The following is a 72,089-nucleotide window of genomic DNA, read 5'->3' as shown; positions in this document are numbered from 1 at the left end:
CCTCGGAGCTCAACTCCCCGGGACACTGCCACAACCCCTAAATGATAGGAGGCACCAAGAACAATGTTCTCGTCACAAAACCATCAGAACGACTCCAAGATACCCGCGTGATCCTAAAAAAAATTAGTGAAAATTTGAGAAGATAAGAGTCAAAACTCTACGTCAGGATGCCTCACCAGAGCGACGAAGGGACTGAGGAGTAAAAAGAATTCCTAACTCTCCGATATATATAATCCTAAATGACTCAAAACATTTTTCTAGACTCAACAACGCCAACGATTCGATCAAGTAAGGGGCTCCTAAGGTCAGGGAAGGCTCTGATTACCAACTTGTAACGCCCTCGATGCGGCTATATCTCCTACATGTCGAAGCACGACTTACAGGCATAACCGCATTGAAAGCAATGTCGCAAGTGAGGTAATCTTCACAACAACCCATGTTAATAAATAAAGGGGAAAAGTACATAGTTGGCTTACACTCGCCACATCACATAAATACATAAATAAGTCATTACATTCATCCAATACACTCAGGGTCCGACTATGGTACCAAAATAAAGATCAACCCCCAAATGCGACAAAGTCCCCAATCGCCCCAACTGGGCACCACTATTGATCATCTGGGAAAGACACGTAGTAACGGCGAGAGTCTTCATCGAACTCCCACTTGAGCTCGGTCATATCATCTGGAACGGTATCATCGGTCCCTGCATCTGGTTTTGGAAGTAATCTGTGAGTCACGGGGACTCAGCAATCTCGCACCCTCGTGATCAAGACTATTTAAGCTTATAGGTAAGGTAAGGTATGATGTGGAGCTGTAACAAGCAACTAGCATATATGGTGGCTAACATATAAGAAAAAGAGAGCGAGAGGAGAAGGCAAAAGCACGGTCGAACAACTATGATCAAGAAGTGATCCTAGAACAACCTACCTCAAACATTACTCCAACGCCGTGTTCACTTCCCGGACTCCGCCGAGAAGAGACCATCACGGTTACACACGCGGTTGGTGCATTTTAATTAAGTTAAGTTCAAGTCTTCTACAACCAGACATTAACAAATTCCCATCTGCCCATAACCGCGGGCACGGCTTTCAAAAGTTCAAATCCCTGGAGGGGTGTCCCAACTTAGCCCATCACAAGCTCTCACGGTCAACGAAGGATATTCCTTCTCCCAAGATAATCCGATCAGACTCGGCATCCTGGTTAGAAGACATCCTTGACAATGGTAAAACAAGTCCAGCAAGACCACCCGCTATGACGACAAATCCCGATAGGAGCTGCACATATCTCGTTCTCAGGGCACACCAGATAAGCTAAGCGTACGGGAGCCAACTTAACCCAAGTTGCCAAGGGACGGCCCCGCACGGTGCTCTGGGTTGGACCAACACTTAGAGAAGCACTGGCCCGGGGGTTTAAAATAAAGATGACCCTTGAGTCCGCGAAACCCAAGGGAAAATGCTAGGTGGCGAATGGTAAAACCAAGGTCGGGCCTTGCTGGAGGAGTTTTATTCAAGGCGAACTGTCAAGGGGTTCCCATTATAACCCAACCGTGTAAGGAACGCAAAATCCGGGAACATAACACCGATATGACGGAAAACTAGGGCGGCAAGAGTGGAACAAAACACTAGGCAAAAGGCCGAGCCTTCCACCCTTTACCAAGTATATAGGTGCATTAAGATAAACAAGATAATATTGTGATATCCCAACAAATAAACATGTTCCAACAAGGAACGATCTCCAATCTTCACCTGCAACTAGCAACGCTATAAGAGGGGCTGAGCAAAGCGGTAACATAGCCAAACAACGGTTTGCTAGGACATGGTGGATTAGAGGTTTGACATGGCAATATGGGAGGCATGATAAGAAAGTGGTAGGCATCGTAGCATAGGCATAGAAAAAGAGCGAGCATCTAGCAAGCAAAGATAGAAGTGATTTCGAGGGTATGGTCATCTTGCCTGCAAAGGTCTCAGAGTTGCCTTGATCTTCGTAAGCGAACTCAACGGGCTCCTCGTTCACGAACTCGTCTCCCTGCTCTACCCAAACAAGAACAACAAGCAAAAGGAGCACAATCAACCACATGCAAGGCTCAAGCAACATGATGCAAAACATGGTATGATATGCGGGATGCGGTATGTGATGCATATGCATGATTTGACAAGGAATGATTGAACCTGGCCTCAACATGGAAATCCAAGAGTGCCACTAGAAAGTTGAGATGATTTTGGTTGAAAATGATATAAAGATCACCGGAATCGGATGCACGGTTTGGAAATGGCAAGCAAAACAAATATGGCACCGGTCTGCGATAAACAATAAGTAGCCATCTAAATGCATCAAGATAAATATGCTACAACACTCAAACATGGCAACAAAATACATGGCAGGGATCTACTCATGATGCTTGACAAAATATGAACATTGAGCTACGGCTAATTCATCTATTAACAGGTTCAAACAAGCATGGAAAAAATGCAAATGATAACAGGTTTTCAGACTTGGTGAAATTAACACAAGTCTGGAATTTATCATCAGGAAGCACACTTTAGAGCATGAAAACTACATGCTACAGGAACATATCATGGCAAATAAAGGCATGGCATGAAGCTACTCTAAGCATATAACAAAAGTCCCTTAGTGACCTTGAGCCAAAAGGGATCAGAAAATACAATTGCAAGCATGTGAACATAGCAAAAACACAAACAAATTCAGACTTAGTGAAAAATTGGAGCATGCAAAACAGTTAACAGGTAGGCATGTTTACGAGCTCGATGCACTCACTACAGAGCATGGCATGAAAAACTAAGCATACACCCATGAAGAAGACATGGGATAGAAGCTAGACATGGCAAGAACAACAATATAGCATGCACGGATCAATAGCAACATCCTCGGTAAAATCGCTAAACATGTCAACAATCTGCCAGGAACATTTTATAGCAAAAGTAGAGCTCGATTGACTCAAGATAGGATGCTCCATAATTGCAAACAAAGACATGGATGGATAGAGCACCACAATATTAACAAAACATCCTTACTGATCATCCTCAAAAGAGGCACGGATCACTAGGAAACAACATGAACATATGGCATAAAAACAATATCAGGACAAGGACTTGGTGAAATTCTAAGTTCCTGAAATCAACATCAACGATTACGCTACTTTGCATGCTTGTGCTAGTCACCACAAATATCACAAAAATACATGGCATACACCCCTGTAAAGATGGCATGGCATTCATCAAAACACATGTAGAGCTCGGGATCATAGCATGCACACATTAATCATGGCAAAAATGACAAAAGGCCATTTGCTGAAAAAGATCTGACATATTCCTCACATAGCCCTCTTCCAACGACATTTCGGGCATCAAGATGAGCTCAAATGAAAATGATGCAATGAGATGAAATGATGTACTCGTCGAGACGAACATTTTGATATGCTACACGCACGAATCGCAGCTACAGAGTTATGGCATGTCAAAGATAGCAAAAATCTAGGGTTTCGGGGAGGAAAAAGTCAACCGATCTCCCAGATCCAGATCTGGATCCAGTCGTTACTGTAGCAGTGCGGCGCTCGAGGTTCGCCGGAGGGGATCGCTGGAGACGAGGGAGAGGACGAGGCGGCCAACGAGGAAGTCGGGCGTCACTGGAGCGGGGTCCTAACGGCGCGGCGAGGGGGCCACCGGCGATGAGGCGAAGGGACGGAGAGCTTGGTGGCGGCGAGCCGGAGCGGCGCGGGGCGGTGGGCCCCGGCGACGAGGCGGCGGCAGGGCGCCGGGCGGCGAGGCGGCGGAGCCCGCGACGTGCTCGGGCGGCGCGGGCGTGGAGGAGAGGCGAGGAGGCGCGGCTGGCCGGATGGGCTGCGGGGGCCTCACGCGGGCCAAGCGGGCCGGTTCCGGCGCAGCGAAGTGGGGCTCCCGCGCGCCACGTCTCAGCTTCCGGTTGGGGCGGCGGCAATGTCCGGCGCGCCCGGACGTTGTCCGGCGCGCTGCGGGGAAAATATCTAGGGTTAGGGGGAAGGAGACCCGGGATTTCATGGAGGGATCTATTTATAGAGGTAGAGGGAGCTAGGAAGCTCCAAATGAGGTGCGGTTTTCGGCCACACGATCGTGATCGAACACTCTAGATGATAGAAGGGGTTTAGGTGGGTTGTGGGCCAGTTTGGAGAGGTGTTGGGCTGCAACACACACGAGCCCTTATCGGTCCCTCGGTTAACCGTTGGAGTATCAAACGAAGTCCAAATGGTACGAAACTTGACAGGCGGTCTACCGGTAGTAAACCAAGGCCGCATGACAAGTATCGGTCCAATCCGAAACCGTTTAACCCCCACACACGAAAAGAGGTAGAAACGACCACCGGAGGACATAGGAGTGCCGGAATGCAAAACGGACAACGGGGAAAATGCTCGGATGCATGAGACGAACACGTATGCAAATGCAATGCACATGATGACATGATATGAGATGCATGACAAAGACAACAACACACGGAGACAAAAACCCGACAACGAGGAAATATAATAACTTAGTGCCGGAAATGGCAAGAGTTGGAATACATATAAGGTAAATTACATCCGGGGTGTTACAAATGCATAGTTTAACATGGTGGCATTACATTGCATGTTTAATAACTCTAAAATTGTGTTTAGAGCAGAATAGTGCCATATCCAAAGTATGCACATGGGGATTTTCCGGATTTGTTGGTTGTTGTTTCTGGCCTCATTTAAACTTGCCTAAATAGTTAGCTTACTTATGCTTCACCTCTTGCCATGTCTAACAACATTTAATATTATTGAGTACATAACCGAGAGAGAACTAAATAAGTCATGTGGTGTTTCGTCAATATGCAACTCATTGCATATTGAGCTCCACTTAACTTGTAGTATTGTTTGTTGCACTTTGCCTTGCCATGCCATGCCTCTTTAAACCGGACATGCATCATACTTGGTTGCGCATCATGTCATGTTCATGTGATGGTTGTTTACCATGTTGTTTCCTTCTTTCTGGTGTTGCTTCTTCTTGATAGTTCTGGTAACGTTGCGTTTGTGAGGATCCGTTCGACTACGTCCGTTTATCTTCTTCATGGTCTCATTCTTCTTCCTTGCGGGATTGCAGGCAAGATGACCATACCCTCGATATCACTTCTATCTTTGCTTGCTAGTTGTTCATTCTATTGCTATGTCACGCTACCTACCACTTGTTATATCATGCCTCCCATATTTCCATGTCAAGCCTCTAACCCACCTTCCTAGCAAACCGTTGTTTGGCTATATTATCGCTTTTGCTCGGCCGTTCTTATAGCATTGTTAGTTGCAGGTGAAGTTGAAGTTGCTCCATGTTGGAACATGTTTATGTTGGGATATCACAATATCTCTTATATTAATTAATGCATCTATATACTTGGTAAAGAGTGGAAGGCTCGGCCTTTTGCCTGGTGTTTTGTTCCACTCTTGCCGCCTTAGTTTCCGTCATACCGGTGTTATGTTCCTTGATTTTGCGTTCCTTACGCGGTTGGGGTTATGGGACCCCCTTGACAGTTCGCTTTGAATAAAACTCCTCCAGCAGGCCCAACCTTGGTTTTACCATTTGCCTACCTACCACATATACCTTTCCCTTGGGTTCTGCAGACTCAAGGGTCATCTTTATTTTAAACCCCCCGGGCCAGTGCTCCTCTGAGTGTTGGTCCGAACCGGGCAACCTACAGGGCCACCTCGGGGAAACTTGAGGGCTGGTTTTACTCGTAGCTTGTCCCATCCGGCGTGCCCTGAGAACGAGATACGTGTGACTCCTATCGGGATTTGTCGGCACATTGGGCGGTTTTGTTGGTCTTGTTTTACCATTGATGAAATGTCTTGTAACCGGGATTCCGAGTCTGATCGGGTCTTCCTGGGAGAAGGAATATCCTTCGTTGATTGTGAGAGCTTGTGATGGGCTAAGTTGGGACACCCCTGCAGGGTATAAACTTTTGAGAGCCGTGCCCGTGGTTATGTGGCAGATGGGAATTTGTTAATATCCGATTGTAGAGAACTTGACAGTTGACTTAATTAAAATGAATCAACCACGTGTGTAGCCATGATGGTCTCTTTTCGGCGGAGTCCGGGAAGTGAACACGGTCTTGTGTTATGCTTGAACGTAAGTAGTTTCAGGATCACTTCTAGCTTCACAACCGTTGTGTAGCTTCTCATCTTAGTCTTATTTGCGTATGTTAGGCACCATATTTTCTTAGCGCTTGCTGCTACTCCACCTCATTACCTTGCCATACCCATAAGCTTAAATAGTCTTGATCTCGCGGGTGTGAGATTGTTGAGTCCTCGTGACTCACGGATACTTCCAAAACAGTTGCAGGTGCCGACGTACCAGTGCAGATGATGCTACCGAACTCAAGTGGGAGTTCGACGAGGACCTTGGTTGTTTCTATGTGTATTTCCTGATGATCAGTAGTGGAGCCCAGTTGGGATGATTGGGGATCTAGCATTTGGGGTTATCTTCCTTTTTCATTTGGATTTGACCGTAGTCGGTCTATGAGTGTATTTGGATGATGTATGAATTATTTATGTATTGTGTGACGTGGCGAGTGTAAGACAACTCTTTTTATCCCTATCTTGTTTATTACATGGGATGTCTGTGAAGATGACCCTTTTTGCGACAAAACCACTATGCGGTTATGCCTCTAAGTCATGCTTCGACGCGTGGGAGCTATAGACGCATCGTGGGCGTTATAGTGATGGACAAGACCCATCCTTTAGCTTAGCATAATGATCGTTTAGTTTTTATTGCTATTGCTTTCTTCATGAATTATACATGTTCCTATGTCTATGAGATTATGCAACTCCCGAATACCGGAGGAACACCTTGTGTGCTAGCAAACGTCACAATGTAACTGGGTGATTATAAAGATGCTCTATAGGTGTCTCCGATGGTGTTTGTTGAGTTGGCATAGACCGAGATTAAGATTTGTCACTCTGAGTATCGGAGAGGTATCTTTGGGCCCTCTCGGTAATGCACATCACTATGAGCCTTGAAAGCAATGTGACTAATGAATTAGTTATGGGATGATGCATTACGGAATGAGTAAGAGACTTTCTGGTGACAAGATTGAACTAGGTATGATTATACCGACAATCGAATCTCACGCAAGTAACATATCGATGACAAAGGGAACAACGTATGTTGTTATGCGGTTTAACCGATAAAGATCTTCGTAGAATATGTAGGAGCCAATATGATCATCCAGGTTCCACTATTGGTTATTGACCGGAGATGTGTCTTGCTCATGTCTACATAGTTCTCGAACCCGCAGGGTCCGCACGCTTAATGTTCGATGACGATTTGTATTATGAGTTATGTGATCTGATGACCGAAGTTTGTTCGGAGTCCCGGATGAGATCACGGACATGACGAGGAGTCTCGAAATGGTCGAGAGGTAAATATCGATATATTGGAAGGCTATATTCGGACATCGGAATGGTTCCGAGTGATTCGGGTATTTTTCGGAGTACCGGAGAGTTACGGGAATTCGCTGGAGGAAGTAATGGGCCTTATTGGGCCATGGGAGAGAAGAGGGGACAGCCCACAAGGGGGAGCCCTCCCTCCCAAGTGGAGCCTGAATAGGAAGGGGAGGGGGCGCGGCCCCCCTTTCCCTCTTCCCCTCATTTCCTTCCCTCTTTCCCCCTCTCCGAAAAGGAAAGGGAGTCCAACTAGGATTGGGAGTCCTAGTTGGACTCCCCTCTATGGCGCGCCCCCTAGGCCGGCCTCCTCCTCCCTCCCTCCTTTATATACGGGGTAGGGGGCACCCCAAAGGCACACCAAGTCTTCTCTTAGCCGTGTGCGGTGCCCCCCTCCACAGTTACACATCTTGGTCATATCATCGTAGTGCTTAGGCGAATCCCTACGTCGGTAACTTCATCACCACCGTCGCCATGTCCTCGTGCTGACGGAACTCTCCCTCGTCCTCAACTGGATCAAGAGATCGAGGGACGTCCTCAAGGTGAACGTGTGCTGAACGGGGAGGTGCCGTACGTTCGGTACTTGGATCAGTTGGATCGCGAAGACGTTCAACTACATCAACCGCGTTACTAAACGCTTCCGCTTTCGGTCTACAAGGGCACATGGACATACCCTCCCCTCTCGTAGCTATGCATCTTCTAGATAGATCTTGCGTGATCGTAGGTAAATTTTTTGAAATACTGCGTTCCCAAACAGTGGCATCCGAGCCAGGTCTATGCGTAGATGTTATATGCATGAGTAGGACACAAAGAGTTGTGGACAATAATAGTCATACTGCTTACTAGCAACGTCTTACTTTGATTTGGCGGTATTGTTGGATGAAGCGGCCCGGACCGACATTACATGACCGCGTTCATGAAACTGGTTCTACCGACGTGCTTTGCACATAGGTGGCTGGCGGGTGTCTGTTTCTCCAACTTTAGTTGAATCGAGTTTGACTACGCCCGGTCCTTGTTTCTCCAACTTTAGTTGAATCGAGTTTGACTACGCCTGGTCCTTATTCAAGGTTAAAACAGCACACTTGACGAAAAATTGTTTTGGTTTTCATGCTTAGGTAAGAACGGTTCTTGCTAGCAGCCCGTAGCATCCACGTAAAACTTGCAACAACAAAGTAGAGGACGTCTAACTTGTTTTTGCAGGGCATGTTGTGATGTGATATGGTCAAGACGTGATGTGATATAAATTGTTGTATGAGATTATCATGTTTTGTTAAAGTTATCGACAACTGGCAGGAGCCTTATGGTTGTGTTTTTATTGCATAAGATGCAAGCGCCATATAATTGCTTTACTTTATCGCTATGCGATAGCAATAGTTGCAAAATCAATAGTTGGCGAGACGACCATGTGATGACACGTTGATAAAAGATCAAGATGATGGAGATCATGGTGTCATGCCAGTGACGATGGAGATCATGATGGTACTTTGGAGATGGAGATCAAAGGCACAAGATGATGATGGCCATATCATGTCACATATTTTGATTGCATGTGATGTTTATCTTTTATGCATCTTATTTTACTTAGTACGACAGTAGCATTATGAGATGATCCCTTACTAAAATTTCAAGGTATAAGTGTTCTCCCTGAGTATGCACCGTTGTGACAGTTCTTCGTGCTGAGACACCACGTGATGATCGGGTGTGATAAGCTCTACGTTCACATACAATGGGTGCAAGCCAGTTTTGCACATGCAGAATACTCGGGTTAAACTTGACGAGCCTAGCATATGCAGATATGGCCTTGGAACACTGAGACCGAAAGGTCGAACGTGAATCATATAGTAGATATGATCAACATAGTGATGTTCACCATTGAAAGCTACTCCATCTCACGTGATGATCAGACATGGTTTAGTTGATATGGATCACGTGATCATTTAGATGACTAGAGGGATGTCTATCTAAGTGTGAGTTCTTAAGTAATATGATTAACTGAACTTAAATTTATCATGAACTTAGTCCTGATAATATTTGCATATCTATGTTGTAGATCAATTGCTCGCATATAGCTTCCTCGTTTTATTTATGATATGTTCCTAGAGAAAACTAAGTTGAAAGTTGATAGTAGCAAAGATGCAGACTAGGTCCGTGATCTGAGGATTATCCTCATTGCTGCACAGAAGAATTATGTCCTTGATGCACCGCTAGGTGACAGAACTATTGCAGGAGCAAAAGCAGACTACTTGAAATTTTTAGTGCACCATGATTTAAGGCTTAGAACCGGGACTTCAAAAATGTTTTGAAATGCCGTGGAGCATATGAGATGTTCCAAGAGTTGAAATTGGTATTTCAGACTCATGCCCGAGTCAAGAGGTATGAGACCTCTAACAAGTACTTTGCCTACAAGATGGAGGAGAATAGCTCAACCAGTGAGCATGTGCTTAGAATGCCTGAGTACTACAATCTCTTGAATCAAGTGGGAATTAATCTTCCAGATAAGATAGTGATTGACAATGTTCTCTAGTCACTATCACCAAGTTACTGGAACTTCGTGATGAACTATAATATGCAAGGGATGATGAAAATGATTCCCAAGCTCTTCGCGATCTGAAATCGGCGATGGTAGAAATCAAGAAAGAGCATCAAGTGTTGATGGTTGACAAGACCACTAGTTTCAAGTAAAAGGGCAAGGGAAAGAAAAGGGAACTTCAAGAAGAATGGCAAGCAATTTGCCACTCCCGTGAAGAAGCCCAATGCTTAGACCCAAGCCTGAAACTGAGTGCTTATGTTGCAAAGGAAATGGTCATTGGAAGTGGAACCGCCCCAAACATTTGGCGGATAAGAAGGATGGCAAAGTGAACAAAGGTATATTTGATATACAGATTATTGATGTGTACTTTACTAGTGTTCTAGTAACCCCTAGGTATTTGATACCGGTTCAGTTGATATGATTAGTAACTCGAAACAGGAGTTACAAAATGAACAGAGACTAGTGAGGGAAAAGTGACGATGTGTGTTGGAAGAGATTCCAAGGTTGATAATATCAACATCGCATACTCCCTCTACCTTCGGGATTAGTGTTGGACCTAAATAAATGTTATTTGGTGTTTGCGTTGAGCATGGATATGATTGGATCATGTTTATTGCAATACGGTTATTCATTTAAGTCAGAGTTGGTCTGTCTACATGAATAATGCCTTCTATGGTCATAAACCCAATATAATGGTTTATTGAATCTCGATCGTAGTGATACACATATTCATAATATTGAAGCCAAAAGATGCAAAGTGAATAATGATAGTGCAACTTATTTGTGGCACTGCCGTTTAGGTCATATTGGTGTAAAGCACATGAAGAAACTCCATGCTGATGAGCTTTTTGGAATTACTTGATTATGAATCACTTGATACTTGCGAACCATGCCTCATGGGCAAGATGACTAAAAACTCCATTCTTCAGAACAATAGAGCGAGCCACTGACTTATTGGAAATAACACATACTGATATATGCGGTCCAATGAGTGTTGAGGCTTGCGGTGGGTATCATTATTTTCTGACCTTCACAGATGATTTGAGCAGATATGGGTATATCTACTTAATGAAACATAAGTCTGAAACATTTGAAAAGTTCAAAGAATTTCAAAGTGAAGTGGAAAATCATGGTAACAAGAAAATAAAGTTTCTACGATCTGATCGCGGAGGCGAATATTTGAGTTACGAGTTTGGTCTTCATTTGAAACAATGTGGAATAGTCTCGCAACTCACGCCACCTGGAACACTACAGCGTAATGGTGTGTCCGAACGTCATAACTGTACTTTATTAGATATAGTGCGATCTATGATGTCTCTTACAAATTTACCACTATCGTTTTGGGGCTTATGCATTAGAGACAGCTGCATTCATGTTAAATAGGGAACCATCTAAATCCGTTGACACGACACCGTATGAACTATGGTTTGGCAAGAAACCAAAGCTGTCGTTTCTTAAAGTTTGGGGTTGCGATGCTTATGTGAAAAAGTTTCAACCTGATAAGCTCGAACCCAAATCGGAGAAATATGTCTTCATAGGATACCCAAAATAAACTGCTAGGTACACCTTCTATCACAGATCCGAAGGCAAGATATTTGTTGCTAAGAATGGATCCTTTCTAGAGAAGTAGTTTCTCTCGAAAGAAGTGAGTGGGAGGAAAGTAGAACTTGATGAGGTAATTGTACCTTCTCCCGAATTGGAAAGTAGTTCATCACAGAAATTAGTTCCAGTGATTCCTACACCAACTAGTGAGGAAGCTAATGATAATGATCATGAAACTTTAGATCAAGTTACTACCAAACCTCGTAGGTCAACTAGAGTACGGTCCGCACCAGAGTGGTACGACAATCCTGTTCTGGAAGTCATGTTACTAGACCATGACAAACCTACGAACTATGAGGGAGCGACGATGAGCCCAGATTCCGCGAAATGGCTTGAGGCCATGAAATCTGAGATGGGATCCATGTATGAGAATAAAGTATGGACTTTGATTGACTTTCTCGATGATCGGCAAGCCATTGATAATAAATGGATCTTCAAGAGGAAGACGGACGCCGATAGTAGTGTTACTATCTACAAAGCTCGAATTGTCGCAAAAAGGTTTTCGACAAGTTCAAGGTGTTGACTACGATAAGATTTTCTCACTCGTAGCGATGCTTAAGTCTGTCCGAATCATGTTAGCAATTGCCACATTTTATGAAATCTGGCAAATGGATGTCAAAACTACATTCCTTAATGGATTTCTTAAAGAAGAGCTGTATATGATGCAACAAGAAGGTTTTTTCAATCCTAAAGGTGCTAACAAAGTGTGCAAGCTCCAGCGATCCATCTATGGACTGGTGCAAGCATCTCGGAGTTGAAATATACGCTTTGATAAGGTGATCAAAGCATATAGTTTTATATAGACTTTTGGTGAAGTCTGTATTTACAAGAAAGTGAATTGGAGCACTACACCCTTTCTGATAAGTATATGTGAATGACATATTGTTGATCAGAAATGATGTAGAATTTTCTAGAAAGCATAAAGGAGTGTTTGAAAAGAGTTTTTCAAAGAAAGACCTCGGTGAAGTTGCTTACATATTGAGCATCAAGATCTATAGATATAGATCAAGACGCTTGATAAGTTTTTTTCCAATGAGTACATACCTTGACAAGTTTTCGAAATAGTTCAAAATGGAACAGTCAAAGAAGGAGTTCTTGCCTGTGTTGCAAGGTGTGAAATTGAGTAAAGACTCAAAACACGACCATGGCAGAAAATAGAAAGAGAATGAAAGTCATTCCCTATGCCTCAGCCATAGGTTCTATAAAGTATGCTATGATGTGTACCAAACCTATTGTGTACCTTGTCGTGAGTTTGGCAAGGGGTACGATATTGATCCATGAGTGGATCACTTGACAGCGGTCAAAATTATCCTTAGAAGACTAAGGAGATATTTCTCGGTTATGGAGGTGATAAAGAGTTCATCGTAAAGAGTTATGCCGATGCAAGCTTTTACACCGATCCGGATGACTCTGAGTCTCAATCTGGATACATATTGAAAGTGGGAGCAATTAGCTAGAGTAGCTCCATGCAGATCATTGTAGACATAGAAAATTTGCAAAATACATACGGCTCTGAATGTGACAGACCCATTGACTAAGCTTCTCTCACAAGCAAAACATGATCACACCTTAGTACTCTTTAGGTGTTAATCACATAGAGATGTGAAATAGATTATTGACTCTAGTAAAACCCTTTGGGTATTAGTCACATGGCGATCTGAACTAATCACATGGTGATGTGAACTATTGGTGTTAAATCACAGGGCGATGTGAACTAGATTATTGACTCTAGTGCAAGTGGGATACTGAAGGAAATATGCCCTAGAGGCAATAATAAAGTTGTTATTTATATTTCCTTATATCATGATAAATTTTTATTATTCATGCTAGAATTGTATTAACCGCAAACTTAGTACATGTGTGAATACAGAGACAAAACAGAGTGTCCCTACTTGATTAGCTCGTTAATCAAAGATGGTTATTTTTCCTGACCATAGACATGTGTTGTCATTTGATGAATGAGATCACATCATTAGAGAATGATTTGATGGAAAAGACCCATCTGTTAGCTTAGCATAATGATTGTTTAGTTTTATTGCTATTGCTTTCTTCATGACTTAACATGTTCCTCTGACTATAAGATTATGCAACTCCCGAATACCAGAGGAACACCTTGTGTGCTATCAAACGTCACAATGTAACTGGGTGATTATAAAGATTCTCTACAGGTGTCTCCGATGGTGTTTGTTGAGTTGGCATAGATCGAGATTAGGATTTGTCACTCCGAGTATCGGAGAGGTATCTCTGGGCCCTCTCGGTAATGCACATCACTATGAGCCTTGCAAGCAATGTGACTAATGAGTTTGTTACGGGATGATGCATTACAGAATGAGTAAAGAGACTTGTCGGCGACGAGATTGAACTAGGTATGATGATACCGATGATCGAATCTCAGGCAAGTAACATATCGATGACAAAGGGAACAACATATGTTGTTATGCGGTTTAACCGATAAAGATCTTCATAGAATATGTAGGAGCCAATATGAGCATCCAGGCTCTGCTATTGTTTATTGACTGGAGATGTGTCTCGGTCATGTCTACATAGTTCTCGAACCCGTAGGGTCCGCACGCTTAACATTCAATGACAATTTGTATTATGAGTTATGTGATTTGATGACCGAAGTTTGTTCAGAGTCCCGGATGAGATCACAAACATGACTAGGAGTCTCGAAATGGTCGAGAGGTAAAGATCAATATATTGGAAGGCTATATTCGGATATCGGAATGGTTCCGAGTGATTCGGGTATTTTTCGGAGTACCGGAGAGTTACAGGAATTCGCCGGAGGAAGTAATGGGCCTTATTGGGCCATGGGAGAGAAGCGGGGACAGCCCACAAGGGGGAGCCCCCCCCCCCAAGTGGAGTCCTAATAGGAAGGGGAGGGGTGCGGCCCCCTTTCCCTCTTCCCCTCCTCTCCTTCCCTCTTTCACCCTCTCCGAAAAGGAAACGGAGTCCAACTAGGATTGGGAGTCCTAGTTGGACGTTGGACTCCCCTCTATGGCGTGCCCCCTAGGCCGGCCACCTCCTCCCTCCCTCCTTTATATACAGGGGAGGGGCACCCTAAAGGCACACCAAGTCTTCTCTTAGCCGTGTGCGGTGCCCCCTTCGCAGTTACACACCTCGGTCATATTGTTGTAGTGCTTAGGCGAAGGCCTGTGCTGGTAACTTCATCATCACCATCGCCACACCGTCGTGCTGACGGAACTCTCCCTCGTCCTCAACTGGATCAAGAGATTGAGGGACGTCATCGAGCTGAACGTGTGCTGAACGCGGAGGTGCCGTACGTTCGGTGCTTGGATTGGTTGGATCGCGAAGACGTTCGACTACATCAACCGCGTTACTAAACGATTCCGCTTTCGGTCTACGAGGGTACGTGGACATACTCTCCCCTCTCGTAGCTATGCATCTTCTAGATAGATCTTGCGTGATCGTTTGTAATTTTTTTTGAAATATTGCGTTCCCCAACAATCAGGTCATAGGGACTTCTCTCGTGCTGATGGGGAATGGGTCACATGCCATTGTTCAAGGTGTTGGTACGATCTATCTGAAGTTTACTTCGGGGAAGATCATGCGCCTGAAAAACGTTCATCATGTGCCCTCCATCAATAAAAATCCTACACATTAGTCCTAGGTCTTAGCCTTAGCGACCCTGGAGGCGGTTGGAGCAGCGGGTGCCCTTGCCCTTTTTCTTCTCCATGAGCTGCACCACCATCTCTCTTCTTCCTCTCCAGGGTCCAGCTCGATTGGCATACTTTGGTGTCCTGGCTCCAACACCCTTACAGCCATCGCCACCGCAACTTCTTCCACCTCCATCGCCACCGCTTCTTGTTCCTCCTCCACCACCACTACAGTCCTTGTCGTGAAGTACGTTGCGGCACGATGGTCATGAGGACGCCTATACTCTCTGTACTTGGCCCACCTTGCCCTCTGTTGAGCATCGCCGAACTCAGCATCTTCAATTCCTCTGGCGTCGCCTTATTCACCACAGCGGCCGACTCATTTTGCATGTCTGCCATGCTGCTGAAGTTAGTGCAGACTTCCATGGTGTTCTCGAACTTGGTGCGGTTACTGAACGAGCACCCGAGGAACATCCAATGCCCCAACGAAGGGGGTTGGGGATGGGGTTGGAGTTGCTGCTGGAGTTTATGGCGATGGATAGGAGGAACAGTGAGAGACAGAGAGATAACTGAGTGAGATGGTGGGTAAGTAGTGACCATAAGGATGGGTAAATAAAGGGGTTATGGATGATAGGTTTTACTAGCGATCAACTTGGGAACTTTGTGCTCTTCATAATGCGTGCCCTTCGTAATGTAGATCAACATGGAGAATAAGGACAAAGAGGTGGTGCCGCCCATGGAGGTTGTGCTGACCACCCTGAGGACGTGGCCACGGATGACGACGTGGTGCTGGAGGAGCCCCCTAGCAGGAAGCGCCGAAACTACGGGCACTACCATGAGGAGGGTGGCCCAACCCACTTTTGCAAGGTGATCCTTGCCCCTCATCTTGAGTGCATCCCGATGCCACTGGACTTCACCAAGCACTTCCCGGCCATGCTGATAGTGTTCAAGCTCAGGATGAACACAGGCTGCTCATGGAGGGTCACTGTCCGGCTGATGGACGACGGGGTCACCCTAGATCAAGGTTGGCCCCCCTTTGTCGCCATCCATCAGATCAAGATTGGCTACATGGTGACGTTCAAGCTACTCACTCCCGACACGCTCAAGGTCATCGTCTTCAACGAAGACAGCATTGAAGTGGTGACCAAGTGTGGGAGGCACGACGACGTCTTCGTCGTGAATGTCTAGGATAGCCCTTCCTATACTCTAGTTGTTTAGTTTCTTATCATACTACTTTGCGTTTGAACTGATATGTTTAAGTGTGGCACTGTATTTAAAACTGTGGCTTGGTATAGTTTACAACTATCTTCTGTTGTGTGTGTATGACTTATTCTTCACACTGTTGTGTGTTGGTAACCTCACCACCTGGCCGAAGAGGTTACTAGACAACATGTGTTGCATGGAACCAAACACCATGTAACTACGTGAGCCGAGCCTATGCGGGCAATCAAACGCTATGGCAAAATTGCTCCCCTAATGCAAGAGGACTAAATGCAGGCAACCAAACGAAGTGCAGATGTTAGTTTTCTGCCTATTTTACCTCAGCCAAGCTTCATTGAGTCAGGCTCCACAGGCCAGGCTCGCTTGGGAAGGCTACCAAACAGGCCCTTTGTGTTCTCCGTGTAGTGCACTATTGTTTCTCGCCTAGTGCACATCTTTTTCATGGTGAAGCACAGCTATGCTTTTCCGCATACTCCACCCATGGTCCCCATGCAGTGCACTTGTGCTATGTGCATAGCACACATGTGCTTCCCAGTGGAGCACACCTGTGCTTCACGGCGAAATCACGCATCGGGCACACATGCTTTTTCGAGGAGGATATCTGTGCTTCGCAGCGAAACACAGCTGGACTCATCGTTAGATACAAGATGTACTTTGTGTTCACGTAGACACACGCTCAGGCACTCTGTAGTATATTTTTCGCTGGCAGAAGAAAATAACTATACATTGTGGCAATTCGTTCTTTTTTCTCTCGGGCTGGCGACTAGAAACCCTAGCCGCCAGGAGAGTCCCTCCGCCTCGTTCCCCCATCGGCTCCCCTCCACCGGCAACCTCAGTCATCGATGGTGAGGGGGGTCGCCAGATCTACACGTGTGGATCGTGTAGCTTTAGGTTAGGCCCTAGTAGATTTGGTTTTTCGGCCATTGCTACCTCTTGAGCACTGCGTTGGTTTTCCCTTGAAGAGGAAAGGGTGATGCAGAAAAGTAGCGTAAGTATTTCCCCCAGTTTTTGAGAACCAAGGAATCAATCCAGTAGTAGATCATGCTCGAGTCCCACGCACCTACACAAACAAATAAGAACCTCGCAACCAACATGATAAAGGGGTTGTCAATCCCTTCACGGTCACTTACGAGAGTGAGATCTGATAGATATGATACGATAATATTTTTGGTATTTTTATGATAAAGAGAAATAAAGATGCAAAGTAAAATAAACGGCAATAAAAATAGCTAAGTGTTGGAAGATTAATATGATGGAAGATAGACCCAGGGGCCATAGGTTTCACTAGTGGCTTCTCTCAAGAGCATAAGTATTACGGTGGGTAAACGAATTACCGTCGAGCAATTGATAGAATTGAGCATAGTTATGAGAATATCTAGGTATGATCATGTATATAGGCATCACTTCCGTGACAAGTAGACCGAAATGATTCTGCATCTACTACTATTACTCCACACATCGACCGCTATCCAACATGCATCTAGAGTATGAAGTTCATAAGAATAGAGTAATGCTTTAAGTAAGATGACATGATGTAGAGGGATAAACTCATGCAATATGATATAAACCCCATCTTTTTATCCTCGATGGCAACAATACAATACGTGCCTTGCTGCCCTTGCTGTCACTGGGAAAGGACACCACAAGATTGAACCCAAAGCTAAGCACTTCTCCCATTGCAAGAAAGATCAATCTAGTAGGCCAAACCAAACTGATAATTCAAAGAGACTTGCAAAGATAACCAATCATACATAAAAGAATTCAGAGGAGATTCAAATATTGTTCATAGATAAACTTGATCATAAACCCACAATTCATCGGATCTCGACAAACACACCGTAAAAGAAGATTACATCGAATAGATCTCCAAGAAAATCGAGGAGAACTTTGTATTGAGATTCAAAGAGAGAGAAGAAGCCATCTAGCTAATAACTATGGACCCGAAGGGCTGAAGTAAACTACTCACACATCACCGGAGAGGCCATGGAGTTGATGTAGAGGCCCTCCGCGATCAATGCCCCCTCCGGCGGAGCTTTGGAAAAGGCCCCAAGATGGGATCTCTCGGGTACAGAAGGTTGCGGCGGTGGAATTAGGTTTTCGTGGTGCTCCTGGTTGTTTGCGGGGTACGTGGACATATATAGGAGGAAGAAGTAGGTCGGTGGAGCAACGAGGGGCCCACGAGGGTGGAGGGCATGCCCAGGGGGGGTAGGCGTGCCCCCCTACCTCGTGGCCTCCTCGATTTTTTCTTGACGCCCACTCCAAGTCTCCTGGATCACGTTTGTTGAGAAAATCACGTTCCCGAAGGTTTCATTCCGTTTGGACTTCGTTTGATATTCCTTTTCTGCGAAACGCTGAAATAGGCAAAAAAACAGCAATTTGGGCTGGGCCTCCGGTTAATAGGTTAGTCCCAAAAATAATGTAAAAGTGTAAAATAAAGTCCATTAACATCCAAAACAGATAATATAATAGCATGGAGCAATCAAAAATTATAGATACGTTGGAGACGTATCAAGCATCCCCAAGCATAATTCCTGCTCGTCCTCGAGTAGGTAAATGATAAAAACAGAATTTTTGATGTGGAATGCTACTTAGCATAATTTTCAATGTAATTCTCTTATTTGTGGTATGAATATTCAGATCCGAAAGATTCAAGACAAAAGTTTAATATTGACATAAAAATAATAATACTTAAAGCATACTAACTAAGCAATTATGTCTTCTCAAAATAACATGGACAAAGAAAATTATCCCTACAAAATCATATAGTCTGGCTATGCTCTATCTTCATCACACACAATATTTAAATCATGCACAACCCCGATGACAAGCTAAGCAATTGTTTCATACTTTTGATGTTCTCAAACTTTTTCAATCTTCACGCAATACATGAGCGTGAGCCATGGACATAGCACTATATGTGGAATAGAATGGTGGTTGTGGAGAAGACAAAAAAAGGAGAAGATAGTCTCACATCAACTAGGCGTATCAACGGGCTATGGAGATGCCCATCAATAGATATCAATGTGAGTGAGTAGGGATTGACATGCAACGGATGCACTAGAGCTATAAGTATATGAAAGCTCAACAAAAGAAACTAAGTGAGTGTGCATCCAACTCGCTTGCTCATGGAGACCTAGGGCATTTTGAGGAAGCTCATCATTGGAATATACAAGCCAAGTTCTATAATGAAAAATTCCCACTAGTATATGAAAGTGATATCATAGGAGACTCTCTATCATGAAGATCATGGTGCTACTTTGAAGCACAAGTGTGGAAATAGGATAGTAGCATTGTCCCTTCTCTCTTTTTCTCTCATTTTTTTGGAGATTCATCCCGACTTTTGGGGGAATCATAGTCTCCATCATCCTTTCCTCACTTGGGACAATGCTCTAATAATGATGATCATCACACTTTATTTACTTACAACTCAATACTTAGAACAAAACATGACTCTATGTGAATGCCTCCGGTGCTGTACCGGGATGTGCAATGATGCATGAGTGACATGTATGAAGAATTATGAACGGTCGCTTTGCCACAAATATGATGTCAACTACATGATCATGCAAGCAATATGACAATGATGAAGCATGTCATAATAAACGAAACGGTGGTAAGTTGCATGGCAATATATCTCGGAATGGCTATGGAAATGCCATGATAGGTAGGTATGGTGGCTGTTTTGAGGAAGGTATATGGTGGGTGTATGATACCGGCGAAAAGTGCGCGGTATTAGAGAGGCTAGCAATGGTGGAAGGATGAGAGTGTGTATAATCCATGGACTCAACATTAGTCATAAAGAACTCATATACTTGTTGCAAAAATCTACAAGTTATCAAAGCAAAGTATTACACACATTCTCCTAGGGGGATAGATTGGTAGAAAAATACCATCGCTCGTCCCCGACCGCCACTCATAAGGAAGACAATCAATAAATAAATCATGCTCCGACTTCATCACATAACGGTTCACCATACGTGCATGCTACGGGAATCACAAACTTTAACACAAGTATTTCTAAAATTCATAACCACTCAACTAGCATGACTCTAATATCACCATCTTCATATCTCAAAACAATTATCAAGCATCAAACTTCTCATAGTATTCAACACACTCATAAGAATTTATTTATTTTTACTAATCTTGGATGCCTATCACTTTAGGACTAATTTTTATGATTAGAGCAAATTACCATGCTGTTTTGTAGGACTCTCAAGATAATATAAGTGAAGCATGATAGAACAATAGTTTCTATAAAACAAATCCACCACCGTGCTCTAAAAGATATAAGTGAAGCACCAGAGCAAAAACTATATAGCTCAAAAGATATAAGTGAAGCACATAGAGTATTCTAATAAATTTCGAATCATGTGTGTCTCTCTCAAAAGGTGTGTGAAGCAAGGATGATTGTGGTAAACTAAAAAGCAAAGACTCAAATCATACAAGACGCTCCAAGCAAAACACATATCATGTGGTGAATAAAAATATAGCTCCAAGTAAAGTTACCGATGGACGAAGACGAAAGAGGGGATGCCTTCCGGGACATCCCCAAGCTTTGGCTTTTTGGTGTCCTTAGATTACCTTGGGGTGCCATGGGCATCCCCAATCTTAGGCTCTTGCCACTCTTTGTTTCATAATCCATCAAATCTTTACCCAAAACTTGAAAACTTCACAACACAAAACTCAACAGAAAATCTCATGAGCTCTGTTAGCGAAAGAAAACAAAACACCACTTCAAGGTACTGTATTGAACTCATTATTTATTTATATTGGTGTTAAACCTATTGTATTCCAACTTCTCCATGGTTTATAAACTCTTTTACTAGCCATAGATTCATCAAAATAAGTAAACAACGCACGAAAAACAGAATCTGTCAAAAACACAATAGTCTGTAGTAATCTGTAGCTAACGCAAACTTCTGGAACCCCAAAAATTCTAAAATAAATTTCTGGACGTGAGGAATTTATCTATTAATCATTTGCAAAAAGAATTAACTAAATAGCACTCTCCAAATAAAAATAGCACTCTCTCAAAAAGACTTTCCCCAAGTCTTCCCAACGGTTCTACTTGGCACAAACACTAATTAAACACAAAAACACAACCAAAATAGAGGCTAGATAAATTATTTATTAATAAACAGGAGCAAAAATCAAGTAATAAAAAGAAAATTGGGTTGCCTCCCAACAAGCGCTATCGTTTAATGCGCCTAGCTAGGCATAAAAGCAAGGATAGATCTAGGTATTGCCATCTTTGGTTTTAGGGAAGAAAAGAGCAAAATTATTATCTATGGCATTAATATTTCTTTTTTGATAACGCACACGGCTGTTAGTGGTAGAATAAATATTAAGCATTTTACGGAAATTTGCATCTAAGCTAGCTTTAATCTCTTTGATAGATTCATTTTGGTAGGAGAGCAAAAGAGATGTGGATTCAACCTTCTCATTCATGGGGTGCCTAAATATGGTTTTCATCTTTTAATAAGTATCTACGGCATACCCTTCAAGAAAACCTTCGTCAAATATAGAATCTAAGACGTGCTTAAACGAAGAAGGTAGGGAAACATAAAAGCTCTTTAAGTAAATTTCAATTTGGTATTGGGCACATAGCTGGCCCAGATCCTTAATAGTATATCCCAAGCATCTTTCAAAGATTCATCGAGTAAATAACGAAAAATTCCGGAATCATCTTCATCAAAATTATTAAGATTCTCATTGATAACTCCGGTAGGTCTTTCCATAGCATCATTATTTATGATTTTAGAGAGAATATAAGGATTGTCCAAAGTACTAAAACTCGGGAGAGAACCCCCAACCCTTTTGATTCCGACATGGCGAAAGAAAGGTGAGCGGAAAAGAGAGGGCGAATAAAACGGCAAGGGTCAAGTGGGGAGAGGAAAACGAGAGGCAAATGGCAAATAATGTAATGCGGAGGATAAGAGTTTGTGATGGGTACTTGGTATGTCTTGACTTGTGCGTAGACTCCCCGGCAACGGCGCTAGAAATGGCTCGTTGTCGGGAGTCAAATCTTGACTTGACTTGGCGCGAATCTCCCCGGCAACGGCGCCAGAAATCCTTCTTGCTACCTCTTGAGCACCGCGTTCGTTTTCCCTTGAAGAGGAAAGGGTGATGCAGTAAAGTAGCGTAAGTATTTCCCTCAGTTTTTGAGAACCAAGGTATCAATCCAGTAGGAGATCATGCTCGAGACCCACGCACCTACACAAACAAATAAGAACCTCGCAACCAACGCGATAAAGGGGTTGTCAATCCCTTCACGGTCACTTACGAGAGTGAGATCTGATAGATATGATAAGATAATATTTTTGGTATTTTTATGATAAAGAGAAATAAAGATGTAAAGTAAAATAAATGGAAATAAAAATAGCGAAGTGTTGGAAGATTAATATGATGGAAGATAGACCCGGGGGCCATAGGTTTCACTAGTGGCTTCTCTCAAGAGCATAAGTATTATGGTGGGTAAACGAATTACTGTCGAGTGATACGTCTCCGTTGTATCTACTTTTACAAACACTTTTGCCCTTGTTTTGGACTCTAACTTGCATGATTTGAATGGAACTAACCCGGACTGGCGCTGTTTTCAGCAGAATTGCCATGGTGTTATTTATGTGCAGAAACAAAAGTTCTCGGAATGACCTGAAACTTCACGGAACATATTTTTGGAAATAATAAAAAATCCTTGCAAAAGATGAAGACGAGGGGGCCCACACCCTAGCCATGAGGGTGGGGGGCGCGCCCCCTACCTCGTGGGCCCCCTGGAGCTCCTCCGACCTCAACTCCAACTCTATATATTTGCTTTCGGGGAGAAAAAAAATAAAGGAGAAGGATTCATCACGTATTATGATACGGAGCCGCCGCCAAGCCCTAAAACCTCTCGGGAAGGCTGATCTGGAGTCCGTTCGGGGCTCCAGAGAGGGGAATCCGTCGCCATCGTCATCATCAACCATCCTCCATCACCAATTTCATGATGCTCACCTCCGTGCGTGAGTAATTCCATCGTAGGCTTGCTGGACGGTGATGGGTTGGATGAGATTTATCATGTAATCGAGTTAGTTTTGTTAGGGTTTGATCCCTAGTATCCACTATGTTCTGAGATTGATGTTGCTATGACTTTGCTATGCTTAATGCTTGTCACTAGGGCCCGAGTGCCATGATTTCATATCTGAACCTATTATGTTTTCATGAATATATGAGAGTTCTTGATCCTATCTTGCAAGTCTATAGTCACCTACTATGTGTTATGATCCGGCAACCCCGAAGTGACAATAATCGGGACCACTCCCGGTGATGAACGTAGTTTGAGGAGTTCATGTATTCACTATGTGTTAATGCTTTGGTCCGGTACTCTATTAAAAGGAGGCCTTAATATCCCTTAGTTTCCGCTAGGACCCCGCTGCCACGGGAGGGTAGGACAAAAGATGCCATGCAAGTTCTTTTCCATAAGCACGTATGACTATATTCGGAATACATGCCTACATTACATTGATAAATTGGAGCTAGTTCTTTGTCACCCTAGGTTATTACTGTTACATGATGAACCGCATCTGGCATAATTCTCTATCACCGATCCATTGCCTAAGAGCTTTCCATATATTGTTCTTCGCTTATTTACTTTTCCGTTGCTATTGTTATCATCACTACAAAATACCAAAAACACTACTTTTGCTACAATTACCTTTTGCTATTGTTACCACTACTATCATATTACTTTCCTACTAAATACTTTGCTGTAGATATTAAATTTCCAGGTGTGGTTGAATTGACAACTCAGCTGCTAATACTTGAGAATATTCTTTGGCCCCCCTTGTGTCGAATCAATAAATTTGGGTTGAATACTCTACCCTCGAAAACTGTTGCGATCCCCTATACTTGTAGGTTATTAAGACTATTTTCTGGCGCCGTTGCCGGGGAGCATAGCTCTATTCTTTGAGTCACTTGGGATTTATATCTGCTTATCATTATGAAGAACTTGAGAGATCCAAAAACCAAGATTTATCCCTCAACTCCGAGGGGAGGTAAGGAACTGCCATCTAGCTCTGCACTTGATTCACCTTATGTTTTGAGTAAGCTTGCGACACCTAAACCTGCTTCTGCTATTGATTCTGATATGTCGCATGTTATTGATGATGCCACTTCTGCTATGCATGATACTTATGATGAAACTACTTCTACGCTTGATACTACTATGCCACTTGGTGAATTTCTTGATGAACAACTTGCTAGGGTTAGAGAGAATGAAATTATTGAAACTAATAATATTGATGAAAGTGATGATGAAGACTCTCGCCCTAATAAATATGAATTGCATGTTGTTCCTGAGGGTTATGTTCTGGATGAAGAATCTGCTACAGCTATTTTAGCTTGCAATGATAGATATGATCTAAAGAGGTTATTAGCTAAATGGAAGCAGCAATCCCTTAATGCTAGAATGAAACCTGACCCTGCTTTTGCTACTTCACCTATCTATGTTACTGATAAGGATTATGAATTCTCTATTGATCCTGATATAATTACTTTGGTTGAATCTGATCCTTTTTATGGCTATGAATCTGAAACTGTTGTGGCACATCTTACTAAATTAAATGATATAGCCTCCTTGTTCACTAATGATGAGAGAACTCGCTACTTTTATATCCTTAAAATATTTCCGTTTCATTAAAGGGTGATGCTAAGATATGGTTTAATTCTCTTGATCCTGGTTGTGTGCGTAGTCCCCAGGATATAATTTATTACTTCTCTGCTAAATATTTCCCTGCTCATAAGAAACAAGCTGCCTTAAGGGATATATACAATTTTGTGCAAATTGGAGAAGAGAGTCTCCCACAAACTTGGGGGAAGCTTCTCCAATTACTTAATGCTTTGCCTGATCATCCTTTTAAGAAAAATGAAATACTTGATATCTTTTACAATGGACTAACCGATGGTTCCAGAGATTACCTGGATAGTTGTGTTGGTTTTGTTTTCAGGGAAAGAACACCGGATGAAGCTGAAATTCTATTAAATAATATGTTGACTAATGAAAATAATTGGACACTTCCTGAGCCTATTCCTAAACCAACTCCGAAGAAGAGAGGTGTTCTATTTCTCAGTCCTGAAGATATGCAAGAGGCAAAGAAATCCATGAAAGAAAAGGGTATTAGAGCTGAAGATGTTAAGAATTTACCTCCTATTGAAGAAATACATGGTCTTAATTTACCGCCTGTCGAAGAAATGCATAATTTTAATCCATCTCCTATTGAAGAAATATATGGTCTTGATAACCCCCCACAGGTAGTAAAGGTAAATTCTCTCTATAGATATGATAAAGCTGAAATCCCATTTACTAAGTTTGCTAGCCCATGCTTAGATGAGTTTGATAAATTTATGGTTAAGCAAGAAGACTTCAATGCTTATTTTGGTAGAGAATTAAAATGCAATGCTGGTATGCTTGAACACTTGGATGATTATATGGCTAATGTCAAAGGTGAACTTAAATTTATTAGTAAACATGCTTCTATGGTTACTACTCAAGTAGAACAAGTACTTAAAGCTCAAAATGATTTGCTCAGTGAACTGAATAGCAAGAATAATGATAATGTTGTTAGAGTTATGACTAGAGGTGGTAAAATGACTCAGGGACCTTTGTATCCTGAAGGCCATCCTAAGAGAATTGAGCAAGATTCTCAGAGAAATAATATAGATGCACCTAGTCCTTCTAAAAGGAAGAAAAAGAAGAATGATAGGACTTTGCATGCTTCTAGTGAACCTATTGCTGAAACACCTGAGAATCCAAATGATATTTCTATTTCTGATACTGAAACACAATCTGGTAATGAACCTGAAACTAGTGATAATGTTAATGATAATGTTCATGTTGATGTTCAACCTAGCAATGATAATGATATAGAAATTGAACCTGATGTTGATCTTAATAACCCACAATCAAAGAATCAACGTTATGATAAGAGAGACTTTGTTGCTAGGAAAGATGGTAAATAAAGAGAACCATGGGTTCAGAAACCCATCCCTTTTCCTCCCAAACCATCCAAGAAAAAGGATGATGAGGATTTTGAGCGCTTTGCTGAAATGATTAGACCTATCTTTTTGCATATGCGATTAACTGATATGCTTAAAATGAATCATTATGCTAAGTACATGAAAGAAATTGTTACTAATAAAAAAAAGATACCGGAAGCTAAAATTTCCACCATGCTTGCTAATTATACTTTTAAGGGTGGAATACAAAAGAAACTTGGAGATCCAGGAGTACCCACTATACCATGCTCCATTAAAAGAAACTATGTTCAGACTACTCTATGTGATCTTGGAGCCGGTGTTAGTGTTATGCCTCTCTCTTTATATCGTAGACTTGATTTGAATAAGTTGACACCTACTGAAATATCTTTGCAAATGGCTGATAATCAACTGCTATACCTATCGGTATTTGTGAGGATGTGCCTGTTGTGGTTGCAAACATTACTATTTTAACGGACTTTGTTATTCTTGATATTCCTGAAGACGATAGTATGTCTATTATTCTTGGAAGACCCTTTTTGAATACTGCAGAGGCTGTTATTGATTGCAACAAAGGCAATGTCACTTTTCATGTTAATGGTAATGAGCATACGATACACTTTCCAAGGAAACAACCTCAAGTCCACAGTATCAATTCTATTGGAAAAATTCCATCAATTATTTTTGGAGGTTTTGAATTTCCTCTTCCTACTGTAAAGAAGAAATATGATATTCTTATTGTTGGGGATGTGCATATCCCCGTTGAGGTAACTTAGTGTTATTCGAAAATTCTCCGGTTCCATGTTATTCAGAATGAGTTTGTTAACAAGACTTGATCAACCTTGTTAATGGATTCCTTTTGATGATCATGAGATGGATGAATTTAGAAAACACAACTCTCTGTACCCTCCTTTTACTTTATGTTATGTATATTAAATAAAATAAAAATAAGTATTTTCCGTCTGTTATCTGATTTATCCGTGCAATATAAAAATACCCGAAAATAAAAGTTCTCCAAATGCCCTAAAATTTAAATATGATTTTTTCCAGAATATTTGAGAATATTTGGCACTAAGAACACAACACGGGGGGCATCCACCTGGCCACGAGGGTGGAGGGCGTGCCCTACCCCCTGGGCGTGCCCCCTGCCTCGTGGGCCCACGGTGGCCCTCCTCTACTTATTCCTGCACCCACACACTCCTTCTTCCTCCCACAAACACGATTATCCAGTTCAAACCCGAGTCCAAGCTCATTTTGCTGCCATTTTTTATCTCCTTGCTCAAATCACCTCTCACAAAACTGCTTGGGGGGATTGTTCCTTGGTATGTGACTCCTCCATTGGTCCAATTAGTTTTTGTTCTAGTGCTTTATTCATTGCAAATTTGTGCTGCCTAGGTGACCCTGTTCTTGAGCCTGCATGTCAAATTTATATGGTTCCAAGTAGTTTTGATGCATGATATAGGCTCTAGGCACTTGTAGGAGTAGTTGCTATCAATTTTGTTGAGTTTTGTCTACTTTTATTTTGAAGTTACTAAAAATTTCAGAATTTTTCAGAAAATAATGAAGAGATTTTTGAGGGGCTCATCGAGCCGAAGCTCGAAGGAAAAGCAGAATGAAAAAGCATAGAGGCCCAAATATAATCTGCCTCGCGCCACGGAGGTTCGACCGTGTGAATGGCCTTCCGATGGTTTGTTGAGAGCGACCGGGATTTATGATGATTTTTATGAATTTGCTGAGAATGCAGGCCTCACCGCTTTCCTCCACGACCAACGCGAACAGTATCTCTTACTCACCAATATCTTTGTGCAAAACTTTCATTTCCATGCTAGGAGCTCACCACCTACGGTGGAGTTTTATTTATATGATGAGCATAAGGAGATGTCACTTTATGATTTTTGTCGGGTTTGTTTGATCCTTTTCGAGGGCACAATAGAGGAACCACATCGCGGCGATGTGGATGGGTTTATTGCTACCATCACTGTAGGGGAAACGAGGAAGGTTTCCGATGCACGAATCACTAGCATACATTTTCCTGTTTTACGCTACTTTACAATATTTGCTAGTCGTTGCTTAATTGGTCGCGGAAACTGTGGAAACCTTAGTGTTCCTGATATTATTATTTTGTTCCACGGTTTATTCTGTGATAACTCTGTTAGTATGGGCGGTATTATTGCTAAACGGTTAAGTCTAAACCATACAAAGGGCCCCATCTTTGGAGGCATCTATGTTTCACGCCTAGCTGCACATTTTAACATACCTATTAGGCATTATGAGAAGGAAAAAAAATTATTGCCTCCTGTTTATTTAGATTATAAGAGTATGGTGGCACACGATTTTATTGTTAAGAATAGGGAAGGGGGGCTTAAATACAAATTGTTCTTTGATAAACATCATCCTGAGACTATTACCCTACCTGCTCCTTGTTTGATTTATCTGCAGGCAAGTACCTTGTTCCGTTAGAGGCTATTCACACCTACTGGAACCCTACAAAAGTCATAGAGCCAGAGTCGGAACCACAAGTTGATCCTCCACGACAGTCTAATTACCAGTGGGATCCGGAGATGATTGCCAACCAGTGGCAATCAGAGTCTTCTTCTTCGTAGTACGACCCCAACTATTACTATGGATATCCGCCAGGCCAACCGTGGCCATAGACCAACTTAGGCCAAAAGCCTAAGCTTGGGGGAGTACGTATTTCTCACCGACATTATATTCATGTTCACACACTCATTGCTAGATGTCGGTGCTCATACTTTTTCATTGTATCATCCATGCTAGTTTATTTCCTTTTTATGCTTTCTTCTTGTGTGCTTAATAAACCTTAAGAAAAAAAATATTTGTAGCTTTTAGCTAGTTTTAATTTCCATGCTTGTAGTAGTAATTAAAAAGAAAACCCTAAAAAGATTTCCTGTTCTTCCTTTTTTTGCTTGTTGGGAGCTTTCCCGTGTAAATAGTTTTATTTCTTTTCTTTTCTTTGGGGGTCGATAGGAGAAGACCATAATTAAATTATTGAAGTGGCTCTTATATGCATTATCGTTGATCTGACAAAAGAGCCCATATTGCCTTGTCTTCTCCTGTTTATTGAATGCTTGCAGATTCCAGCTTAGTCCAATGCACGTGCACTATTATTATTATCCACATCATTCGGTCGTGCAAGTGAAAGGCAATTATGACGATATATGATAGACTGACCGAGATGAGAAAAGCTGGTATGAACTCGACCTCTCTTGTTTTTGTAAATATGATTAGTTCATCATTCCTGATTCAGCCTATTATGAATAAACATGTTTGCAATGACATCTAGAGATCATAGTTTCTTGTGCCATGCTTAATTAGCTAGGAGCTTATAATGGTTTACCTTGCGTGCCAACATGCTATTAAAATGGTTGCGATGTGGTATGATAGGGTGGTATCCTCCTCTGAATGATTTAAGTGACTTGACTTGGCACATGTTCACGCATGTAGTTGAAACAAAATCAACATAGCCTTCACGATATTTATGTTCATGGTAAATTATATCCTACTCATGCTTGCATTCGGTGTTGATTAATTTTAATGCATATTCATGACTGTTGTCGCTCTCTAGCTGGTCACTTCCCAGTCTTTTTCTAGCCTTCACCTGTACTAAGTGGGAATACTTCTTGTGCATCCAATCCCATAAACCCCAAGTAAATTTGTATGTGCCAAACTCTAAACCTTCAAATAAATATCCTGTTTTGTATGCTTGAATAGCTCATGTATCAACTAGGGTTGTTCGTATCTTCCATTTAGGCGGGTTATTCTCAAGAGGGGTGGACTCCGCAACTCACTCACGAGAAAATGGCTGGTCACCGGGATGCCCAGTCCCATGCTTTATGCAAATCAAATCAAAATAATTGCAAACAAAACTCCCCCTGGGACTCTTGTTAGTTGGAGGCACTCGTTGTTTCGAGAAAGCCATGGATTGATGCTTGTTGGTGGAGGGGGAGTATAAACTTTACCATTCTGTTTGGGAACCGCCTATAATGTGTGTAGCATGGAAGATATCGCCATCTCTTGCTTGTTATGTTGACAACGAAAGTATACCGCTCAAAACATTATTCACCTCTATTTCAAAACCGAGCTCTGGCACCTCTACAAATCCCTGCTTCCCTCTGCGAAGGGCCTATCTATTTACTTTCATGTTGAGTCATCATCCTCTTATTAAAAAGCACCAGTTGGAGAGCACCGCTGTCATTTGCATTCATTACTGTTAGTTTACATTGAGTATGACTTGACTGGATCTCTTTTACCATGAATTACAATGTCTAGTCAGTCCTTGATCTTTAAAGGTGCTCTGCATTTATGTTTTGCGGTCTCAGAAAGGGCTAGCGAGATACCATCTTGTTATATCATATTATGATTGTTTTGAGAAAGTTTTGTCATCTGAGATTTATTATTATTGCTCGCTAGTTGATTATGCCATTGATATGAGTAAACATGAGACCTAAGCGTTATTGTGAATATGGTTAGTGTAGCGACCAGACCTCAAATGGTCCAATCTCTGTGCTCTGGTGTCATCCCTGGATCAGTAATGCTGACACCACACAGTACTTGAAGGATTTATAACAGAGTAGCAATCACACACTTATTACATCGAGTGTCTCAAAAGAGAACTTATTACAATAAATATGGCTTAAGGCCATCTAATAACGATAACAGCGGAAGGCTTGGAAGATAAGTGAGTCCATCAACTCCAACGACATCACTGAGTATAGAACCACGACCTAAAACTCCTTAATTGTCGTCTGAAAAGTCTGCAACATTAACGTTGCAACCCGAAAACGGGTCAGCACATGGAATATGCTGGCAATGTAACACATAGAGAGTAATGGAAAGAAACAGCTATTCTACATGCATATTTGGCTGGTGGAAAGCTCTATGGTTACAGTTTTTGCGAAAATCTATTTTTTCCCTACTGCAAAGGAATAAACTTATTTAACTATCATGGTGGTTGTTAAACATTGAGAATGGTTGACAGCATCCTCAATCCCAATTAAGCATCATCATTAAACAAACCCATCAAAATTAAACTTCATAGTAACATGTTGAGATTCACATGATAATCCAGGTACTAGATACTCAAGATGTCCATAATCGGGGACACGGCTAACCATGATTAGTTTATACACTCTGCAGAGGTTTGCGCACTTTTCCCCACAAGACTCGATCTCCTCCGTTGGATTTCTCGCACTACATGGTGTTTGAGAAACGGATGACCGAGACATAGTCTTTCAGAAGTGCTAGCACCTTACGATGGGTAGACCGTACCACCTACATCCCCTACATCTGCTAGTCTACCACTGTAAGAGTTCGCACTACTTAGTCGACTATGCTAGAGCCCATAATAGCTTGTGGCTGCACACGGAAGTTTCTAGCATGAAAAATCTCATGATCCCTTTGAGTCTGGGTGGCGGTCCAAAAGAAAACAGGCAATCCTGGAATACCCAGGTACCTCAATCCACCCAGATGTGTGTTTAAGTTGCCACCTTAAGTAAACCATTAATTAACAATCTGACATCTGTCATGGATACTGTTATAGCGCTGCAAGAAGGAGGGCGCGAGAGGGCCGGCCGGGGGCCTTTTTGCCCACGGCCGGGCAAGAGGGAAGTGATTTCCTTCTTAATTCTTGCTTGATTAGATTGATACATCTCCTCTTTTTATATAGAGAGGTTTACTTGACTCCCAAGCAAGGCTTACTTGACCCCTAAGCAAGCGACCCTTATCTCTAATTAACCCTAAGACTAATGGGCCCATTAGGCCCATTACGTACTCTAACACTACACCCCACCTGGACATGCAGCTTGTCCTCGAGCTGCAGCCTAACCAACTTATAACCATGACTTGATGCAACAAAAACCTAACACCTAAAAACAAGCCTTTTACATCTCGGCTTGTTTTATTATTGCCAACCTGAAATGGACTGGGACGCTTTATTTTGGACCCCTTAACAAAAAGTGGACACCATCCGCACGTCGGACGTGCACGTGTACAGCCACCTGGATCCCATGGACACCACCTGGACAAAAGGAGTGCATGTGTATGACCACCTGGAAGTGGTCGCAAGAGTGACCAGCAGAGGCGCCCTCGCGGTGGCCGGTGGCGGAATGCAGTGGTGCTACACGGTGCGCTGCTGTCGGTGACACCATGCCTTCTCCCTGCCGGGCGGCTGTTGGTTTGCACCGCACAGGGAAGAGTGGAGGGCTTGCGATGGAGAATGAAAAGGAGGGGTGCGCCCCCCAAACCGCCGATGTCGCAGACTTTGAGGTCGTCGCCCGCGGGGAAAACAGCATGCCCGCCGCTCGTGGGGGAAACCGCATGCCCAAGATCCTCGACGCACCGGATGAGATCGAGGTCCTTTGCGCAGCAAAGGGCAACTTGGAGGAGCGGCAGCTGCAGTAGACGCATCTCTCGCACACGCCGACGCGCTAGGAGGCCGCGCGCAGCGGCCTGCAGCCTCACCGCCGCTGACACGTGGCGGGTAGCGATCCAAGACGAAAACGGTGACGGCGACGGCGGGGACTGGACTTGGTGAAGTGGGACTCCCGCCGGTGCGGTCGATGCGGGACCGGAGCTGACCGGCGGTGGCTGCTACGGCTGCTGCGGTGGCACACCGGGCAGCGGCAGCGGCTGCTGTGGTGGAGCGCCAGGCGCGGCGGAGGCCACCAGGAGCGGCGGTTGCCACTGTAGCCAGGGCTGGGCGGTGGTGGCGATGGATGGCAGCTGCAGCGGCTGCTGCAGTGGCCCGGCGAGCGCAGCGAAGGCCGCTTGGTGCGGCGGCTGCCACGACAGCCACAGTGGTGCGGGGGTGGAGATGGGCGCTGGAGGCGCGGCGGGAGCCGGCGCCGGCCACTGCGGCCACTGTGGGGTGGCGGCGGGCGGCGGCGGCAGCTACAACTGGGGCTGCAGCGTCCCAGTGAACGCCGCGGAGGCCCCTGGATGTGGCGAGTACCACAGCAGGGTCGGCGGCCCGGTGGCGGCGGTCGGTGGCAGGGGAGGCAGCGGCCCATAGGGGCTGGCCAGGTATAGCCGGATCCCCTGAACGGCTGTGACGAGGTCGTTGAGGACCCAGGTGATCTCCTCCGGGGTGTAGGCGGTGGCCGGTGGTGCGGTGGAGGGCGCTGGCATCTGGGCGGTGGCGGCGCCGGAGGATGCGACCAGCGGTGCAGACGGGGAGGGGAGCGGCGCGGTGTAGATGGCCAGCGGCATGGTGGTGACGGTTGGTAGCGGAAGCAACGGGGTGGGCGGAGGCGAAGGCATGATCGGAACTGAGCTACCTGATACCAAATTGTTATAGCGCTACTAGAAGGAGGGCGCGAGAGGGCCGGCCGGGGGCCTTTTTGCCCACGGCCGGGCAAGAGGGAAGGAATTTCCTTCTTAATTCTTGCTTGATTAGATTGATACATCTCCTCTCTTTATATAGAGAGGTTTACTTGACTCCCAAGCAAGGCTTACTTGACCCCTAAGCAAGCGATCCTTATCTCTAATTAACCCTAAGACTAATGGGCCCATTAGGCCCATTACGTACTCTAACAGATACACTCACCCAATCCACGTCTACTAGCATAGCATGGCATAATAAGCAACGTAGAAGTAACTCCCAAAGGTTTGATAATAAACAGGTAATAGGTACTACCTCAACTACTTCCCAAACCCACAATTTAATTAGATCCTAATCATGCAATGTGTAAGGATTGATCTAATGCAATAAAACTGGGTAGTAGGAGGTATGATCAAAGTGTTACTTGCCTTGCTGATGATCCGGGAAACCAAGCGATTCAAAGTAACAAGCGGCGCACTCCGGGTACTCTATCGCAAACAAACAAGCACACAATAAGTACTCAATTGATGCACAGGTAAAACTCAAATAAGAGATCTAACCAGAAGGTTCAACTTAAGAACTCCGGTTGGCAAAAAGAATCAAATCGAAGGAAGCAACGAAAGGCAAACAGCAAAAGAAACAAGCTTCGTTTACTATTCTGGATCTAAGGCAATTTTTACAGAAGCAAAAACTTGTTTAAGTTGGTTAAACGGAAAGAGGGTTTCGAGACGAAACTCCAGACGCTTGAATCGCCTGATTCCGATAAACGAGCGAAAAGTTAAACTAAAACGAAAATCGGATCAGAAATCGCGATCAGAAATAATCGCGGAAAATCTGAGAAAAAGAAAAACGATGAACAGATTAACGAACGAACGTTCATTACCTGGATCTAAACGACAAACACGTTCGTTAAAACGAACGAACGAGTGAACGCTCGCTAAATAAACTAAACCGTAAAAAACCGATCTAATAAAAAACGGATCTAAAAAAACCGTGGTTTTTTTTTAAAAACGGGCAGTTTTCTGAGGAAAACCGCTGGCGACGGCGGCTACCTCGGGCGGCGGGACGGCGCGGCGGGGCGGCGGCGACGCTAGGGTTTCGGCGGGCGGGCTGGTGGGCTTCGGCGGCTCGGCGGGGTCGGCTTATAAAGGCCCCCCGGGCGGAGTCCCGTTCGGGTACGGCCCGGAGTCGGTTCGGATTTTTTTTAAAATTAATTGCGCGCAGAAAAACTAACGAAAGAAATACTAAACGGACTCCAAAAATCTCGAAATAAATTTTCCCCGACTTCTAGAATCAAGCCGGACAAAGTGAACATTTATTTGGGGCCTAAATGCAATTTTGAAAAATGCACATTTTTTCCTAAATTCAAATAAAATAGAAAATAAAACCAAATAAAATATTATTTGATTTTATTATTAAACCCTCAATATTTCTTTATTTTGGGAAAGTCATTTTATTCCCTCTCTCATTTTTTTGTAACAGAAATAATTGAAGATAAAATAAATAAAATCAAATGATCCTATTTTCAAAATTTGAGACAACTCAAATATGAAAATAACGAAATCCCCAACTCTCTCCGGGGGTCCTTGAGTTTCATGAAATTTCTAGGATCAACCAAAATGCAATAAATATGGCATGCAATGATGATCTAGTGTATAACATTCCAAATTGAAAATTTGGGATGTTACAAACCTACCCCCTTAAGATGAATCTCGCCCTCGAGATTCTGGTTGGCTAGAAAATAGGTGAGGGTGGTCCTTCAGCAAATCTTCCTCTCGTTCCCAAATGGCTTCATCCTCCGTGTGGTGGTTCCACTGAACCTTGCAAAATTTCATAACCTTGCTGCGGGTGACTCTACTAGCATATTCTAGAATCTTAACTGGTTTCTCCTTATAGGTCAAATCACTGTCCAACTGAATTGCTTCCAGTGGTACCGTATCTCTCAGCGGTATGTCAGCCATCTCTGCGTGGCACTTCTTCAACTGGGATACATGAAACACGTCGCGAACTCCTGACAGTCCTTCGGGTAATTCCAACTTGTAGGCTACTTCTCCCATACGTTCCAAAACTTTGTATGAGCCTACAAAACGTGGCGCTAGTTTTCCCTTAACTCCAAAGCGCTTAACTCCTCGAAGTGGTGATACTCGAAGATAAACTCGGTCTCCAACTCCGTAAACTGTCTCCTTGCGTTTAGAATCTGCATAACTCTTCTGCCTGGATTGAGCTACCTTTAGCCTGTCGCGAATTAATTTCACTTTCTGTTCAGACTCCTTTATCAGATCCGGTCCAAACAACTGGCGATCTCCAACTTCATCCCAGGACAATGGGGTCCTGCACCTCCTTCCGTACAAGGCTTCGAAAGGGGCCATCTTCAAACTAGATTGATAGCTGTTGTTCTAAGAGAACTCTGCATACGGCAAATTCTCGTCCCAACTGGATCCGTAATCTAGCGCACAAGCTCTTAGCATATCCTCCAAAATCTGATTGACTCTCTCGGTCTGTCCATCTGTCTGCGGGTGGAAAGCTGTGCTAAACTCCACTCTGGTACCCAAGGTTTCATGCAACTGATTCCAGAACTTTGAGGTAAATTGGGTTCCTCTATCTGATACTATGCTCCTTGGAACTCCATGCAGACATACGATCCTGGTCATGTATATCTTTGCCAACTTTGCACTGGTATAGGTAGTCTTCACTGGAATGAAATGAGCTACCTTTGTCAAACGATCGACTACAACCCATATTGAGTCATAGCCTGAACGTGTTCTGGGAAATCCTGTAATGAAATCCATGCCTATCTTATCCCACTTCCATTCGGGTATCGACAATGGTTGTAGCAATCCTACTGGCTTCTGATGCTCTGCCTTCACTCTCTGACATACATCACAAACTGCTACATACTCCGCAATATCCTTCTTCATTCCGGTCCACCAGAAAATATCCTTCAAATCCAAATACATCTTGGTATTTCCTGGGTGAATCGAGTATGGTGAGTCATGGGCCTCTTGCAGAATTAGCTTCCTGATCTCCGAATCATTTGGTACATAAACACGGTCTTCAAACCATATGGTATCGTGCTCATCCTCACGAAATCCCTTAGCTTTTCCTTTGCTAATTTTCTCCTTAATAGAAGCAATCTCCTTGTCAGTCCTTTGGGCTTCTCTGATTTTATCCATCAATGTAGACTGAATCTCCAATGCTGCTACATAGCCTCTCGGGACTATTTCTAAACATAGCTCTCGAAGATTTTCGGCTAACTCCCTTGGTAAATCTCCCGTCATTAAGGTGTTGATGTGGCTCTTACGGCTCAACGCGCCAGCTACTACGTTAGCCTTTCCCGGGTGATAATGCAATCTCATATCATAATCCTTGATGAGCTCCAACCATCTCCTTTGTCTGAGATTCAACTCCTTCTGTGTGAAAATATACTTCAGACTCTTATGATCTGTATACACTTCACAATGGTTTCCAATCAGAAAATGTCTCCAAGTTTTCAGTGCATGCACTACGGCTACTAACTCCAAATCATGCGTAGCATAATTCAACTCATGAGGCTTAAGCTGTCGTGAGGCATATGAAACAACTCTTCCTTCCTGCATAAGCATTGCTCCAAGTCCTCGACGTGAAGCGTCACAATACACCTCATAATCCTTGGTCTGATCCGGTAAAATTAACACTGGTGAGGTAACCAAACGTTTCTTCAACTCCTGAAAACTAGCCTCACATTCATTCGTCCATATGAACTTGGTATCCTTCTTCAACAACTCCGTCATAGGCTTCGCAATCTTTGAGAAATTCTCAATAAACCTCCAGTAGTATCCTGTCCAAGAAAACTCCGGATCTCTCCCACGGTGGTTGGTGCTTCCCACTTGGTCACGGTATCAACTTTAGTGGGATCTACTGCTATACCTTCTCCGGATATAACGTGTCCGAGAAATCCAACTTCCTTCAACCAAAACTCACATTTGCTAAACTTGGCATATAATTGATGTTCTCTGAGCTTTCCAAGAACCAAACGCAAATGTTCCTTATGCTCCGCTTCATTCTTTGAGTAAACCAGGATATCATCAATGAACACTATGACGAACTTATCCAAGAACTCCATAAACACTTTGTTCATCATGTTCATAAAATATGCAGGTGCGTTAGTCAGACCAAATGACATAATGGTATACTCGTACAGCCCATACCTGGTGGTAAAAGCCGTCTTGGGTATATCCTGTTCCCGAATCTTCAACTGGTGGTATCCTGATCGCAGATCGATTTTGGAAAATACCTTAGCTCCTTGCAATCGATCAAACAGATCATTGATCATCGGTAGTGGGTACTTGTTCTTGATGGTTACTTCATTCAATCCTCGATAATCGACAACCATCCTTAACGATCCATCCTTCTTTTCTACTAGAAGTACTGGCGATCCCCAAGGTGAAGAACTTGGGCGAATATATTCTTTATCCAGTAACTCCTTAATTTGCTTCTTAATTTCCACCAAATCTTTTGCAAGCATCCTATATGGTCTCTTTGATATTGGCCCTATGCCTGGCAATAGTTCAATCAAAAACTCAATATCTCTATCCGGTGGCATGCCTGGCAACTCTTCTGGAAATACTTCGGGGAAATCCTTCACTACTGGTACTTCCTCCTGCACAACTCCGGTTAAACAATTTATTTGAGTCCTCTTTGGCACATGTCGGGATACATACTTGATCCTTCTCCCTTCTGGGGTGGTAAGAAAAATTGACTTACTGGCACATTCAATATTCCCTTCATACTTTGACAACCAATCCATGCCTAATATCACATCCAATCCTTGGGATTCCAATACTATTAGGTCCGAGGGAAAAACATAGTTACCAATCCTTAATGGTAACCGATCACACCATAGACTAGCCATATATTCTGCTCCAGGCGAGGTTACTAACATGGGCGACCTAAGGGCTTGGGTTGGCAGTTTATACTTATCCACAAATCCCCTTGATATGTATGAATGCGATGCACCAGTATCAAAAAGAACAAGTGCAGTAAATGACTTAACCAAAAACTTACCGATTACTGCATCCGGCTACTCTTCAACCTCCTCCACGTTAATGTGGTTCACCTGTCCCTTGTTGAAAGGGTCCGGCTTCTTCCCAGAGCTTCCATTGCCATTTCCATTCTGTGATTCAGGACATTCATTGGCATAATGTCCGGTCTTCTGGCACTTAAAGCAAGTGACTTGGCTCAGGTCTTTCTTGGCTGGGGTTGATGGGTTGGTGCGGTTCTGGCCGTTGCTTCCTCCATTCCCATTACCATTCTTGGGGCCATTGTGATTGTGCGAGCTACCTCCTCCATGGGTATGCTGAAAATGTCCTCCCGGCCTAGGGGTAAACCGTGGCTTCTGCTGAGCTCCTGAATTGTACTTTCCTTGTGCATACTTCCTCTTGCGATTCTCAATTTGTTGCTGCTTCTCTTCAATCATGAGAGCACGATCTACCAACTCCTGGTAGTTGTTGAAGGTTGCTACCATCAACTGCATGCTCAACTCATCATTCAGTCCTTCCAGAAATTTCTCCTGCTTAGCTGCGTCCGTAGCAATGTCATCTGGGGCATAACGTGCTAGCTTACTAAAGTCCTCCACATACTGGCCAACTGTCCGTCCTCCTTGGCAAGTTGTGAAACTCTCGCTTCTTCATGGCCATAGCTCCTGCTGAAACATGGGTAGTTCAAAAAGCCTGCTGAAACTGGTCCCATGTGATAGTATCGACAAGGAAAGTGGCTGTGAAATTCTCCCGCCATGATGCTGCGGGTCCTTCAAGCTGATGTGCGGCAAACTTCACCTTTTTCGCATCCGTACATCCTGCTGTGGTCAACTCCCTAGCTGTCTTGCGGAGCCAATCATCTGCTACTATCGGCTCGGTGCTACTGGAAAACACCATCGAATTCAGCCTAAGAAAACGGGCTGAGTGATCAACAGGTGGTGGTGGTGGTGGGTTGTTGTTGTTGTTCCCTTGATTCTGATTCTGGACTAGCAACTGCATCAATGTGTTCTGCTGCTGGATCAACTGGGTGAGCTCCGGTGGGAAGGTAAATCCGGGGTCACGTCTCGGAGGCATCTGAGGGTTTAGAAAAGATGAGATTTAAGAATAGAGAGGGGTCTATAGAGAAAACACTACCCGTATGCACATGAGGCAAAACAAACAATTCACTTCATTCAAACAATCAAACAAGGGCATACAAACGATCTAACTATCGCAAAAGTGATCGGACTACTATATTTACATGGTGGACTACTACTACTGATGGGGTGGTCTACAAGAAATATTCTTCGGTTGCAGACTCCATTATATCTGCTCCTGCTTCATCAACATAGTCATCATCGCTATCATCTGGATCCGAGTCGGTGTCGTCGATGATGATGTAGTCTTCCGGGCGAATCTCCTTGGGTTCTTCGTCTTCCTCTACTGGTGTAGGGCCTCCCATAAATATTCCAATCTTCATTGTTAGGTCGGCATTCTTATCCACTAATACTTCAATTTGTTATTCATAATCTTCACGTGTAGCCTTGAGTTCTTCCTCCAGTTCCTTGATTCTTGTCTTTGCCTTCTTCAGGTCTATCATGTCGGCGCACATCTGGTTCTCCTGACGTCGAATGTGCTGGTTTAACTCCTGGATAAAAACTGCAACTGATCTATCCTTTCTGGTGCTGATCATCTCCCAATGCTCATCTCGGCGCCCACAAATCTGGTAGATAGTATCCTTGAGATCATTGCGGTAGACTTCTCCAATGCGTCCCATGGCGATGTGAGCTGCCATGCTCTTTCCTAGACTCCAAGTTGGTGCATCAAAAGAAAACTCTATGGGCTCAGTGACTGGCATGAACGTCCTCCCTGGAATTTGAACTTGAATCATCCAACGCTCTTCTTCAGGTAAAGTGGCGTTGTAGGTTCCGATGAAACTTGGTACTCCTATGTTCAGATATCTAGTGACTTCCTTCAAGTGACGTCCAAAGGGTGTATCTTCATCCGGTTGCGTGAATTTGTTCCTTGCATCCGCCATCCTAAAAGAGTAGAAAAGATGAGAAGTCAGAAAAGAGAAGAGAGTGAGTAGTGATCTAGATCTTTAGCTTAGTGGTCGTGTCCTACAGTTAGCGTGTGCTCTGATATCATCTTGTAGCAACCAGACCTCAAACGGTCCAATCTCTGTGCTCCAGTGTCATCCCTGGATCAGTAATGCTGACACCACACAGTACTTGAAGGATTTATAACAGAGTAGCAATCACACACTTATTACATCGAGTGTCTCAAAAGAGAACTTATTACAATAAATATGGCTTAAGGCCATCTAATAACGATAACAGCAGAAGGCTTGGAAGATAAGTGAGTCCATCAACTCCAACGACATCACTGAGTATAGAACCACGACCTAAAACTCCTTAATCATCGTCTCAAAAGTCTGCAACATTAATGTTGCAGCCCGAAACCGGGTCAGCACATGGAATATGGTGGCAATGTAACACATAGAGAGTAATGGAAAGAAACATCTATTCTACATGCATATTTGGCTGGTGGAAAGCTCTATGGTTACAGTTTTTGCGAAAAGCTAATTTTTCCCTACTGCAAAGGAATAAACTTATTTAACTATCATGGTGGTTGTTAAACATTGAGAATGGTTGACAGCATCCTCAATCCCAATTAAGCATCATCATTAAACAAACCCATCAAAATTAAACTTCATAGTAACATGTTGAGATTCACATGATAATCCAGGTACTAGATACTCAAGATGTCCATAACCGGGGACACGGATAACCATGATTAGTTTATACACTCTGCAGAGGTTTGCGCACTTTTCCCCACAAGACTCGATCTCCTCCGTTGGATTTCTCGCACTACATGGTGTTTGAGAAACGGATGACCGAGACATAGTCTTTCAGAAGCGCTAGCACCTTACGATGGGTAGACCGTACCACCTACATCCCCTACATCTGCTAGTCTACCACTGTAAGAGTTCGCATGACTTAGTCGACTATGCTAGAGCCCATAATAGCTTGTGGCTGCACACGGAAGTTTCTAGCATGACATGATCCCTTTGAGCGTGGGTGGCGGTCCAAAAGAAAACAGGCAATCCTGGAATACCCAGGTACCTCAATCCACCTAGATGTGTTTAAGTTGCCACCTTAAGTAAACCATTAATTAACAATCTCACGTCTGTCATGGATACACTCACCCAATCCACGTCTATTAGCATAGCTTAGCATAATAAGCAACGTAGAAGTAACTCCCAAAGGTTTGATAATAAACAGGTAATAGGTACTACCTCAACTACTTCCCAAACCCACAATTTAATTAGATCCTAATCATGAAATGTGTAAGGATTGATCTAATGCAATAAAACTGGGTAGTAGGAGGTATGATCAAAGTGTTACTTGCCTTGCTGATGATCCGGGAAACCTAGCGATTCGAAGTAACAAGCGGCGCACTTCGGGTACTCTATCGCAAACAAACAAGCACACAATAAGTACTCAACTGATGCATAGGTAATACTCAAATAAGAGATCTAACCAGAAGGTTCAACTTAAGAACTCCGGTTGGCAAAAAGAATCAAATCGAACGAAGCAACGAAAGGCAAACGGCAAAAGAAACAAGCTTCGTTTACTATTATGGATCTAAGGCAATTTTTACAGAAGCAAAAACATGTTTAAGTTGGTTAAATGGAAAGAGGGTTTCGAGACGAAACTCCAGGCGCTTGAATCGCCTGATTCCGATAAATGAGCGAAAAGTTAAACTAAAACGAAAATCGGATCAGAAATCGCGATCACAAATAATCGCGGAAAATCCGAGAAAAAGAAAAACGACGAACAGATTAACGAACAAACGTTCGTTATCTGGATCTAAACGACGAACACGTTCATTAAAACGAATGAACGAGCGAACGCTCACTAAATAAACTAAACCGTAAAAAACCGATCTAATAAAAAACGGATCTAAAAAACCGTGGTTTTTTTTTTAAAACCGGGCGGTTTTTTGAGGAAAACCACCGGCGACGGCGGCTACCTCAGGCGGCGGGACGGCGGCGAGGCGGCGGCGGGGCGGCGGCGAGGCGGCACGGCGCGGGCGGCGGCGAAGCTAGGGTTTCGACAGGCGGGCTGGTGGGCTTCGGCGGCTCGGCGGGGTCGGCTTATAAAGGCCCCCCGGGCGGAGTCCCGCTCGGGTATGGCCCGGAGTCGGTTCGGATTTTTTTTTAAATTAATTCCGCGCAGAAAAACTAACGAAAGAAATACTAAACGGACTCCAAAAATCCCGAAATAAATTTTCCCCGACTTCTAAAATCAAGCCGGACAAAGTGAACATTTATTTGGGGCCTAAATGCAATTTTGAAAAACGCACATTTTTTCCTAAATTCAAATAAAATAGCAAATAAAACCAAATAAAATCTTATTTGATTTTATTATTAAACCCTCAATATTTCTTTATTTTGGGAAAGTCATTTTACTCCCTCTCTCATTTTTTGTAATAGAAATAATTGAAGATAAAATAAATAAAATCAAATGATCCTATTTTCAAAATTTGAGACAACTCAAATATGAAAATAACGAAATCCCCAACTCCCTCCGAGGGTCCTTGAGTTGCGTGAAATTTTTAGGATCAATCAAAATGCAATAAATATGGTATGCAATGATGATCTAGTGTATAACATTCCAAATTGAAAATTTGGGATGTTACAGTTAGTTTATAATCTTTGCTAAAATGAATGATGGCTTTACATATTTACAACAACAAGAGCACACAGAGTTTGTAAAAGTTTTTCTTTATCACTTTCAGTTTGTCAACTGAATTGCTTGAGGACAAGCAAAGGTTTAAGCTTCGGGGAGTTGATACGTCTCCGTCGTATCTACTTTTCCAAACACTTTTGCCCTTGTTTTGGACTCTAACTTGCATGATTTGAATGGAACTAACTCGGACTGACGCTGTTTTCAGCAGAATTGCCATGGTGTTATTTATGTGCAGAAACAAAAGTTCTCAGAAGAACCTGAAACTTCACGGAACATCTTTTTGGAAAAAATAAAAATTCCTTGCAAAAGACGAAGACCAGGGGGCCAACACCCTAGCCACGAGGGTGGGGGCGCGCCCCCTACCTCGTGGGCCCCCTGGAGCTCCTCCGACCTCAACTCCAACTCTATATATTTGCTTTCAGGGAGAAAAAAATAAAGGAGAAGGATTCATCGCGTTTTACGATACGGAGCCGCCGCCAAGCCCTAAAACCTCTCGGGAGGGCTGATCTGGAGTCCGTTCGGGGCTCCAGAGAGGGGAATCCGTCGCCATCGTCATCATCAACCATCCTCCATCACCAATTTCATGATGCTCACCGCCGTGCATGAGTAATTCCATCATAGGCTTGCTGGACGGTGATGGGTTGGATGAGATTTATCATGTAATCGAGTTAGTTTTGTTAGGATTTGATCCCTAGTATCCACTATGTTCTGAGATTGATGTTGCTATGACTTTGCTGTGCTTAATGCTTTTCACTAGGGCCCGAGTGCCATGATTTCAGACCTGAACCTATTATGTTTTCATGAATATATGAGAGTTCTTGATCCTATCTTGCAAGTCTATAGTCACCTACTATGTGTTATGATCCGACAACCCCGAAGTGACAATAATCGGGACCACTCTCGGTGATGACCATAGTTTGAGGAGTTCATGTATTCACTATGTGCTAATGCTTTGGTCCGGTACTCTATTAAAAGGAGGCCTTAATATCCCTTAGTTTCCGCTAGGACCCCGCTGCCACGGGAGGGTAGGACAAAAGATGTCATGCAAGTCTTTTCCATAAGCACGTATGACTATATTCGGAATACATGCCTACATTACATTGATGAATTGGAGCTAGTTCTTTGTCACCCTAGGTTATGACTGTTACATGATGAACCGCATCCGGCATAATTCTCTATCACCGATCCATTCCCTACGAGCTTTCCATATATTGTTCTTCCCTTATTTAGTTTTCCGTTGCTATTGTTATCATCACTACAAAATACCAAAAACACTACTTTTGCTACCATTACCTTTTGCTATTGTTACCACTACTATCATATTACTTTGCTACTAAATTCTTTACTGTAGATATTAAGTTTCCAGGTGTGGTTGAATTGACACTCAACTGCTAATACTTGAGAATATTCTTTGGCTCCCCTTGTGTCGAATCAATAAATTTGGGTTGAATACTCTACCCTCGGAAACTGTTGCGATCCCCTATACTTGTGGGTTATCATCGAGCAATTGATAGAATTGAGCATAGTTATGAGAATATCTAGGTATGATCATGTATATAGGCATCACGTCCATGACAAGTAGACTGAAACGATTCTGCATCTACTACTATTACTCCACACATTGACCGCTATCCAACATGCATCTAGAGTATTAAGTTCATAAGAACAGAGTAATGCTTTAAGTAAGATGACATGATGTAGAGAGATAAACTCATGCAATATTATATAAACCCCATCTTTTTATCCTCGATGGCAACAATACAATACGTGCCTTGCTGCCCCTGCTGTCACTAGGAAAGGACACCGCAAGATTGAACCCAAAGCTAAGCACTTCTCCCATTGCAAGAAAGATTAATCTAGTAGGCCAAACCAAACTGATAATTCGAAGAGACTTGCATAACCAATCATACATAAAAGAATTCAGTGGAGATTTAGATATTGTTCATAGATAAACTTGCTCATAAACCCACAATTCACCAGATCTCGACAAACACACCGCAAAAGAAGATTACATCGAATAGATCTTCAAGAAAATCGAGGAGAACTTTGTATTGAGATTCAAAGAGAGAGAAGAAGCCATCTAGCTAATAACTATGGACCCGAAGGTCTGAAGTAAACTACTCACACATCACCGGAGAGGCCATGGAGTTGATGTAGAGGCCCTCCATGATCAATGCCCCCTCTGGGGGAGCTCCGGAAAAGGCCCCAAGATGGGATATCTCGGGTACAGAAGATTGCAGCGGTGGAATTAGGTTTTCGTGGTGCTCCTGGTTGTTTGCGGGATACGCGGACTTATATAGGAGGAAGAAGTAGGTCGGTGGAGCAAAGAGGGGCCCATGAGGGTGGAGGGCGCACCCAGGGGGTAGGCGTGCCCCCTGCCTCGTGGCCTCCTCGATTGTTTTTTGATGCCCACTCCAAGTCTCCTGGATCATGTTTGTTGAGAAAATCACGTTCCCGAAGGTTTCATTCTGTTTGGACTTCGTCTGTGTCGGATTTCGGGTTCTGGCAGACCCTTGAGGTTCGAACACTGGGGTGCGCGCGGAGATTTCGCCTTCTACCTACCTGCACCCCTCCGCCTCACTGAGATCTAAGCTATGGGAAGAACAGCACAAGAGACACAGGGTTTATACTGGTTCGGGCCACCATTGTGGTGTAATACCCTACTCCAGTGTGTGGTGTGGTGGATTGCCCCTTGGGCTGATGATGATGAGCAATACAAGGAAGAACAGCCTCGCGAGGGTCTGTTCTTGGTTGGGAGGATGAACTGCTAGGGGGAGTTCAGTCACCCTTCTCTCTCTCTCTTCTCGATTCTCTCTCTGATTTCCGATCTCCCATTTCCGATCCTTGATCCTCGATGCTCGATCTCCAACCTCCTCTCCCTGTGGGTGGCTGGTCCTATTTATATGCAAAGGCCCTGGGCCTCTTCCCAAATATTGAGCGGGAAGGGCGCCAACAATTGGCCATTTTGAAGGGGAACATCTAGTACACTTATCCTGACTAAAGTTGGTCCTCGCCTACACAAAGCTCTGGTGGTGACGCCGTCTTGGGCTCCACGATGACCTCCATCCTGCAGTCCTCCTGGTCTTGATCTTGTTGCACCGAAATGGCAACCTTTGCCTGATGCCTCGGTACCCCGCGGTTGCGCTTGCCCCCTTTGCACCAAAGGGGAAAGGAGGACACTGCGCGGGCTGGCACCCGCCTTGCGCCCTTGGTCATCATGGCTTGCATCACAGGCACCTCGTGAGGTACCCCGCCTTGATCTCTCCGCCTCCTCGCGAGCCAGCCTGGTGAGGCCGTGCCTGAGGAAGCTCCGTGTCATCCGCCCCGCGAGGCTTGGCCCCTCGCGAGGGTCTTGGGTCTGTGTTGATGAAGATGGGCCGTGCTGGGCCCCCCTTTGAGCCACGCCGCAGGCCGCAGGCAGGCAAGTCTGGGGACCCCCGTTCCCAGAACGCCGACAGTAGCCCCCGGGCCCAAGGCGCGCCCGGACTTGGCCATGCAGGGAGGCGAAAGGGCAAGGGCGAGGCGCCGTGGGCCCTAACAGCCTGCGGCCTCGGGCGCTGCATGGTGGTTGATTGGACGTGGGCGCCTCAGCAACCGCGCGAGTTGATAAAGGAGCGGCATCTACCCAGGCTTTGCTTTTTTCTTTCTCCGGTTGCTGCTCAGATCCCCTTTCTTGCGCCTCTCCTTCCTTCCTCTAAAATTTCTAGATCTACTCCAACCGCGTGACCTAGGAAGCCATGGCGCCTCGTCAGTCCCCGGCCGGAGCTTGGTACTCGTCTGCCTTGGACTCGCCGAATGTGTCGGAGGCGAGCCTCACCCGGTTGCGCCGGATGGCGGCGGCGCAGGGCATCGACGGGGCGAAGGTGTTCAAGGCCGGCTCCGCCACCCCTGAGGGCCAACGGAGCACCTTCTATCCGTTCTTTGTAAGCACCATTGCTGCTGGCCTGGTGCCTCCCTTCTCCGAGTTCTTCTTCTCTGTCCCCCGCCATTATAAGCTACAGGCTCTGCATCTCCACCCCAACTCCGTCCTTCTCCTGGCAATCTTCGCCTATTACTGCGAGGCTCGCGTAGGGGTGCAGCCCTCGGTGGCATTGCTGCGCCACTATTTCTACCTCCGGACCTCTCGCGGTCCTGCTTCCGCGTGCGCGAGCTTCATCGCGTACGGCGGCGCCATTGCCATTTCGAACCCCGGGAAAAGGATTGAGGGCTTCAGGAGCAAGTGGGTCTTGGCGAATGCTGGGCGCATCCACCCTCGGCTGATCTTTCCCATGGAGCAACCCACGAGCTCCACCGATTGGGGTCGAGCAGAGCTCGCGGACCCCCGCGCGAAGCTGGTGTTGGAGAAGATGGACGCGGATCTGAGGCCGGCCAACATGGCGGCGGCGAAGCTGACCGGCGCGTCGCTGCTGAGGGAATTCCTGGAGCACCAGCTGGCTCCGCTTCGGCAGTACTCACTTCTGATGTGGAGGCCCCATCCGAGCCCCGCGGCCTTGGCCGACGGAGATCTGGCTGCGGTCCTCCAATCTCCGGTCGGGGGCGATGTGGCGAGGTTGGAGGGCGCTCCTACGCCCTTGTTCCTCCGCGACGACTGGGAGCAGGTAGTGGAGTCCATGCCCGTCTTCAACGGGGACGGGCCCGTGCCCATGGAAACTCCCGAGGAACCGGTGGACGTGCCCTCCGACGACTCCAGCGAAGAGGAGAGAGGAGGGGAGCGGGAAAAAGGGCCTGACTCTGAGGCGACTGACGGAGAGTCGAGGGCTCCCTTCCCCCGGCACAGGTCCCGCATTCTCCGCCTCTCTCCGAGCGATGACGACGAGGATGATGACGAGCAGGACGGCGGGAGCTTGCCCCTGATCCCGAAGAAGGATAGGACCGGGCCGATCTCCCGCGGGTCTGCCCCAGCCCCGAGGCGGACCGCAGACGTACCTTCCGCTTCCAAGCTTCCCGAGGTTGACCCTTCTAGCCGGCTTTCGGGCTTCAAATTTGGCCGGAGGCCGCTTGAGCTCACTGGCGACGACCCATAAGCGCTTGATTCTTATCTTTATTTCTTGTTCTGCTTCTGAGGCTTGACGTCCGCATCTCTTGGATAGGGTGGTGCCTGCAGCAAAGAAGCCAAAGGGAGCTCCTGAGGTTCCATCCGTGGCAGCGCCTCTGCCCGCGAAGGAGGGTGACCGCGACGCACGGGCTTCTCCTGCCCGGTCGTCCTCGCGAGGCCTGGCTGAGCCGGCGGGGGCGAGCTCAGCCCCCATGGCCCAAGTGACTCCCGAGGTGCCTTTGCCTGCTGCCGCCACTGCAGCCGTTGGGGCGCAGCAGACTCCGCCTCAGGATGTTGTGGCCGCGCTGCCGCCTTCTCCTTCTACTCCACCGACTGCTATCTCTCCGACTCCTCCTGCCGTTCTGGATCGTGCTGCTGCTAAGCTGGACCGGCTGCGGCAGGATCTTCTTGGCGCCGACCCTCGCTTGGTGGTCGGGCGCTTGGAGCTGGCTTCAGGATGGATTCGCTCCGACGCTTCGATTCAGGCGGCGTTGGTCTAGGCCTCGACGGCTTGCGATGAGGAGAAGCAGGCCGTCCTTGAGGCAAAGGCTGCTCGTGACGCAGCCCTGGGGGAGGTGGTCGACGTCCATGGTCGCTGCAAGGCGTTGGAGGACGAGCTGCAAGGCCTGCAGGACCAGCTCGCGAAAGAGGTCCGCCTTCGCCAAGAGCAGGAAGAAGGCGTGAAGGCTCGCGAGGCGGCCGTCGAGGGCCGGGAGGCCAAGATCAGGAAGCGCCGCGACCGCCTAGGCGCGCTGGAGCAGGACTTGGGGGCGACGAAGGTCGAGCTGGACGACAAGGCCCAGGTTCTTGCCGAGGACCGCGTGGCCTTCGCGGAGATGGAGGCGAAGGCTCGCTCCTCGTTGAGGATGCTTTACGACAGCGGCCTGGAGAGCCCGCTGGCTGGCGCCGAGGACGGCCCCGCCAAGCTGCTTCCCTTCCTGGTTCGCGCTCTTGAAGATGTCGCCCTTGGCCTTGGCCCCATGGCCGAGGCCGAGGCGCGTGTCCTGTCTTTTGCAGCGCTGACGCGGGTCCTCACCCACATCTACCTTCGCGATCCCGGCGTCGACCTCGATAGCCTACTGGAGCCAGTAAGTGGCGAGCGTGCCGCTGCCGCTGCCGAGGCCGTGAAGGGTCGTGCGGAGGCTCTACTGGGGAAGTTCCGGGCCTTCAGCACTAAGCCGAACCAAGGCATTGCCGACCCCGCTGCTCCATGAGGCGAACCCACTCCGCGCTGCTCCACCGCCGACAAGTGACTCCGTTGTGGCTCCTGTCCTGCCTTTAATTCCTGCACATGTATCATGCCTCGGGGAGGCGTTTAAACTTGCGTTTGGCATTGAGATAACAGTGTGGACTGTAATATTTGCTTTTGAATTCCTTGAAATTTGTGATTTTCCTTCCTACTTGCTTATGTTCTACGCCGGCAGAGCCCGGCCCTACGCATACCTCACCTAGCGTTAGTCCCGACCGGAAACCAGGACGGGGCCAAGGAGTGAGGGGCTACGTGACAAGTTAGGCTCCTGAGTCGCGATGCTCAGGAGTCCCCCTTGGCGCACGAACAGCAAGTAGGGAGGTATGATGTGGGTGGATCTACCATTCTACGTCTGCAGAGCCCGGCCGCGTGCATACCTCAACCGCCGTTAGCCTTTCGGAACTAAGGAGTGAGGGGCTACGTGACCAGTTAGGCTCCTGAGTCGTGATGCTCAGGAGTCCCCCTTGACGCTCAAACGGCCTTCGTACCTTGGCTCCGCTCGGGGAGAGACGCGCGACGAACCAGGCCCGGGGGGGCCTGGCTGGGTGGCGTGCGTCTGGGCGTGACCCAGGCGCAGCCCCGTGCCCAGCCCCCTCGCGTGGCACTCCCGAGGGGAGGCGTTACGATGAGGCTAGACACTGAGCTCTGGGCTCCCTGAGGTTGATGCGGCCCGGGGGTCACCCTCAGTTGTTTATCACCAGCGCGGAGCATAGCGCTTCTGTATGTGTACGGGCCTAGCCGCTCCTCGACAGTGTCGTCAGCCAGCGCGGAGCATGGTGCTTCCACTGGTACGTGGGAGGGGGCCCCCTCCAGGAGGAGCCCCCGGGGCGTGTACAGCCCCGCCCTGACACGTGGCTGGCACGGTAGGGCCTGGCGAGGTCTATCTGGGCACCCGTGAGCCAGCGCGGGACTCACGGGGCCTTACCTCTAGGCGGGTTGCGCCTGGCACTGGGCCTTATATTGTGATGTGTCCCTGCAAATTTAGTTAGATGCCGGCACTCTACGTCCTCGGGTCCCGGCCCTCGAGCTGGTCTCAGCCGTCGCTGGTATGCCAGGTCACGATGCCGTGGACAAGGCCAGAGGGTGAGGGCTGGAGAGCCAGTAAGAGTCCTGAGTCGCGATGCTCAGGTACCCCCCCTTTAACGTGCAAGTGGTCGGCATGGAGAAGAAGAGGTGCCGTGGACCGGCATCAAATAATCAAGCATGGTGGGTCGAACGCATAACCAGAAATAAACGCAAAAGGGATACATGCCGCTGGGTCTGGCCCGAGCGACTTGGGGATGATGCAGCCCGAGGGGCGCCCCCAACAAGGTAAGCTAACAACATGAAATAAAAGGGATACATGCCGCAGGGACGGACCCACGCAGCCTGGGAATAATGCAGCCCTGGGGGGGCGCTCCTAGTTGGAAATGAAACTTGAAAGATGTCACCTGATGATGTTGAGGACGAAGGACTGTTGGTGTAGCAGACTCGGTGGGCTGCGGAAGCCGATCCTCACGAGCCCCCAGGCCTAGGGGCCTCGGGAGGCTCCGGAGGCGCTGGTGGCTCCTCGCGGACCATCTCCATCTCCGCCAGGGCTGCAGAACGCCTGGCCTCTTGTGCCTCCATGATGCCCCTCATGAGGCGCTGGTACGTGGCAGCCGCGTTCGGCAAGCCGTAAGGCATGCGAACGTAGCTATGGGGTGGACCTCCGCAGTGCCCCACTTGCGAGGGCCAGAGACGCTCCAGAAAGGCGACTCAATTGAGCCCTGGTATGTCAATGCAGACGCGCAGCCCACCATCCTCACCTGGATGGGGAGCCACAGCTGGTAGGCGGCGGCCGCCTCTCATGACTCTTGACTCCTGTAGCTCCTGAATGGCCTTGCTGACGAACTCCTGAGGGTCTGGCTCTCCTTGCTTTGCTCCTTCCTGAGGGAAACGTGCTTCAAAACACGCCTCCATGTGGTGCCCAAGCGCCTCCCTCGTGACCTTAGCCAGGTCGGTGGTCCTCCAGGGGAGAGCCCCCGAGCCCTGCCTGAGGAGGGCGCCGGGCGCGCTTTCCTATGCGATGGAAGGAGGTTCCCCCTGGGCAGGCGCGGGCCCTGAGGGGCCTGCCTCCTGAGGGGCCGGGCCGGACGATGTCTTCTTCTTCTTGGGGGCGGTCTCGGGAAGCCTCCTGCTTCCGCGATCCGGGTCTTCCAGTGACGCGGCCTGAAAGGCTCGTTCCAGGGAACACACCGCGTCCTTCTCTTCCTAGGGCACCGTGATGACTCCGCCACTTCCTGGCATCTTGAGGACGTTGTAGCCGTGGTGAGTTACGGCCATGAACTTGGCCAGCGCTGGGTACCCAAGGATGGCGTTGTACAGCAGGCGAATGTGAGCGACGTCGAAGTCGATGAGCTCGGTGCGGTAGTTGTCGCGTGCCCCGAAGGTGACTGGGAGGCGGACCTGCCCAATCGGGACCGTGGAGCCGTCGGTGACTCCGGAGAAAGGCTTGGTCGGCTGAAGCTGGTTGTAGGGCACTTGGAGATTGTTGAATGTTTCCACGGACAGGACGTTGAGCCCTGCCCCACCATCGATGAGGCTCCTGGTGACCACCACGTTGCTGATAATTGGGAACAAAGCATCGGGAGGACTCCGGCTGTAGCTGCACACTTGAGCTGAACGTGATAGCGCACGCCGACCATCTGAGAGGGCGCGTGGCTTCCAGCTTGGGGAGGACTGCATTCACTTCGCGGGTGAACTGCTTGAAGATGCGTTGAGAGGCCGGGGCTTGAGCCCCGCCCAGGATGCAGGCGATCACGCGCGGCTCCTGGAAGCCCCCAGCCCCCTCGTCCTGATGGCGGTCCTCGTTTCTCCTTGGTTGCGGCGGCAGCGGAGGGAGGCCTGCGTTGCCTTGCGGGCGATCCTCGCGAGGCTGATCCCTCCAGTCTCCCTCGCGAGGCGGGTCTTGCCAACGATCCTCGCGAGGTTGATCGCGCCACCCTTGGCGCGGGCCACAGTCTTCCCAGCGTCCTACATTCCTTCCTCCTCCTCGACCGTAGCCCCGATCACCGCAGTCGGGGCGACGGCCGATCCTTCCTTCTCGCACGGCTCGGAGCTCTTGACATTCGTTGGTGTTGTGGGTGTGGAGGTCGTGGTACACACAGTACCGACTGCCCTTGGAAGGTTCGGGCTGATCTCTGCCCCGCTTGGTGTCTGGTTCTGCCACGAGCACGACAGCGCCCTTGCGCTTCACATCCTTGGCCTTTGGCTTCTTCTCTTCTGGGTCTGTGGAAGGCAGCTCGAGGAGGGAGAGACGCCTTTCCTCAGCCCTGGCGCACTTGGTTGCCAAGTTGAACAACTCCAAGGAAGTGCACAGGTCTTCATGCATCGCCAGCTCCTCCTTCATCTTGACATCGCGCACGCCGTCGGAGAAGGCTGAGATGATGGCCTCCTCAGTCACCTTGGGAATCTTGAGGCGTGCGTTGTTGAAGCGCTGGATGTACTTCTGCAGGGTCTCCCCGGGTTGTTGCTTGATGCGGCGCATGTCGCTCACGGCGGGTGGCCGGTCGCGAGTACCTTGGAAGTTGGCGATGAAGCGGGTGCGCATCTCGTCCCAGGAGGAGATTGTGCCTGGAGCCAGGTCCAGGAGCCAGGTGCGGGCCCCGTCCTTGAGCGCCATGGGAAACCAGTTCACCATGACCTTCTCGTCTCCGTTGGCAGCTTCGATGCCCAGCTCATAGAGCTGGAGGAACTCCGCAGGGTCGGCCGTGTCGTCGTAACAAGGAGGCAGGTCTGGCTTGAACTTGTCGGGCCACGCGACGCTGCGTAGCTCGGTGGTGAAGGCACGGCAGCCTGCTGTGGCCACGGGAGGCCTTGGGTGATGGAGAGCTTGGTCTTGCATGTCCCCACGCGTTGCAGCTGGGAGCAGTGCGGGGTCTTGGCGTGCGGGAGCAGGAGCATGGTCGCGACGTGCTGGAGCAGGGAGCGCCCGAGCAGCTTCTTGCGGGCGAGGGACTTCTTGGCAGCTCTGCTCTTGCCGCGTTGGCACCTGACGGAGCGGGTTCCGTCCAGGGGCCACGCGCCTTGGAGCCATGGCGCCTTCTTGAGGAGGAGGCGGCCGGGGCGCCGCCGGAGCTTCGTCGCCCGCGCAGGGCGGGGTGTGGTGCAGCGGAACAGACGGCGTAGGAGAGCCCCCTGCGGCGCGGACGAGCTCGGCGACGCGGTCGAGCCATTCTTCGTAGACGTCATCGACGGGACGGTAGCGCAGGAGCTCGTTTGCCGCGATGAGCGCAGCTCGAGCCTCCATGGGTGCGCGGAGCGCGCGGGACGAAGAACCAGCTGGGGTGAGCAAGGGAGTAGCGGTGCGGCCGTCTTGCCGCACGGACGGATGCTGAGACGACGCTTGCTGCTCGTCCCCCGCCGGGCCGGTGGCGGTGTTGACGGCAGGTGACGGGGAACGGCGAGGACGCCCGCCGACAGGAGCCGTCTGGGTGACACGGGAAGCGAGAGCGGCCCGGCGCTCGGCGCGGGCCCGACGAGCGTAAGACATGGACGCGATGGTCGGAGGAGAACGGGGTGGTGGGAGACGAATTCCGGCGCACCCCTACCTGGCGCGCCAAATGTCGGATTTCGGGTTCCGGCAGACCCCTGAGGTTCGAACACTGGGGTGCGCGCGGAGATTTCGCCTTCTACCTACCTGCACCCCTCCGCCTCGCTGAGATCTAAGCTATGGGAAGAACAGCACAAGAGACACAGGGTTTATACTGGTTCGGGCCACCATTGTGGTGTAATACCCTACTCCAGTGTGTGGTGTGGTGGATTGCCCCTTGGGCTGATGATGATGAGCAATACAAGGAAGAACAGCCTCGCAAGGGTCTATTCTTGGATGGGAGGATGAACTGCTAGGGGGAGTTCAGTCACCCTTCTCTCTCTCTTCTCGATTCTCTCTCTAATTTCCGATCTCTCATTTCCGATCCTTGATCCTCGATGCTCGATCTCCAACCTCCTCTCCCTGTGGGTGGCTGGTCCTATTTATATGCAAAGGCCCTGGGCCTCTTCCCAAATATTGAGCAGGAAGGGCGCCAACAATTGGCCATTTTGAAGGGGAACATCTAGTACACTTATCCTGACTAAAGTTGGTCCTCGCCTGCACAAAGCTCTGGTGGTGACGCCGTCTTGGGCTCCACAATGACCTCCGTCCTGCAGTCCTCCTGGTCTTGATCTTGTTGCACCGAAATGGCAACATTTACCTGATGCCTCGGTACCCCGCGGCTGCGCTTGCCCCCTTTGCACCAAAGGGGAAAGGAGGACACTGCGCGGGCTGGCGCCCGCCTGGCGCCCTTGGTCATCATGGCTTGCGTCACGGGCACCTCGTGAGGTACCCCGCCTTGATCTCTCCGCCTCCTTGCGAGCCAGCTTGATGAGGCCGTGCCTGAGGAAGCTCCGTGTCGTCCGCCCCGCGAGGCTTGGCCCCTCGCGAGGGTCTTGGGTCTGTGTTGATGAAGATGGGCCGTGCTGGGCCCCCCTTTGAGCCACGCCGCAGGCCGCAGGCAGGCAAGTCTGAGGACCCCCGTTCCTAGAACGCCGACAGTCTGATATTCCTTTTCTGCGAAACACTGAAATAGGCAAAAAAACAGCAATTTGGGCTGGGCCTCCGGTTAATAGGTTAGTCCCAAAAATAATATAAAAGTGTAAAATAAAACCCATTGACATCCAAAACAGATAATATAATAGCATGGAGCAAACAAAAATTATAGATACGTTGGAGACGTATCAGCCGTTCATCATCTTCACTTCAGAGGAGGCGATGGCGGCGCTGAATAAAGAAGGTTCGTATCTGTCCCCAACGAGGCAATGGGTCCTATGGTTAGGGATGGATTTGGAAATCAGTCTGTTCAAGCAAGGATGGTCTGGCGACGGCATCATCCTCGTGGTGGACCAGTGTCCTCGGCCTCTGTCGTTGCCATGACGTGTGCTCCAACGCCGGTGTGGAGTTTGGGAGGTAGTCCAGGAGCGGATGCAGATTGTGGTCTGCATCGACGACATCTGGAAGACGGATCGTGTGCGAGGTTCGTGGTTGATGGATGGCAGGTATGGTTTCCTCTTTCGATGTCTTAGTCATGGTGGGGTACCAGATCTGGAGTTCGACGACGTGTCCGAGGTGTTGCCCCGGTCTGATTCGTTCAACGGTAATGGCTTTAATTTTGATGAGCCATCTTGAAGGTCCGCAAAGCTGCTTATCAGCGATGGAGCCGCGTCAAGGTCGGGTGAGGAGGTGATCCGTCATTTTTCCTTTGGTGGCTATTGTGGTGGCACCGGAGACAGATGACGAGAGTTGGTGTTAAGTTCAACAATGTTGTGCTATCTTTTCAGTTTTGTCATGTCAGTCTTTACATGACCTGTATTCTGTTTTTATGATATAAATGAGACATATTACCATGGGAAAAAAAGCAAAATCGATAAAAAAATTAAAACCAAAGGGAACAACCTGCAGCTACGCAAGCATGCTACTCAAGCGCCCCACCTCCACCTTTCCTGGGGAAGCCCTCCCATGGGGCACCTGGCCGCTGGTTAGAACATCTTCAATGGATGCCCTAAACTAGTAAATGATTGACTTTACATCACCAGAGACTAAAAAAATCTCTCCAACAACAGCCCGTGATGTAAAAATGGGCAATTTTTTTACATCATAATGTAAATTTTAGCTACGGTGATGTAAATATACATCACCTGCCCGTGCCCAAAAATCCACACGCCCTCGCGCACGTGCAACTGCCGCACGAAACCTTCCGCACGCTCCGGCCGCTTCGCCTTCACGCCCCCCCGACACAACGCTTCGACGAAATCCGTCGGCCCGCCACCCCAAACGCCGCATCCATCCCATCCCCTCGCCGTCCAACTGCCGCCACACCAAATCCCGCCACCGCCACACCGAATCCCACTGTCGCCTCCAAATCGCCACCGTCGCTGCGCTTCAATCCGCCCCCACCCATCACCCCCTGCCGTCAACGACACCAGCAGCTGTCGCTGGTACGCCTTCGTCCCCAAATCCATCTGTTGTTGCCATCGTCGTGCGCTCCCGCCGCGCCCTTGTCGCCAACCTAACATGGAAGAAGAGTACCAAGAACAAGACCAGCTACAAGGGTGTGCGGTTGCATGAGTCCGGCCGTACGCTGTCGAGCTGCAGTACGAGCGGGATTTCTTCTGGAAGCGCGACCTCAAGAGGAAGAAGATGGAGTCCCGAGCTGGACCCTATTTTACATCACCTGTTGGAGTTGGTCGTTCTCGGTGTCCTAAAAAATATGTTTTTGGTGATGTATATTTTACATCACCCTATTTTTCGGCTGCTATTTTAGAGCACCTATTGGAGATGCTCTTAGTTGCTCCCATTTGACGCATTTTGCAGCAAGTAGTCAACCTTTCACACAGGGAGCGCTCAGGCAGGCTGGCCCACTAAGCACTCAACATTGTAGGGAGTGATTCCTTTGATTGTATTACTAATTTTTGGTGTGTGTCTAAAAAAACTAATTTTTGGTGTTCTTAACAAATACTAGTTTTTGTTTTTTGTTTGTTTTATAGAAAAAATGAATACTTGTTTACTTTCTAGAATAAATTTTTTTAGAAAAAATTGGGAGCACTTGAAAAAATATGAACATTTTCTAAAATTGATTTTTTTAATAAATTGTGGATTTTTTAATATACATGAATATTTTTGGAAATTTTAAACATTAAAAACATGAAGATTTTTAAAATTATGGGATATTTTTTGGAAAAGAAAACCCAAACCCTGCTAAAACCCAAGGGAAAAATAACACAAAATGGAGAAACCGGCAAAAACTTTCTAGAAGCTTCATAAAACTGAAAAGGCCAGATCTACAACTTTCCCAAAATCGGAATCTCTCGACACCAGTAACTAGTTAATTGGACCGGTACATTTGCTCGCCCAGTTTGCTCCTTGGATGCGATTGCTCGGCTATTTCGCGCGAGGAGCATCAAATAGTATCACCCTTTGTAGCCAGCAAGAACCAACTTATATATGGGTTGGTATTTGATGCGGCCCATTTATAGAGTATTTTTTCTATATTTAAATTAAAGTTCAAATAACCAAAAATAGTCCCACTATATCTGTTTGAGGAGGGGTAGGATCACGATCGGTTAGGGTCTCCCGTTCTCGTGCCGCCGCCGTCGCCAAGTGAGAAATTTAGGTCCCCTCGCCTTCGGCTGCCATCTTGGCGCTGAGAGGTGAGGGGACCTCGGATCTTCAAAACCTCTATGCTTGTCGTCAACGTGTAGTGATCATCATAGTTTTGTGAGAATAAACTTTCTCTCGTTTCTTTGGCGGTGCCATGAGGTTCGAGAGTTTTCTGTCCTCGCATATCCGATTATTCGGATCTGATGAGTTTATGTTGCCGTGTCAAGCTTTTTTTGTTGGTCTGATTCTTTGTGGAGGTGAAATCTTTTATCAACACCATGATGAAGATATAGCGATTCGACGGACTGCACTTCTAGTGGATCATCCCCGGTCCAAGTACGTACATCGATCAAGGCTTCCCATCTTTTTGGATGGGCGACTCAAGACGCTTTTAAAAATTATTCTTGGCAATATTCATGCGGGTGAAAGAGTGACAACATCGTTGCTCCAGTCCAATTGCAGCCTCTTTATCGAAGTCTTTGGAGTATTTTTTTGAGCAGAGATTGATACCGTGAAGAAGATGTTTTTAAGAGATTTCATTGTAATTCTTAGTCATAGGAGTTACTTTGTATTTTTTGGATCTTAGGTCAAAATTAGTGTACCTGTAATTGGTAATTGTTATGAGTATGAATAAAGTTTCAGGTGTTTCTAGAAAAAGAAAATCTGTTTGAGGAAGGAGCCACTAAATGGCATTTATATATAATTGTTTGGTAAAGTTACAAAATAAATGGGCTATAGCCACAATATAGTTGTTTGAGCAGGATTCTCCTATTTAAAACTGTGATAAAAATAGAAAATCACTAAGTGAAGGGTATTCCTTGCAAATGTTATTTTCAATCTCTCCATCAGAGTTTTGGTGGCATTTTTTTTTTTGCAAGAGGGTGTGTGGTTTGCATATACGTGTTCTGTAGCTGGATCTGTTTTTTCAAAAAAAAAAGATCTCTTTTGAATTGAGCGTTCAAATTATGAACCGCTTTCAATCCTTGTATTACTCACGTTGAGATATTGGAACCTAGCACCACCGGTGATAGATTTCATGATTTTATTTCCAGGAACAACCATTACTCCCGCTGAAAACTAACATATATTCCCCGAATTAAACTATGTGTACTCTATGTGTTTATATACTTGTTCTCTCCCACAAGCTAGTGTACTCCCTTCGCGACGGAGCCCGCCTATGTGTCACGGCACATCACACATGTGCTCCCGCTATGCATTACACAAGAAAAGCATGAAAAATGGGGGAAACCCCAAACGAAACCCCATCGAAAACCAGGGGAAATCACATGCGCTCCTCACATGTGCCCCTCGCTCCCCATCGCTCCCATTTAAATATCAAAATATCCTTATGAAAATCTGTATATATAATTTTATCAATGTTTTATATCTATATAGCCAGTCTCCCGTCGAAAATGGTCTTTGGTGGCCGGTATCAGCCTCGTCAGTGCTCGTCGCGATCGGTGCCAAGTGGGTATCCAGCTACTGTATCTTCTATATCTAAATAGCTAACCCCCACTAACATATTTCTCTCAACATGTAAGCATGCCACATCATCAAGCAACAAGCATGGCAAAAAGCTCACCACAACATGCATTCATGCACATGAAAATGTCCACCTCAACATGCAAACATATATTAGATATTTTACAATACATTAATCAAACACAATAAAGCATATGGATTTGCAATTTTAGTTTTCGTAGTATCACTATTCACGTTCTATAGAAATCACGTATCATCGAAATGTATTGCAAATAATCCCGCAACAACGTGCGGGGTATCATCTAGTTTTGTAAAAGAGGCCGCTGCACGGTTTCGGTATTTGCTAGCAAATAAAAAGTGCGGGTTGACGTATACTAGCAGGCACAAGTGTTGCACAGTTGCATGTCTTGTCACACGCGCACCATACCAGAGACACATGTACAAGGCATGGGATTGACTCCGTCAACATATGCCAGGTTAACAATGTCCTTTTTTAAAACTATGGCTTGGTGAATATTTTTGTCCCTGCACTATTTACCCACCGCACCAATTTCGTGTCTCATTCGTATCTTAACCGAACAGAATCCCGGCTCATTCTACGCTGGAAAAGCACAACCGAGTAAAACTGGTCAACCCAAGATAGCCCACACATTTTTTCTTCACTGTTTTCGAATTTAGCATGCTCCATTTACACTTTATGATGTACTAATTGAATGCCCATGCGTTGACACGAGAAAATAAATTTAGATTGTACAAAAATACCAATTTAAATAAACTATTATGGACACTTTTATTAAGGTATTTCATCTCGTCCCATTTTTTTTTAGCAATTTGCACTTGAAATGTGGTCATGTGTCTCTCCCTCCATTCCAAAATAAGTGTCGTGGTGTTAGTTCAAAACATCTCTTTCGGTAAGAATTTTTCACGCAAAGATTATGGGTGCAGATAGAAATCATCAACATTTAGTGATCCATAAATATTCTTAGTGGCTGCAGATTGGCTCAGGTTAAAAAACAATGCACAAACCTTAAGATCACTCACGCAATACGATTCCATGATGGTTACGAAATCCTTGTATTTGATGTTTTTGTCAACGTTCTCCTTTGACAAAAGTGTCCTTAATCTCTTTGCACTCTTGAGTTGGAAGGCCAACCATGATTATGTTTAGGGTGACGGAAATAAAAAATAATTAGCATTTGAACTGACCTTCATTCTTTCTTCTTCTTTTTTTGCGAAAAAACCGACCTTCATTCGAATCTCCTAATGATGGCTTCATCAAGGTCAAACGGTCTATTTGTCGTGGCAAGAATGAGTATCCTTATCATCAGAATGACTAATGATCAAGATAGTTGATAAGAAACAAAATGATTTAAGGACACATGAGGATATGATAAGAGGAAGTGGTAAAAATATATCTCGAATAAGCCAGACTTCTTTAGTGCTTGCGCCCATCAAACAGGATTTTAGTATCGCACCAGCCACCAGCCCAACCCACCGCTAGCTGCATGTGCTTTTTTCAAACCAGCCCAGCAGGCACATTACGTGCTTGCGCAGCCATGTGCACCGAGGCCCACGTACAATGGTGGCACACCAGCCCATGGCACCTGTGTATTTCAACTTACCGGCCAGCGTATAAACGCAGGGAAACAGACCAGCACACATCGCGCCGCTACATTGCAAGGCGCCAGATTCCGGCCTGCAGGTAGCTCGGCCACCAAAACGCCACTCTCGTCTCCCCTACTAAATTTCTTTGCACATATGGGTGTTCACATCAGCTCAACTATTGATAGCCATCCATCCGGACGAAATTATATGACATTAGCAAGTTGTACATGTACTCATATGTTACAATTTTTTAAGATTAATAGAGTATATTCTTGCAAAGGATATCACCTTATCAAGTCATGCATGTCATTTTTTCAGAAGGAATCAAGTGATGCATTTCAAGTTCAACTTCATTTTTTCACGTTACTTTGTGCGTTCATACATAGTACATCTGTTAGACTTTAAGAGCCACCCATATAGTTCATGCTTCACATTTTTGTTATAGATGATGTTGTGCTAAGTTCAGAAGTTTTTATCTTTTTATACATCATTTGGTCACGTACTCTCTTATATTTTTATTTTTTTCGTTGTTTTTAAGCACCTATTTAATGCATTTGTTTTAACACGATTCCCACAACAACGCATGATGCATCATCTAATCTTATATGATCAGTTTAATAACTAGAAACTGTTTGTCCATTGTAAAAAGAGAAATATCAACTTATTAAAATGCATGTATTGTTAAGCCATTAGTATACTTGAAAAAAATTGTCGTAAAATATATGTTCTCATGTTTAAAATAAATTCACATGTATTAAAACACATTTTTAAGACAAACAAATATACCTATGTTGCATCAAGAAGTATTCCTATATACCCCAAAAAAGTTTGCAAGCATAAAAAAATTCATGCGTTCTTCAAACATACTCCCTCCGTTTCTAAATATTTGTCTTTTTAGAGATTTCAAATAGACTACCACATACGGATGTATATAGACATATTTTAAAGTATAGATTCACTCATTTTGCTTCGTATGTAGTCACTTGTTGAAATCTCTAGGAAGACAAATATTTAGGAACGGAGGGAGTATTTGAAAAAGGAAAGATCATATATGTTAATAAAGATATGTTCATGTTTTGAAAAGAAAATGTTTTATGTTTTTTCAGAACAGCTGTTTGTTGTATCTCATAACAAAATGTATGTATTTACCACAGAAATAAGAGCGCAAAATATATAAATAGAAAAGAGAAAAAGAAAACCAGAAGAAATAAATACTTCACACGAAAAGAGAGATACTGATGCTGATTCAAAGTGTTCGCCAGAGATACTATTCAGCCAACATTGACAGTAAAAATATATACAGTGCAAACACTATGCATAAAAATGGCCAGAGTTCAGACTTACTTCAGACTTGGAAGTCACTTGACTCTTTCATGTTCATCTATGAGAAAGGACAGGGGTCCTACAGTAGATTCATACATTACAAGATGTTACAGGAGGTGTATATACTATACTATCCTGTGACACAGAGAAGACAACAGATGCTATCTCAACCATATTTGCGTGGTATCATCTTCAGCACCAACATATTGAATGCCTTCGTCAACTATGACAACATTACAAAAATGTATACCACATTCCCACCACACCTGCGCCAAAACTGCCTCGCCCTCAACTACTCCCCTCTAAAAGCGGTTGAGCACCAGGATCTATGAGATAAAGAGGAAGGCAACATCAGCGTAACAGATAAGACACTACATTTTGCCATCTCTATAATGAAGATAAATGCAAGCTGAGCATCTTTATCATTACCCGCAGTTCCATTCGGCGTGTTACCTGAGCGATTCCTCCAGTTTTGAATAATCTCCTGAATCTCTGATTTCACAAGACCTGATAAACACGCACCGGCAATCAATGCACAAAGTATAAGCATCGTGAACACTGAATCCCATCCAGCTTTTGAGATGAAGCCCGTCAAAAATGGCCCCAAGGCAGCACCAAGCGATCCTGTCCCGTCTATGATTGCTGTGACAGTGGCCAACGCACGGGAATCTCCTTTGAGAGATTTGTGAGTCCCCAGATCAGCAGACACTGCAGTTGTTATCAGAGCATAAGGTCCATTGACAAACAAGCCACTGATCATCATCAGGGCAATGTTTGTCACTTTTGAAGTACTGCCATATGCATGAAAGGCGTAAAGAGATGGAATCGCCAGATACATAAACATTGCTGCAGTAGTGGCCCTAGCATCGAGCTGATCAGACATGAACCCAGCAAGAATTCCACCAACGATTCCTCCTACATCGAACAGAACTGATAGATAACCAGCATCCGTGACCGACATGTACTCGCCTCCAATAGCTAGAAATATAAAAGGGCGTAAGTAGAACCGTAAAAGGATTTAAAATTCAGTATCCTCAAAGGCACGTAAGAGTGGATGAATATAGGACAGATCTACTAAAGTTGCAGCCTTTTATGGTACCAGCAATATAAGAAGGCAGTTAGAAGAAACAGGTCAAACAAATTACTATGCAGTACTTTTAGTAATGGATGGAAGAGAACAACCCAGGCCTCTACCAAATAGTGCACATAACCAAAGCTACTGTACCCTTGAGTAAATTGTATCTGGTCTGAAAAAGCAAAATACTACAGTTGGATCAGATAAACAGGCCAACAATGTGAACATGTGATTCATGTTAGCATTATTCTGTTCAAAGCCAGAGTTAAGATACGGCATGAATAATCTGGCATGACATTAGTTCCTGTTACAATTTGCTTGGTGTCTATTGTGCACAGGATATACCAAAATGCACATTATTACAGCATATCAAAGGCAATTACTGCAGCACCTTCAAGACAATGGTGGCAATTACTACAACAACCTACATCAACATCTGGAATTCTGAAACCAGAGTTCAATAACAATGCACTGTTAATTCTGAAACCAGAGTTCAATAACAATGCACTGTTAATTCTGAAACCTCATAGTCAACTACATCAAAGTCAATTCTGAAACCAGAATTCAGTAACAGGATATAGATGCACTGTTAATCATACCAATAAATCTCCTGCGCAGCTGGAAGATGGCAATTCAGATAAATCTAATGTCATAACGTGCATCGCTGCGCCTGGTGAAGTCGCAACAGGTGGGCGTACCAGTTTGGGTCAAGTAGAAGGGGAGCCAGTACAAGAAGGTGTAGGCGACCAGCTTCGCAAAGAAGAGGCAGGTCGCGAAGGTGAGCACCCCCGGGATAGAAAATGCCTTCAAAATCCCTACGGCATCCCTCCTGTCCTCTTCCCCGGCCGTGCTGGTGCTGCTGTCCTCCTCGTCGGTGCTCGCTCCACTGGCCTGCTTGGGGGGCCACGAAGCGAAGCCAACGTCCTCCGGGTAAGGCGCTAGGAAGAAAAACACGAGAACGCCACCGAGCGCCATGAGCCCGCCGGGGACCACAAACGACCAGCCCCACCCGTATCGCAGCACGGCGGCGGCGATGATCGAGCCGCTGATGTTCCCGACGGAGGTGTGCGCGTTCCATATGCCCATTATGAGGCCGCGCCTCCGGCCGGCGAACCAATTGCCGACGACGGCGACGACCGAGGGCCAGCCGGTGGACTGCAGCAGGCCCGCGATTGCCTGGGCGAAGACGTAGAACGCGAGGGAGTGCAGGGAGAGGAAGTACCCGGCGCCGAAGAAGGCGACGGCGGCGCCGCTCCCGACCATTCCGGCGGCGAGGAAGAGGCGGAGATCGAGGCGATCGCCGAGGTGGCCGGCGCCGAACATGCCGAGGGAGTAGAAGGCGAGGAACGCGACGTCGGTCTCGCCGAGGAGGGCGGGGTCGTGGAAGGGCGGCCACGACTTGGAGAGCGCGCGCTTCACGATGCTGGGTGGCTTGCGGGAGGCGTGGTAGAGGGCGTAGGCGAGGAAGGTGAGCCCGAGGACGAGGCCGCGGTGGGCGTTGTAGGAGAAGGCGGGCAGGGCGCAGAGGCCCGGCGGCGCGTGGTGGTGCCGCGGCCGCGCCCGCGGCGATGACTTCGGCATGGGCGTTGAGGGTGGAGGTGGCGGTGGCTCCGCCATGTCCGTGAGAGGGGAGGGGAGGGGAAATGGAGTGGGGGCCGGCGGTGAGGACGTGGCGGGGTAACCGGGCCCGTGCACGACACGCGGCCGAGACGGTTATGGACCAGACTTTGAATTGTGTTGCCCTTTTGCTTTCGTTTCTTTATACACGGTCTTTCTCCAGGTTCTCTTTGCTCCGGGTAATCGCTATATCAATCTTCTCTTTTTTTCTATAAAAAAATAGGGTCACGCTACGTGTCGGGCGCCGCCGCTCCCTGCGTCATTGGATGAGCTATGAATGGACGCAAGATCTCTCAAATGAGGTGCCTCTGAAATTGCAATAAGGTAGATGTTGCCTAACTCGCATTGCAACAATTACTTTGTTGCAAAACAACCGAAGCGTTATTTTTGTCAGAATATTTTTATTTTGTCTTCAGGATTTTTTGCAACATAGATGATGTTGTAGGAGGACTTTTGCAATAATAGTGGTGTTGCAGAATTAATTTTTTTTTCTTCTTCACCTTTTTTGCAACATAGATGTTGTTGCCGGAGGACTTTTGCAACATGGATAATGTTGCAGAAATTTTTTCACTAAAAAGATGACGACGTTTGCGGTGTGAATCAAGAAATTTTTGCAGCATAGATGTTGCGGGAGGGCTTTTGCAACAAACCCGTTGTTGTGAAAAGTATAAAAAAAAGCATCCCGACCGGAGCAACGACGGACAGCGAGAGGGGAGTCTGGAGCGGCGCAACTATGCTAATGGTGACCGGAGCAGAGCTCGGGCGTGCGCGCTTGAGCAGCAGCCATGGCTGCGAGCGGGCGTAAGGAGACGAAAAATACATAAGGAAAGGATAAGAGGATAAGGACACGTGATGGACATATGAGGTGCTTGACGCAGTGTGTGTTATCCGCCGGCTGAACAATAGCATTTTCCCAGAAAAAATCCATTTCTTTTCTTTTGTGAGAAAGTAGAGATTTCATTGTTTAATGATGGTGGATACAATCATTCGGATATAACATACACCATATATCAGTGTGCATGATTTGGTGTCTGAACTGGGCGAGCCAATGAGGCGTGCTATTATGGGCGCAATATATCAGAGAAACAGAGTACCAACGGCCCTGTTGAAGTAGTCGTTTTATATTGCCTGTGTTGGCTGGATTAGTCGATCTCTATTCGTGGATGATCATATTGGCCTCATCCTTGACAGTCGTCATCACGATAAAGGGTGTTGTACTCCTTTTAAGGCAAGGGCAATGCTCTTCATGCATCCAAGCAACTTCGCCTCTGGTGCATTATCTGAAAAAAATATGCCCTAGAGGCAATAATAAAGTTATTATTTATTTCCTTATATCATGATAAATGTTTATTATTCATGCTAGAATTGTATTAACCGGAAACATAATACATGTGTGAATACATAGACAAACAGAGTGTCACTAGTATGCCTCTACTTGACTAGCTTGTTAATCAAAGATGGTTATGTTCCCTAACCATGAACAAGGAGTTGTTATTTGATTAACGGGATCACATCATTAGATGAATGATCTGATTGACATTACCCATTCCATTAGCTTAGCACCCGATCGTTTAGTATGTTGCTATTGCTTTCTTCATGACTTATACATGTTCCTATGACTATGAGATTATGCAACTCCCGTTTGCCGGAGGAACACTTTGTGTGCTACGAAACGTCACAACGTAAATGGGTGATTATAAAGGTGCTCTACAGGTGTCTCCAAAGGTACATGTTGGGTTGGCGTATTTCGAGATTAGGATTTGTCACTCCGATTATCGGAGAGGTATCTCTGGGCCCTCTCGGTAATGCACATCACATAAGCCTTGCAAGCATTGCAACTAATGAGTTAGTTGCGAGATGATGTATTACGGAACGAGTAAGGAGACTTGCCGGTAACGAGATTGAACTAGGTATTGAGATACCGACGATCGAATCTCGGGCAAGTAACATACCGATGACAAAGGGAACAACGTATGTTGTTATGCGGTCTGACCGATAAAGATCTTCGTAGAATATGTAGGAGCCAATATGAGCATCCAGGTTCCGCTATTGGTTATTGACCGGAGACGTGTCTCGGTCATGTCTACATTGTTCTCGAACCCGTAGGGTCCGCACGCTTAAGGTTTCGATGACAGTTATATTATGAGTTTATGAGTTTTGATGTACCGAAGTTAGTTCGGAGTCCCGGATGTGATCACGGACATAACGAGGAGTCTCGAAATGGTCGAGACATAAAGATTGATATATTGGACGGCTTTATTCGGACACCGGAAGTGTTCCGGGTGATTTCGGAGAAAACCGGAGAGCCGGAGGGTTACCGGAAACCCCCCGGGAGAAGTAATGGGCCATATGGGCCTTAGTGCAGAGAGAGAGGGCCAGCCAAAGGTGGGCCGCGCGCCTCCTCCCCCCTGGTCCGAATTGGACTAGGAGAGGGGGGCGGCGCCCCCCTTTCCCTCTCCCTCCCCACTTCTTTCCCCCTCCTAGTAGGAGTCCTACTCCTACTAGGAGGAGGACTCCTCCTTGGCGCGCCATAGAGGGCCGGCCGGCCTCCTCCCCTTGATCCTTTATATACGGGGGCAGGGGGCACCCCTTGACACACAAGTTGATCCACGTGATCATATTCTTAGCCGTGTGCGGTGCCCCCTTCCACCATAGTCCTCGATAATATTGTAGCGGTGCTTAGGCGAAGCTCTGCGACGGTAGTGCATCAAGATCGTCACCACGCCGTCGTGCTGACGGAACTCTTCCCCGACACTTTACTGGATCGGAGTCCGGGGATCGTCATCGAGCTGAACGTGTGCTAGAACTCGGAGGTGCCGTAGTTTCGGTGCTTGATCGGTCGTGCCGTGGAGACGTACGACTACATCAACCAAACGCTTCCGTTGTCGATCTACAAGGGTACGTAGATCACACTCTCCCCTCTCATTGCTATGCATCACCATGATCTTGCGTGTGCGTAGGAATTTTTTTGAAATTACTACGTTCCCCAACAGTGGCATCCGAGCCTAGGTTTTATATGTTGATGTTATATGCACGAGTAGAACACAAGTGAGTTGTGGGCGATATAAGTCATACTGCTTACTAGCATGTCATACTTTGGTTCGGCGGTATTGTTGGACGAAGCGGCCCGGACTGGCATTACGCGTACGCTTACGCGAGACCGGTTCTCCCGACGTGCTTTGCACATAGGTGGCTTGCGGGTGACAGTTTCTCCAACTTTAGTTGAACCGAGTGTGGCTACGCCCGGTCCTTGCGAAGGTTAAAACAGCACCAACTTGACAAACTATCGTTGTGGTTTTGATGCGTAGGTAAGATTGGTTCTTGCTTAAGCCCGTAGCAGCCACGTAAAACTTGCAACAACGAAGTAGAGGACGTCTAACTTGTTTTTGCAGGGCATGTTGTGATGTGATATGGTCAAGACATGAAGCTAAATTTTATTGTATGAGATGATCATGTTTTGTAACCGAGTTATCGGCAACTGGCAGGAGCCATATGGTTGTCGCTTTATTGTATGCAATGCAATCGCGCTGTAATGCTTTACTTTATCACTAAGTGGTAGCGATAGTCGTGGAAGCATAAGATTGGCGAGACGACAACGATGCTACAATGGAGATCAAGGTGTCGCGCCGGTGACGATGGTGATCACGACGGTGCTTCGAAGATGGAGATCACAAGCACAAGATGATGATGGCCATATCATATCACTTATATTGATTGCATGTGATGTTTATCTTTTATGCATCTTATCTTGCTTTGATTGACGGTAGCATTATAAGATGATCTCTCACTAATTATCAAGAAGTGTTCTCCCTGAGTATGCACCGTTGCGAAAGTTCTTCGTGCTGAGACACCATGTGATGATCGGGTGTGATAGGCTCTACATTCAAATACAACGGGTGCAAAACAGTTGCACACGCGGAATACTCAGGTTATACTTGACGAGCCAAGCATATACACATATGGCCTCGGAACACGGAGACCGAAAGGTCGAGCATGAATCATATAGTAGATATGATCAACATAGTGATGTTCACCAATGAAACTACTCCATCTCACGTGATGATCGGACATGGTTTAGTTGATTTGGATCACGTAATCACTTAGAGGATTAGAGGGATGTCTATCTAAGTGGGAGTTCTTTAAGTAAATTAATTGAACCTAAATTTATCATGAAACTTAGTACCTGATAGTATCTTGCTTGTTTATGCTTGATTGTAGATAGATGGCTCGTGCTGTTGTTCCATTGAATTTTAATGCGTTCCTTGAGAAAGCAAAGTTGAAAGATGATGGTAGCAATTACACGGACTGGGTCCGTAACTTGAGGATTATCCTCATTGCTGCACAGAAGAATTACGTCCTGGAAGCACCGCTGGGTGCCAGGCCTGCTGCTGGAGCAACACCAGATGTTATGAACGTCTAGCAGAGCAAAGCTGATGACTACTCGATAGTTCAGTGTGCCATGCTTTACGGATTAGAATCGGGATTTCAACGACGTTTTGAACGTCATGGAGCATATGAGATGTTTCAGGAGTTGAAGTTAATATTTCAAGAAAATGCCCGGATTGAGAGATATGAAGTCTCCAATAAGTTCTATAGCTGCAAGATGGAGGAGAACAGTTCTGTCAGTGAGCATATACTCAAAATGTCTGGGTATAATAATCACTTGATTCAATTGGGAGTTAATCTTCCAGGTGATTGCGTCATTGACAGAATTCTCCAATCACTGCCACCAAGCTACAAGAGCTTCGTGATGAACTATAATATGCAAGGGATGAATAAGATTATTCCCGAGCTCTTCGCAATGCTAAAAGCCGCGGAGGTAGAAATCAAGAAGGAGCATCAAGTGTTGATGGTCAACAAGACCACTAGTTTCAAGAAAAAGGGCAAAGGGAAGAAGAAGGGGAACTTCAAAAAGAACGGCAAGCAAGTTGCTGCTCAAGAGAAGAAACCCAAACCTGGACCTAAGCCTGAAACTGAGTGCTTCTACTGCAAGCAGACTGGTCACTGGAAGCGGAACTGCCCCTAGTATTTGGCGGATAAGAAGGATGGCAAGGTGAACAAAGGTATATGTGATATACATGTTATTGATGTGTACCTTACTAATGCTCGCAGTAGCACCTGGGTATTTGATACTGATTCTGTTGCTAATATTTTCAACTCGAAACAGGGACTACGGATTAAGCGAAGATTGGCTAAGGACGAGGTGACGATGCGCGTGGGAAACGGTTCCAAAGTCGATGTGATCGCAGTCGGCACGCTACCTCTACATCTACCTTCAGGATTAATATTAGACCTAAATAATTGTTATTTGGTGCCAGCGTTAAGCATGAACATTATATCTGGATCTTGTTTGATGCGAGACGGTTATTCATTTAAATCTGAGAATAATGGTTGTTCTATTTATATGAGTAATATCTTTTATGGTCATGCACCCTTAAAGAGTGGTCTATTTTTGTTGAATCTCGATAGTAGTGACACACACATTCATAGTGTTGAAGCCAAAAGATGCAGAGTTGATAATGATAGTGCAACTTATTTGTGGCACTGCCGTTTAGGTCATATCGGTGTAAAGAGCATGAAGAAACTCCATACTGATGGACTTTTGGAACCACTTGATTATGAATCACTTGGTACTTGCGAACCGTGCCTCATGGGCAAGATGACTAAAACACCGTTCTCCGGTACTATGGAGAGAGCAACAGATTTGTTGGAAATCATACATACAGATGTATGTGGTCCGATGAATATTGAGGCTCGTGGCGGATATCGTTATTTTCTCACCTTCACAAATGACTTAAGCAGATATGGGTATATCTACTTAATGAAACATAAGTCTGAAACGTTTGAAAAGTTCAAAGAATTTCAGAGTGAAGTTGAAAATCATCGTAACAAGAAAATAAAGTTTCTACGATCTGATCGTGGAGGAGAATATTTGAGTTACGAGTTTGGTGTACATTTGAAACAATGCGGAATAGTTTTGCAACTCACGCCACCCGGAACACCACAGCGCAATGGTGTGTCCGAACGTCGTAACCGTACTTTACTAGATATGGTGCGATCTATGATGTCTCTTACTGATTTACCGCTATCGTTTTGGGGTTATGCTTTGGAGACGGCCGCATTCACGTTAAATAAGGCACCATCAAAATCCGTTGAGACGGCACCTTATGAACTATGGTTTGGCAAGAAACCAAAGTTGTTGTTTCTGAAAGTTTGGGGCTGCGATGCTTATGTGAAAAAGGTTTAACCTGATAAGCTCGAACCCAAATCGGAGAAGTGTGTCTTCATAGGATATCCAAAGGAGACTATTGGATACACCTTCTATCACAGATCCGAAGGCAAGACTTTTGTTGCGAAGTTCGGAAACTTTCTGGAGAAGGAGTTTCTCTCGAAAGAAGTGAGTGGGAGGAAAGTAGAACTTGACGAGGTAACTGTACCTGCTCCCTTATTGGAAAGTAGTGCATCATAGAAAACTGTTTCAGTGACACCTACACCAGTCAGTGAGGAAGCTAATGATGATGATCATGAAACTTCAGAACAAGATACTACTGAACCTCATAGATCAACCAGAGTGAGATCCGCGCCAGAGTGGTACGGTAATCCTGTTCTGGAAGTCATGCTACTAGATCATGATGAACCTACGAACTATGAAGAAGCGATGGTGAGCCCAGATTCCGCAAAATGGCTTGAAGCCATGAAATCTGAGATGGGATCCATGTATGATAACAAAGTATGGACTTTGGTTGATTTGCCCGGTGATCGGCAAGCAATTGAGAATAAATGGATCTTCAAGAAGAAGACTGACACTGACGGTAATATTACTGTCTACAAAGCTCGACTTGTCGCAAAAGGTTTTTGGCAAGTTCAAGGAATTGACTACGATGAGACCTTCTCACCCGTAGCGATGCTTAAGTCTGTCCGAATCATGTTAGCAATTGCCGCATTTTATGATTATGAAATTTGGCAGATGGATGTCAAAACTGCATTCCTGAACGGATTTCTGGAAGAAGAGTTGTATATGATGCAACCAGAAGGT

At 45.9% G+C, this 72,089-nt stretch overlaps 1 protein-coding gene and 1 pseudogene across 3 annotated transcripts; both read right to left on the bottom strand.

Annotated features, from left to right (window-relative positions):
• Positions 1 to 32,080: 32,080 nt before the first annotated feature.
• Positions 32,081 to 33,703, bottom strand: LOC147965603 (uncharacterized; annotated as a pseudogene).
• A 28,683-nt stretch (positions 33,704 to 62,386) lies between these two features.
• Positions 62,387 to 65,150, bottom strand: LOC125512223 (putative glycerol-3-phosphate transporter 4). Of its 3 annotated transcripts, none has more exons than XM_087528261.1 (3): positions 64,135 to 65,150; positions 62,791 to 63,069; positions 62,387 to 62,687 (listed from the first exon to the last, which is right to left on the bottom strand). In XM_087528261.1, the coding sequence occupies exons 1-3, from the start codon at positions 65,051 to 65,053 to the stop codon at positions 62,650 to 62,652; spliced, it is 1,236 nt and encodes a 411-aa protein (XP_087384387.1). In that variant the 5' UTR covers positions 65,054 to 65,150; the 3' UTR covers positions 62,387 to 62,649. The 3 variants fall into 3 exon arrangements, with proteins under 3 accessions (XP_087384387.1, XP_048533272.2, XP_048533271.2); XM_048677315.2 differs by having other exon boundaries at positions 62,815 to 63,339; positions 64,135 to 65,147; XM_048677314.2 differs by having other exon boundaries at positions 62,791 to 63,339; positions 64,135 to 65,146.
• Between the last annotated feature and the right edge of the window lie 6,939 nt (positions 65,151 to 72,089).

This window comes from Triticum urartu, chromosome 6A (assembly GCF_056163025.1).
Source record: "Triticum urartu cultivar PI428250 chromosome 6A, HENAU_Tu73, whole genome shotgun sequence".
Taxonomy (NCBI): domain Eukaryota; kingdom Viridiplantae; phylum Streptophyta; class Magnoliopsida; order Poales; family Poaceae; genus Triticum; species Triticum urartu.
The sequence above is the reverse complement of the archived record's forward strand: the minus strand, read 5'-3'. Positions and strand labels throughout refer to the sequence as shown.

What these genes read in the sequence shown, in the direction of transcription:
- LOC125512223 (XM_048677314.2), bottom strand. Translation starts at nt 65,053, where the DNA reads ATGGCGGAGCCACCGCCACCTCCACCCTCAACGCCCATGCCGAAGTCA. An exon ending in CTTCTACTTGACCCAAACTG is followed by an intron (nt 63,340 to 64,134) that starts GTACGCCCACCT and finishes TTATATTTCTAG; the next exon opens with CTATTGGAGGCGAGTACATG. An exon ending in CACGCCGAATGGAACTGCGG is followed by an intron (nt 62,688 to 62,790) that starts GTAATGATAAAG and finishes TTTATCTCATAG; the next exon opens with ATCCTGGTGCTCAACCGCTT.